Source organism: Plectrocnemia conspersa, unplaced genomic scaffold (genome assembly GCF_051122295.1).
Source record: "Plectrocnemia conspersa isolate PC_06_02 unplaced genomic scaffold, ASM5112229v1 ptg000014l, whole genome shotgun sequence".
Classification (NCBI taxonomy): Eukaryota; Metazoa; Arthropoda; class Insecta; order Trichoptera; family Polycentropodidae; genus Plectrocnemia; species Plectrocnemia conspersa.
Genome location: NW_028277178.1, coordinates 34264810 through 34336898, shown reverse-complemented (window position 1 = coordinate 34336898; position 72089 = coordinate 34264810).

The following is a 72089-nucleotide window of genomic DNA, read 5'->3' as shown; positions in this document are numbered from 1 at the left end:
TTATGCGACTCTGCATACAGTTAACGCTCGTATGAAGCTTCTATTTAAGAAATTGACTTGAATTTTTTATACCAAATAGAGCTTTCAACTATACTTACGATACTATACAAAAAAATTAAAAATTAAAAAATAAAAGTATTTTTTTTTCAAAACACGTTTAGTGTGATGAGTCGATCGACCCACCATACATACGCTCATAAGATTTTCAATATAGTTAAGGTCAGTGTGAGCTTATTTATACATATTTGAATTTCAAAATTTTGTGACAGTATAGAATTCTTAAGCATCCTGTGTATGTTTGTTAGCAAAATCCATTTTGTCAATTTTTTGCAAAATGGCGACAAGTATTAAAATTCAATCACTTATTACTCAGTAGTGTTCAATTTTGTCAAAAAGGTCTCTATACATGAAATGTTGAGAAGCCTAAAGCTCATCTAAGTAAAATATAAAAAATATATATTTTTGCTTGAAAACAAGCGATGTATCAGTTCGATCGTACCCCCATACTAGCCATTTTGAGACTTTCGGAAGAGTTAACGCTCTTAACTGCTTGGTTTCGAAGATTAAAATTTTAATTTTTAATATCGCATAGAACTAACGTGCAGACCCTATACGTTATGTTTAAAAAAAATATATAAAATTTTTTTTCAAAATGGCGGCTATCGTAAAAATTCAAAGTGTCATAACTTTGCTAAATCAAATCCTACTGAAAAATGTCGTATGCAAAAAGTGTTTGGAATTTTATTTTGCATATAAAAGCAATTTTTAATTATTTTTTTTTTAATAAAAACCGAGTCTTACCATATATTGACCGAGACCTCGAACGAGCTTTTATGCGACTCTGCATACAGTTAACGCTCGTATGAAGCTTCTATTTAAGAAATTGACTTGAATTTTTTATACCAAATAGAGCTTTCAACTATACTTACGATACTATACAAAAAAATTAAAAATTAAAAAATAAAAGTATTTTTTTTTCAAAACACGTTTAGTGTGATGAGTCGATCGACCCACCATACATACGCTCATAAGATTTTCAATATAGTTAAGGTCAGTGTGAGCTTATTTATACATATTTGAATTTCAAAATTTTGTGACAGTATAGAATTTTTAAGCATCCTGTGTATGTTTGTTAGCAAAATCCATTTTGTCAATTTTTTGCAAAATGGCGACAAGTATTAAAATTCAATCACTTATTACTCAGTAGTGTTCAATTTTGTCAAAAAGGTCTCTATACATGAAATGTTGAGAAGCCTAAAGCTCATCTAAGTAAAATATAAAAAATATATATTTTTGCTTGAAAACAAGCGATGTATCAGTTCGATCGTACCCCCATACTAGCCATTTTGAGACTTTCGGAAGAGTTAACGCTCTTAACTGCTTGGTTTCGAAGATTAAAATTTTAATTTTTAATATCGCATAGAACTAACGTGCAGCCCCTATACGTTATGTTTAAAAAAAATATATAAATTTTTTTTTCAAAATGGCGGCTATCGTAAAAATTCAAAGTGTCATAACTTTGCTAAATCAAATCCTACTGAAAAATGTCGTATGCAAAAAGTGTTTGGAATTTTATTTTGCATATAAAAGCAATTTTTAATTATTTTTTTTTTAATAAAAACCGAGTCTTACCATATATTGACCGAGACCTCGAACGAGCTTTTATGCGACTCTGCATACAGTTAACGCTCGTATGAAGCTTCTATTTAAGAAATTGACTTGAATTTTTTATACCAAATAGAGCTTTCAACTATACTTACGATACTATACAAAAAAATTAAAAATTAAAAAATAAAAGTATTTTTTTTTCAAAACACGTTTAGTGTGATGAGTCGATCGACCCACCATACATACGCTCATAAGATTTTCAATATAGTTAAGGTCAGTGTGAGCTTATTTATACATATTTGAATTTCAAAATTTTGTGACAGTATAGAATTTTTAAGCATCCTGTGTATGTTTGTTAGCAAAATCCATTTTGTCAATTTTTTGCAAAATGGCGACAAGTATTAAAATTCAATCACTTATTACTCAGTAGTGTTCAATTTTGTCAAAAAGGTCTCTATACATGAAATGTTGAGAAGCCTAAAGCTCATCTAAGTAAAATATAAAAAATATATATTTTTGCTTGAAAACAAGCGATGTATCAGTTCGATCGTACCCCCATACTAGCCATTTTGAGACTTTCGGAAGATTTAACGCTCTTAACTGCTTGGTTTCGAAGATTAAAATTTTAATTTTTAATATCGCATAGAACTAACGTGCAGCCCCTATACGTTATGTTTAAAAAAAATATATAAATTTTTTTTTCAAAATGGCGGCTATCGTAAAAATTCAAAGTGTCATAACTTTGCTAAATCAAATCCTACTGAAAAATGTCGTATGCAAAAAGTGTTTGGAATTTTATTTTGCATATAAAAGCAATTTTTAATTATTTTTTTTTTAATAAAAACCGAGTCTTACCATATATTGACCGAGACCTCGAACGAGCTTTTATGCGACTCTGCATACAGTTAACGCTCGTATGAAGCTTCTATTTAAGAAATTGACTTGAATTTTTTATACCAAATAGAGCTTTCAACTATACTTACGATACTATACAAAAAAATTAAAAATTAAAAAATAAAAGTATTTTTTTTTCAAAACACGTTTAGTGTGATGAGTCGATCGACCCACCATACATACGCTCATAAGATTTTCAATATAGTTAAGGTCAGTGTGAGCTTATTTATACATATTTGAATTTCAAAATTTTGTGACAGTATAGAATTCTTAAGCATCCTGTGTATGTTTGTTAGCAAAATCCATTTTGTCAATTTTTTGCAAAATGGCGACAAGTATTAAAATTCAATCACTTATTACTCAGTAGTGTTCAATTTTGTCAAAAAGGTCTCTATACATGAAATGTTGAGAAGCCTAAAGCTCATCTAAGTAAAATATAAAAAATATATATTTTTGCTTGAAAACAAGCGATGTATCAGTTCGATCGTACCCCCATACTAGCCATTTTGAGACTTTCGGAAGAGTTAACGCTCTTAACTGCTTGGTTTCGAAGATTAAAATTTTAATTTTTAATATCGCATAGAACTAACGTGCAGCCCCTATACGTTATGTTTAAAAAAAATATATAAAATTTTTTTTCAAAATGGCGGCTATCGTAAAAATTCAAAGTGTCATAACTTTGCTAAATCAAATCCTACTGTAAAATGTCGTATGCAAAAAGTGTTTGGAATTTTATTTTGCATATAAAAGCAATTTTTAATTATTTTTTTTTTAATAAAAACCGAGTCTTACCATATATTGACCGAGACCTCGAACGAGCTTTTATGCGACTCTGCATACAGTTAACGCTCGTATGAAGCTTCTATTTAAGAAATTGACTTGAATTTTTTATACCAAATAGAGCTTTCAACTATACTTACGATACTATACAAAAAAATTAAAAATTAAAAAATAAAAGTATTTTTTTTTCAAAACACGTTTAGTGTGATGAGTCGATCGACCCACCATACATACGCTCATAAGATTTTCAATATAGTTAAGGTCAGTGTGAGCTTATTTATACATATTTGAATTTTAAAATTTTGTGACAGTATAGAATTCTTAAGCATCCTGTGTATGTTTGTTAGCAAAATCCATTTTGTCAATTTTTTGCAAAATGGCGACAAGTATTAAAATTCAATCACTAATTACTCAGTAGTGTTTAATTTTGTCAAAAAGGTCTCTATACATGAAATGTTGAGAAGCCTAAAGCTCATCTAAGTAAAATATAAAAAATATATATTTTTGCTTGAAAACAAGCGATGTATCAGTTCGATCGTACCCCCATACTAGCCATTTTGAGACTTTCGGAAGAGTTAACGCTCTTAACTGCTTGGTTTCGAAGATTAAAATTTTAATTTTTAATATCGCATAGAACTAACGTGCAGCCCCTATACGTTATGTTTAAAAAAATATATAAAATTTTTTTTCAAAATGGCGGCTATCGTAAAAATTCAAAGTGTCATAACTTTGCTAAATCGAATCCTACTGAAAAATGTCGTATGCAAAAAGTGTTTGGAATTATATTTTGCATATAAAAGCAATTTTTAATTATTTTTTTTTAATAAAAACCGAGTCTTACCATATATTGACCGAGACCTCGAACGAGCTTTTATGCGACTCTGCATACAGTTAACGCTCGTATGAAGCTTCTATTTAAGAAATTGACTTGAATTTTTTATACCAAATAGAGCTTTCAACTATACTTACGATACTATACATAAAAATTAAAAAAATTAAAAAATAAAAGTATTTTTTTTTCAAAACACGTTTAGTGTGATGAGTCGATCGACCCACCATACATACGCTCATAAGATTTTCAATATAGTTAAGGTCAGTGTGAGCTTATTTATACATATTTGAATTTCAAAATTTTGTGACAGTATAGAATTCTTAAGCATCCTGTGTATGTTTGTTAGCAAAATCCATTTTGTCAATTTTTTGCAAAATGGCGACAAGTATTAAAATTCAATCACTTATTACTCAGTAGTGTTCAATTTTGTCAAAAAGGTCTCTATACATGAAATGTTGAGAAGCCTAAAGCTCATCTAAGTAAAATATAAAAAATATATATTTTTGCTTGAAAACAAGCGATGTATCAGTTCGATCGTACCCCCATACTAGCCATTTTGAGACTTTCGGAAGAGTTAACGCTCTTAACTGCTTGGTTTCGAAGATTAAAATTTTAATTTTTAATATCGCATAGAACTAACGTGCAGCCCCTATACGTTATGTTTAAAAAAAATATATAAAATTTTTTTTCAAAATGGCGGCTATCGTAAAAATTCAAAGTATCATAACTTTGCTAAATCAAATCCTACTGAAAAATGTCGTATGCAAAAAGTGTTTGGAATTTTATTTTGCATATAAAAGCAATTTTTAATTATTTTTTTTTTAATAAAAACCGAGTCTTACCATATATTGACCGAGACCTCGAACGAGCTTTTATGCGACTCTGCATACAGTTAACGCTCGTATGAAGCTTCTATTTAAGAAATTGACTTGAATTTTTTATACCAAATAGAGCTTTCAACTATACTTACGATACTATACAAAAAAATTAAAAATTAAAAAATAAAAGTATTTTTTTTTCAAAACACGTTTAGTGTGATGAGTCGATCGACCCACCATACATACGCTCATAAGATTTTCAATATAGTTAAGGTCAGTGTGAGCTTATTTATACATATTTGAATTTCAAAATTTTGTGACAGTATAGAATTCTTAAGCATCCTGTGTATGTTTGTTAGCAAAATCCATTTTGTCAATTTTTTGCAAAATGGCGACAAGTATTAAAATTCAATCACTTATTACTCAGTAGTGTTCAATTTTGTCAAAAAGGTCTCTATACATGAAATGTTGAGAAGCCTAAAGCTCATCTAAGTAAAATATAAAAAATATATATTTTTGCTTGAAAACAAGCGATGTATCAGTTCGATCGTACCCCCATACTAGCCATTTTGAGACTTTCGGAAGAGTTAACGCTCTTAACTGCTTGGTTTCGAAGATTAAAATTTTAATTTTTAATATCGCATAGAACTAACGTGCAGCCCCTATACGTTATGTTTAAAAAAAATATATAAAATTTTTTTTCAAAATGGCGGCTATCGTAAAAATTCAAAGTGTCATAACTTTGCTAAATCAAATCCTACTGAAAAATGTCGTATGCAAAAAGTGTTTGGAATTTTATTTTGCATATAAAAGCAATTTTTAATTATTTTTTTTTTTAAAAAAACCGAGTCTTACCATATATTGACCGAGACCTCGAACGAGCTTTTATGCGACTCTGCATACAGTTTACGCTCGTATGAAGCTTCTATTTAAGAAATTGACTTGAATTTTTTATACCAAATAGAGCTTTCAACTATACTTACGATACTATACAAAAAAATTAAAAATTAAAAAATAAAAGTATTTTTTTTTCAAAACACGTTTAGTGTGATGAGTCGATCGACCCACCATACATACGCTCATAAGATTTTTAATATAGTTAAGGTCAGTGTGAGCTTATTTATACATATTTGAATTTCAAAATTTTGTGACAGTATAGAATTCTTAAGCATCCTGTGTATGTTTGTTAGCAAAATCCATTTTGTCAATTTTTTGCAAAATGGCGACAAGTATTAAAATTCAATCACTTATTACTCAGTAGTGTTCAATTTTGTCAAAAAGGTCTCTATACATGAAATGTTGAGAAGCCTAAAGCTCATCTAAGTAAAATATAAAAAATATATATTTTTGCTTGAAAACAAGCGATGTATCAGTTCGATCGTACCCCCATACTAGCCATTTTGAGACTTTCGGAAGAGTTAACGCTCTTAACTGCTTGGTTTCGAAGATTAAAATTTTAATTTTTAATATCGCATAGAACTAACGTGCAGCCCCTATACGTTATGTTTAAAAAAAATATATAAAATTTTTTTTCAAAATGGCGGCTATCGTAAAAATTCAAAGTGTCATAACTTTGCTAAATCAAATCCTACTGAAAAATGTCGTATGCAAAAAGTGTTTGGAATTTTATTTTGCATATAAAAGCAATTTTTAATTATTTTTTTTTTAATAAAAACCGAGTCTTACCATATATTGACCGAGACCTCGAACGAGCTTTTATGCGACTCTGCATACAGTTAACGCTCGTATGAAGCTTCTATTTAAGAAATTGACTTGAATTTTTTATACCAAATAGAGCTTTCAACTATACTTACGATACTATACAAAAAAATTAAAAATTAAAAAATAAAAGTATTTTTTTTTCAAAACACGTTTAGTGTGATGAGTCGATCGACCCACCATACATACGCTCATAAGATTTTCAATATAGTTAAGGTCAGTGTAAGCTTATTTATACATATTTGAATTTCAAAATTTTGTGACAGTATAGAATTCTTAAGCATCCTGTGTATGTTTGTTAGCAAAATCCATTTTGTAAATTTTTTGCAAAATGGCGACAAGTATTAAAATTCAATCACTTATTACTCAGTAGTGTTCAATTTTGTCAAAAAGGTCTCTATACATGAAATGTTGAGAAGCCTAAAGCTCATCTAAGTAAAATATAAAAAATATATATTTTTGCTTGAAAACAAGCGATGTATCAGTTCGATCGTACCCCCATACTAGCCATTTTGAGACTTTCGGAAGAGTTAACGCTCTTAACTGCTTGGTTTCGAAGATTAAAATTTTAATTTTTAATATCGCATAGAACTAACGTGCAGCCCCTATACGTTATGTTTAAAAAAAATATATAAAATTTTTTTTCAAAATGGCGGCTATCGTAAAAATTCAAAGTGTCATAACTTTGCTAAATCAAATCCTACTGAAAAATGTCGTATGCAAAAAGTGTTTGGAATTTTATTTTGCATATAAAAGCAATTTTTAATTATTTTTTTTTTAATAAAAACCGAGTCTTACCATATATTGACCGAGACCTCGAACGAGCTTTTATGCGACTCTGCATACAGTTAACGCTCGTATGAAGCTTCTATTTAAGAAATTGACTTGAATTTTTTATACCAAATAGAGCTTTCAACTATACTTACGATACTATACAAAAAAATTAAAAATTAAAAAATAAAAGTATTTTTTTTTCAAAACACGTTTAGTGTGATGAGTCGATCGACCCACCATACATACGCTCATAAGATTTTCAATATAGTTAAGGTCAGTGTGAGCTTATTTATACATATTTGAATTTCAAAATTTTGTGACAGTATAGAATTCTTAAGCATCCTGTGTATGTTTGTTAGCAAAATCCATTTTGTCAATTTTTTGCAAAATGGCGACAAGTATTAAAATTCAATCACTTATTACTCAGTAGTGTTCAATTTTGTCAAAAAGGTCTCTATACATGAAATGTTGAGAAGCCTAAAGCTCATCTAAGTAAAATATAAAAAATATATATTTTTGCTTGAAAACAAGCGATGTATCAGTTCGATCGTACCCCCATACTAGCTATTTTGAGACTTTCGGAAGAGTTAACGCTCTTAACTGCTTGGTTTCGAAGATTAAAATTTTAATTTTTAATATCGCATAGAACTAACGTGCAGCCCCTATACGTTATGTTTATAAAAAATATATAAAATTTTTTTTCAAAATGGCGGCTATCGTAAAAATTCAAAGTGTCATAACTTTGCTAAATCAAATCCTACTGTAAAATGTCGTATGCAAAAAGTGTTTGGAATTTTATTTTGCATATAAAAGCAATTTTTAATTATTTTTTTTTTAATAAAAACCGAGTCTTACCATATATTGACCGAGACCTCGAACGAGCTTTTATGCGACTCTGCATACAGTTAACGCTCGTATGAAGCTTCTATTTAAGAAATTGACTTGAATTTTTTATACCAAATAGAGCTTTCAACTATACTTACGATACTATACAAAAAAATTAAAAATTAAAAAATAAAAGTATTTTTTTTTCAAAACACGTTTAGTGTGATGAGTCGATCGACCCACCATACATACGCTCATAAGATTTTCAATATAGTTAAGGTCAGTGTGAGCTTATTTATACATATTTGAATTTTAAAATTTTGTGACAGTATAGAATTCTTAAGCATCCTGTGTATGTTTGTTAGCAAAATCCATTTTGTCAATTTTTTGCAAAATGGCGACAAGTATTAAAATTCAATCACTAATTACTCAGTAGTGTTCAATTTTGTCAAAAAGGTCTCTATACATGAAATGTTGAGAAGCCTAAAGCTCATCTAAGTAAAATATAAAAAATATATATTTTTGCTTGAAAACAAGCGATGTATCAGTTCGATCGTACCCCCATACTAGCCATTTTGAGACTTTCGGAAGAGTTAACGCTCTTAACTGCTTGGTTTCGAAGATTAAAATTTTAATTTTTAATATCGCATAGAACTAACGTGCAGCCCCTATACGTTATGTTTAAAAAAATATATAAAATTTTATTTCAAAATGGCGGCTATCGTAAAAATTCAAAGTGTCATAACTTTGCTAAATCGAATCCTACTGAAAAATGTCGTATGCAAAAAGTGTTTGGAATTATATTTTGCATATAAAAGCAATTTTTAATTATTTTTTTTTAATAAAAACCGAGTCTTACCATATATTGACCGAGACCTCGAACGAGCTTTTATGCGACTCTGCATACAGTTAACGCTCGTATGAAGCTTCTATTTAAGAAATTGACTTGAATTTTTTATACCAAATAGAGCTTTCAACTATACTTACGATACTATACATAAAAATTAAAAATTAAAAAATAAAAGTATTTTTTTTTCAAAACACGTTTAGTGTGATGAGTCGATCGACCCACCATACATACGCTCATAAGATTTTCAATATAGTTAAGGTCAGTGTGAGCTTATTTATACATATTTGAATTTCAAAATTTTGTGACAGTATAGAATTCTTAAGCATCCTGTGTATGTTTGTTAGCAAAATCCATTTTGTCAATTTTTTGCAAAATGGCGACAAGTATTAAAATTCAATCACTTATTACTCAGTAGTGTTCAATTTTGTCAAAAAGGTCTCTATACATGAAATGTTGAGAAGCCTAAAGCTCATCTAAGTAAAATATAAAAAATATATATTTTTGCTTGAAAACAAGCGATGTATCAGTTCGATCGTACCCCCATACTAGCCATTTTGAGACTTTCGGAAGAGTTAACGCTCTTAACTGCTTGGTTTCGAAGATTAAAATTTTAATTTTTAATATCGCATAGAACTAACGTGCAGCCCCTATACGTTATGTTTAAAAAAAATATATAAAATTTTTTTTCAAAATGGCGGCTATCGTAAAAATTCAAAGTATCATAACTTTGCTAAATCAAATCCTACTGAAAAATGTCGTATGCAAAAAGTGTTTGGAATTTTATTTTGCATATAAAAGCAATTTTTAATTATTTTTTTTTTAATAAAAACCGAGTCTTACCATATATTGACCGAGACCTCGAACGAGCTTTTATGCGACTCTGCATACAGTTAACGCTCGTATGAAGCTTCTATTTAAGAAATTGACTTGAATTTTTTATACCAAATAGAGCTTTCAACTATACTTACGATACTATACAAAAAAATTAAAAATTAAAAAATAAAAGTATTTTTTTTTCAAAACACGTTTAGTGTGATGAGTCGATCGACCCACCATACATACGCTCATAAGATTTTCAATATAGTTAAGGTCAGTGTGAGCTTATTTATACATATTTGAATTTCAAAATTTTGTGACAGTATAGAATTCTTAAGCATCCTGTGTATGTTTGTTAGCAAAATCCATTTTGTCAATTTTTTGCAAAATGGCGACAAGTATTAAAATTCAATCACTTATTACTCAGTAGTGTTCAATTTTGTCAAAAAGGTCTCTATACATGAAATGTTGAGAAGCCTAAAGCTCATCTAAGTAAAATATAAAAAATATATATTTTTGCTTGAAAACAAGCGATGTATCAGTTCGATCGTACCCCCATACTAGCCATTTTGAGACTTTCGGAAGAGTTAACGCTCTTAACTGCTTGGTTTCGAAGATTAAAATTTTAATTTTTAATATCGCATAGAACTAACGTGCAGCCCCTATACGTTATGTTTAAAAAAAATATATAAAATTTTTTTTCAAAATGGCGGCTATCGTAAAAATTCAAAGTGTCATAACTTTGCTAAATCAAATCCTACTGAAAAATGTCGTATGCAAAAAGTGTTTGGAATTTTATTTTGCATATAAAAGCAATTTTTAATTATTTTTTTTTTTAATAAAAACCGAGTCTTACCATATATTGACCGAGACCTCGAACGAGCTTTTATGCGACTCTGCATACAGTTAACGCTCGTATGAAGCTTCTATTTAAGAAATTGACTTGAATTTTTTATACCAAATAGAGCTTTCAACTATACTTACGATACTATACAAAAAAATTAAAAATTAAAAAATAAAAGTATTTTTTTTTCAAAACACGTTTAGTGTGATGAGTCGATCGACCCACCATACATACGCTCATAAGATTTTCAATATAGTTAAGGTCAGTGTGAGCTTATTTATACATATTTGAATTTCAAAATTTTGTGACAGTATAGAATTCTTAAGCATCCTGTGTATGTTTGTTAGCAAAATCCATTTTGTCAATTTTTTGCAAAATGGCGACAAGTATTAAAATTCAATCACTTATTACTCAGTAGTGTTCAATTTTGTCAAAAAGGTCTCTATACATGAAATGTTGAGAAGCCTAAAGCTCATCTAAGTAAAATATAAAAAATATATATTTTTGCTTGAAAACAAGCGATGTATCAGTTCGATCGTACCCCCATACTAGCCATTTTGAGACTTTCGGAAGAGTTAACGCTCTTAACTGCTTGGTTTCGAAGATTAAAATTTTAATTTTTAATATCGCATAGAACTAACGTGCAGCCCCTATACGTTATGTTTAAAAAAAATATATAAAATTTTTTTTCAAAATGGCGGCTATCGTAAAAATTCAAAGTGTCATAACTTTGCTAAATCAAATCCTACTGAAAAATGTCGTATGCAAAAAGTGTTTGGAATTTTATTTTGCATATAAAAGCAATTTTTAATTATTTTTTTTTTAATAAAAACCGAGTCTTACCATATATTGACCGAGACCTCGAACGAGCTTTTATGCGACTCTGCATACAGTTAACGCTCGTATGAAGCTTCTATTTAAGAAATTGACTTGAATTTTTTATACCAAATAGAGCTTTCAACTATACTTACGATACTATACAAAAAAATTAAAAATTAAAAAATAAAAGTATTTTTTTTTCAAAACACGTTTAGTGTGATGAGTCGATCGACCCACCATACATACGCTCATAAGATTTTCAATATAGTTAAGGTCAGTGTGAGCTTATTTATACATATTTGAATTTCAAAATTTTGTGACAGTATAGAATTCTTAAGCATCCTGTGTATGTTTGTTAGCAAAATCCATTTTGTCAATTTTTTGCAAAATGGCGACAAGTATTAAAATTCAATCACTTATTACTCAGTAGTGTTTAATTTTGTCAAAAAGGTCTCTATACATGAAATGTTGAGAAGCCTAAAGCTCATCTAAGTAAAATATAAAAAATATATATTTTTGCTTGAAAACAAGCGATGTATCAGTTCGATCGTACCCCCATACTAGCCATTTTGAGACTTTCGGAAGAGTTAACGCTCTTAACTGCTTGGTTTCGAAGATTAAAATTTTAATTTTTAATATCGCATAGAACTAACGTGCAGCCCCTATACGTTATGTTTAAAAAAAATATATAAAATTTTTTTTCAAAATGGCGGCTATCGTAAAAATTCAAAGTGTCATAACTTTGCTAAATCAAATCCTACTGAAAAATGTCGTATGCAAAAAGTGTTTGGAATTTTATTTTGCATATAAAAGCAATTTTTAATTATTTTTTTTTAATAAAAACCGAGTCTTACCATATATTGACCGAGACCTCGAACGAGCTTTTATGCGACTCTGCATACAGTTAACGCTCGTATGAAGCTTCTATTTAAGAAATTGACTTGAATTTTTTATACCAAATAGAGTTTTCAACTATACTTACGATACTATACAAAAAAATTAAAAATTAAAAAATAAAAGTATTTTTTTTTCAAAACACGTTTAGTGTGATGAGTCGATCGACCCACCATACATACGCTCATAAGATTTTCAATATAGTTAAGGTCAGTGTGAGCTTATTTATACATATTTGAATTTCAAAATTTTGTGACAGTATAGAATTCTTAAGCATCCTGTGTATGTTTGTTAGCAAAATCCATTTTGTCAATTTTTTGCAAAATGGCGACAAGTATTAAAATTCAATCACTTATTACTCAGTAGTGTTCAATTTTGTCAAAAAGGTCTCTATACATGAAATGTTGAGAAGCCTAAAGCTCATCTAAGTAAAATATAAAAAATATATATTTTTGCTTGAAAACAAGCGATGTCTCAGTTCGATCGTACCCCCATACTAGCCATTTTGAGACTTTCGGAAGAGTTAACGCTCTTAACTGCTTGGTTTCGAAGATTAAAATTTTAATTTTTAATATCGCATAGAACTAACGTGCAGCCCCTATACGTTATGTTTAAAAAAAATATATAAAATTTTTTTTCAAAATGGCGGCTATCGTAAAAATTCAAAGTGTCATAACTTTGCTAAATCAAATCCTACTGTAAAATGTCGTATGCAAAAAGTGTTTGGAATTTTATTTTGCATATAAAAGCAATTTTTAATTATTTTTTTTTAATAAAAACCGAGTCTTACCATATATTGACCGAGACCTCGAACGAGCTTTTATGCGACTCTGCATACAGTTAACGCTCGTATGAAGCTTCTATTTAAGAAATTGACTTGAATTTTTTATACCAAATAGAGTTTTCAACTATACTTACGATACTATACAAAAAAATTAAAAATTAAAAAATAAAAGTATTTTTTTTTCAAAACACGTTTAGTGTGATGAGTCGATCGACCCACCATACATACGCTCATAAGATTTTCAATATAGTTAAGGTCAGTGTGAGCTTATTTATACATATTTGAATTTCAAAATTTTGTGACAGTATAGAATTCTTAAGCATCCTGTGTATGTTTGTTAGCAAAATCCATTTTGTCAATTTTTTGCAAAATGGCGACAAGTATTAAAATTCAATCACTTATTACTCAGTAGTGTTCAATTTTGTCAAAAAGGTCTCTATACATGAAATGTTGAGAAGCCTAAAGCTCATCTAAGTAAAATATAAAAAATATATATTTTTGCTTGAAAACAAGCGATGTATCAGTTCGATCGTACCCCCATACTAGCCATTTTGAGACTTTCGGAAGAGTTAACGCTCTTAACTGCTTGGTTTCGAAGATTAAAATTTTAATTTTTAATATCGCATAGAACTAACGTGCAGCCCCTATACGTTATGTTTAAAAAAAATATATAAAATTTTTTTTCAAAATGGCGGCTATCGTAAAAATTCAAAGTGTCATAACTTTGCTAAATCAAATCCTACTGAAAAATGTCGTATGCAAAAAGTGTTTGGAATTTTATTTTGCATATAAAAGCAATTTTTAATTATTTTTTTTTTAATAAAAACCGAGTCTTACCATATATTGACCGAGACCTCGAACGAGCTTTTATGCGACTCTGCATACAGTTAACGCTCGTATGAAGCTTCTATTTAAGAAATTGACTTGAATTTTTTATACCAAATAGAGCTTTCAACTATACTTACGATACTATACAAAAAAATTAAAAATTAAAAAATAAAAGTATTTTTTTTTCAAAACACGTTTAGTGTGATGAGTCGATCGACCCACCATACATACGCTCATAAGATTTTCAATATAGTTAAGGTCAGTGTGAGCTTATTTATACATATTTGAATTTCAAAATTTTGTGACAGTATAGAATTCTTAAGCATCCTGTGTATGTTTGTTAGCAAAATCCATTTTGTCAATTTTTTGCAAAATGGCGACAAGTATTAAAATTCAATCACTTATTACTCAGTAGTGTTCAATTTTGTCAAAAAGGTCTCTATACATGAAATGTTGAGAAGCCTAAAGCTCATCTAAGTAAAATATAAAAAATATATATTTTTGCTTGAAAACAAGCGATGTATCAGTTCGATCGTACCCCCATACTAGCCATTTTGAGACTTTCGGAAGAGTTAACGCTCTTAACTGCTTGGTTTCGAAGATTAAAATTTTAATTTTTAATATCGCATAGAACTAACGTGCAGCCCCTATACGTTATGTTTAAAAAAAATATATAAAAATTTTTTTCAAAATGGCGGCTATCGTAAAAATTCAAAGTGTCATAACTTTGCTAAATCAAATCCTACTGAAAAATGTCGTATGCAAAAAGTGTTTGGAATTTTATTTTGCATATAAAAGCAATTTTTAATTATTTTTTTTTTAATAAAAACCGAGTCTTACCATATATTGACCGAGACCTCGAACGAGCTTTTATGCGACTCTGCATACAGTTAACGCTCGTATGAAGCTTCTATTTAAGAAATTGACTTGAATTTTTTATACCAAATAGAGCTTTCAACTATACTTACGATACTATACAAAAAAATTAAAAATTAAAAAATAAAAGTATTTTTTTTTCAAAACACGTTTAGTGTGATGAGTCGATCGACCCACCATACATACGCTCATAAGATTTTCAATATAGTTAAGGTCAGTGTGAGCTTATTTATACATATTTGAATTTCAAAATTTTGTGACAGTATAGAATTCTTAAGCATCCTGTGTATGTTTGTTAGCAAAATCCATTTTGTCAATTTTTTGCAAAATGGCGAAAAGTATTAAAATTCAATCACTTATTACTCAGTAGTGTTCAATTTTGTCAAAAAGGTCTCTATACATGAAATGTTGAGAAGCCTAAAGCTCATCTAAGTAAAATATAAAAAATATATATTTTTGCTTGAAAACAAGCGATGTATCAGTTCGATCGTACCCCCATACTAGCCATTTTGAGACTTTCGGAAGAGTTAACGCTCTTAACTGCTTGGTTTCGAAGATTAAAATTTTAATTTTTAATATCGCATAGAACTAACGTGCAGCCCCTATACGTTATGTTTAAAAAAAATATATAAATTTTTTTTTCAAAATGGCGGCTATCGTAAAAATTCAAAGTGTCATAACTTTGCTAAATCAAATCCTACTGAAAAATGTCGTATGCAAAAAGTGTTTGGAATTTTATTTTGCATATAAAAGCAATTTTTAATTATTTTTTTTTTAATAAAAACCGAGTCTTACCATATATTGACCGAGACCTCGAACGAGCTTTTATGCGACTCTGCATACAGTTAACGCTCGTATGAAGCTTCTATTTAAGAAATTGACTTGAATTTTTTATACCAAATAGAGCTTTCAACTATACTTACGATACTATACAAAAAAATTAAAAATTAAAAAATAAAAGTATTTTTTTTTCAAAACACGTTTAGTGTGATGAGTCGATCGACCCACCATACATACGCTCATAAGATTTTCAATATAGTTAAGGTCAGTGTGAGCTTATTTATACATATTTGAATTTCAAAATTTTGTGACAGTATAGAATTCTTAAGCATCCTGTGTATGTTTGTTAGCAAAATCCATTTTGTCAATTTTTTGCAAAATGGCGACAAGTATTAAAATTCAATCACTTATTACTCAGTAGTGTTCAATTTTGTCAAAAAGGTCTCTATACATGAAATGTTGAGAAGCCTAAAGCTCATCTAAGTAAAATATAAAAAATATATATTTTTGCTTGAAAACAAGCGATGTATCAGTTCGATCGTACCCCCATACTAGCCATTTTGAGACTTTCGGAAGAGTTAACGCTCTTAACTGCTTGGTTTCGAAGATTAAAATTTTAATTTTTAATATCGCATAGAACTAACGTGCAGCCCCTATACGTTATGTTTAAAAAAAATATATAAAATTTTTTTTCAAAATGGCGGCTATCGTAAAAATTCAAAGTGTCATAACTTTGCTAAATCAAATCCTACTGAAAAATGTCGTATGCAAAAAGTGTTTGGAATTTTATTTTGCATATAAAAGCAATTTTTAATTATTTTTTTTTAATAAAAACCGAGTCTTACCATATATTGACCGAGACCTCGAACGAGCTTTTATGCGACTCTGCATACAGTTAACGCTCGTATGAAGCTTCTATTTAAGAAATTGACTTGAATTTTTTATACCAAATAGAGCTTTCAACTATACTTACGATACTATACAAAAAAATTAAAAATTAAAAAATAAAAGTATTTTTTTTTCAAAACACGTTTAGTGTGATGAGTCGATCGACCCACCATACATACGCTCATAAGATTTTCAATATAGTTAAGGTCAGTGTGAGCTTATTTATACATATTTGAATTTCAAAATTTTGTGACAGTATAGAATTCTTAAGCATCCTGTGTATGTTTTTTAGCAAAATCCATTTTGTCAATTTTTTGCAAAATGGCGACAAGTATTAAAATTCAATCACTTATTACTCAGTAGTGTTCAATTTTGTCAAAAAGGTCTCTATACATGAAATGTTGAGAAGCCTAAAGCTCATCTAAGTAAAATATAAAAAATATATATTTTTGCTTGAAAACAAGCGATGTATCAGTTCGATCGTACCCCCATACTAGCCATTTTGAGACTTTCGGAAGAGTTAACGCTCTTAACTGCTTGGTTTCAAAGATTAAAATTTTAACTTTTAATATCGCATAGAACTAACGTGCAGCCCCTATACGTTATGTTTAAAAAAAATATATAAAATTTTTTTTCAAAATGGCGGCTATCGTAAAAATTCAAAGTGTCATAACTTTGCTTAATCAAATCCTACTTAAAAATGTCGTATGCAAAAAGTGTTTGGAATTTTATTTTGCATATAAAAGCAATTTTTAATTATTTTTTTTCTGATAAAAACCGAGTCTTATCATATATTGACCGAGACCTCGAACGAGCTTTTATGCGACTCTGCATACAGTTAACGCTCGTATGAAGCTTCTATTTAAGAAATTGACTTAAATTTTTTATACCAAATAGAGCTTTCAACTATACTTACGATACTGTACAAAAAAATTAAAAATTAAAAAATAAAAGTATTTTTTTTTCAAAACACGTTTAGTGTGATGAGTCGATCGACCCACCATACATACGCTCATAAGATTTTCAATATAGTTAAGGTCAGTGTGAGCTTATTTATACATATTTGAATTTCCAAATTTTGTGACAGTATAGAATTCTTAAGCATCCTGTGTATGTTTGTTAGCAAAATCCATTTTGTCAATTTTTTGCAAAATGGCGACAAGTATTAAAATTCAATCACTTATTACTCAGTAGTGTTCAATTTTGTCAAAAAGGTCTCTATACATGAAATGTTGAGAAGCCTAAAGCTCATCTAAGTAAAATATAAAAAATATATATTTTTGCTTGAAAACAAGCGATGTATCAGTTCGATCGTACCCCCATACTAGCCATTTTGAGACTTTCGGAAGAGTTAACGCTCTTAACTGCTTGGTTTCGAAGATTAAAATTTTAATTTTTAATATCGCATAGAACTAACGTGCAGCCCCTATACGTTATGTTTAAAAAAAATATATAAAAATTTTTTTCAAAATGGCGGCTATCGTAAAAATTCAAAGTGTCATAACTTTGCTAAATCAAATCCTACTGAAAAATGTCGTATGCAAAAAGTGTTTGGAATTTTATTTTGCATATAAAAGCAATTTTTAATTATTTTTTTTTTTAATAAAAACCGAGTCTTACCATATATTGACCGAGACCTCGAACGAGCTTTTATGCGACTCTGCATACAGTTAACGCTCGTATGAAGCTTCTATTTAAGAAATTGACTTGAATTTTTTATACCAAATAGAGCTTTCAACTATACTTACGATACTATACAAAAAAATTAAAAATTAAAAAATAAAAGTATTTTTTTTTCAAAACACGTTTAGTGTGATGAGTCGATCGACCCACCATACATACGCTCATAAGATTTTCAATATAGTTAAGGTCAGTGTGAGCTTATTTATACATATTTGAATTTCAAAATTTTGTGACAGTATAGAATTCTTAAGCATCCTGTGTATGTTTGTTAGCAAAATCCATTTTGTCAATTTTTTGCAAAATGGCGACAAGTATTAAAATTCAATCACTTATTACTCAGTAGTGTTCAATTTTGTCAAAAAGGTCTCTATACATGAAATGTTGAGAAGCCTAAAGCTCATCTAAGTAAAATATAAAAAATATATATTTTTGCTTGAAAACAAGCGATGTATCAGTTCGATCGTACCCCCATACTAGCCATTTTGAGACTTTCGGAAGAGTTAACGCTCTTAACTGCTTGGTTTCGAAGATTAAAATTTTAATTTTTAATATCGCATAGAACTAACGTGCAGCCCCTATACGTTATGTTTAAAAAAAATATATAAAATTTTTTTTCAAAATGGCGGCTATCGTAAAAATTCAAAGTGTCATAATTTTGCTAAATCAAATCCTACTGAAAAATGTCGTATGCAAAAAGTGTTTGGAATTTTATTTTGCATATAAAAGCAATTTTTAATTATTTTTTTTTTAATAAAAACCGAGTCTTACCATATATTGACCGAGACCTCGAACGAGCTTTTATGCGACTCTGCATACAGTTAACGCTCGTATGAAGCTTCTATTTAAGAAATTGACTTGAATTTTTTATACCAAATAGAGCTTTCAACTATACTTACGATACTATACAAAAAAATTAAAAATTAAAAAATAAAAGTATTTTTTTTTCAAAACACGTTTAGTGTGATGAGTCGATCGACCCACCATACATACGCTCATAAGATTTTCAATATAGTTAAGGTCAGTGTGAGCTTATTTATACATATTTGAATTTCAAAATTTTGTGACAGTATAGAATTCTTAAGCATCCTGTGTATGTTTGTTAGCAAAATCCATTTTGTCAATTTTTTGCAAAATGGCGACAAGTATTAAAATTCAATCACTTATTACTCAGTAGTGTTCAATTTTGTCAAAAAGGTCTCTATACATGAAATGTTGAGAAGCCTAAAGCTCATCTAAGTAAAATATAAAAAATATATATTTTTGCTTGAAAACAAGCGATGTATCAGTTCGATCGTACCCCCATACTAGCCATTTTGAGACTTTCGGAAGAGTTAACGCTCTTAACTGCTTGGTTTCGAAGATTAAAATTTTAATTTTTAATATCGCATGGAACTAACGTGCAGCCCCTATACGTTATGTTTAAAAAAAATATATAAAATTTTTTTTCAAAATGGCGGCTATCGTAAAAATTCAAAGTGTCATAACTTTGCTAAATCAAATCCTACTGAAAAATGTCGTATGCAAAAAGTGTTTGGAATTTTATTTTGCATATAAAAGCAATTTTTAATTATTTTTTTTTTAATAAAAACCGAGTCTTACCATATATTGACCGAGACCTCGAACGAGCTTTTATGCGACTCTGCATACAGTTAACGCTCGTATGAAGCTTCTATTTAAGAAATTGACTTGAATTTTTTATACCAAATAGAGCTTTCAACTATACTTACGATACTATACAAAAAAATTAAAAATTAAAAAATAAAAGTATTTTTTTTTCAAAACACGTTTAGTGTGATGAGTCGATCGACCCACCATACATACGCTCATAAGATTTTCAATATAGTTAAGGTCAGTGTGAGCTTATTTATACATATTTGAATTTCAAAATTTTGTGACAGTATAGAATTCTTAAGCATCCTGTGTATGTTTGTTAGCAAAATCCATTTTGTCAATTTTTTGCAAAATGGCGACAAGTATTAAAATTCAATCACTTATTACTCAGTAGTGTTCAATTTTGTCAAAAAGGTCTCTATACATGAAATGTTGAGAAGCCTAAAGCTCATCTAAGTAAAATATAAAAAATATATATTTTTGCTTGAAAACAAGCGATGTATCAGTTCGATCGTACCCCCATACTAGCCATTTTGAGACTTTCGGAAGAGTTAACGCTCTTAACTGCTTGGTTTCGAAGATTAAAATTTTAATTTTTAATATCGCATAGAACTAACGTGCAGCCCCTATACGTTATGTTTAAAAAAAATATATAAAATTTTTTTTCAAAATGGCGGCTATCGTAAAAATTCAAAGTGTCATAATTTTGCTAAATCAAATCCTACTGAAAAATGTCGTATGCAAAAAGTGTTTGGAATTTTATTTTGCATATAAAAGCAATTTTTAATTATTTTTTTTTTAATAAAAACCGAGTCTTACCATATATTGACCGAGACCTCGAACGAGCTTTTATGCGACTCTGCATACAGTTAACGCTCGTATGAAGCTTCTATTTAAGAAATTGACTTGAATTTTTTATACCAAATAGAGCTTTCAACTATACTTACGATACTATACAAAAAAATTAAAAATTAAAAAATAAAAGTATTTTTTTTTCAAAACACGTTTAGTGTGATGAGTCGATCGACCCACCATACATACGCTCATAAGATTTTCAATATAGTTAAGGTCAGTGTGAGCTTATTTATACATATTTGAATTTCAAAATTTTGTGACAGTATAGAATTCTTAAGCATCCTGTGTATGTTTGTTAGCAAAATCCATTTTGTCAATTTTTTGCAAAATGGCGACAAGTATTAAAATTCAATCACTTATTACTCAGTAGTGTTCAATTTTGTCAAAAAGGTCTCTATACATGAAATGTTGAGAAGCCTAAAGCTCATCTAAGTAAAATATAAAAAATATATATTTTTGCTTGAAAACAAGCGATGTATCAGTTCGATCGTACCCCCATACTAGCCATTTTGAGACTTTCGGAAGAGTTAACGCTCTTAACTGCTTGGTTTCGAAGATTAAAATTTTAATTTTTAATATCGCATGGAACTAACGTGCAGCCCCTATACGTTATGTTTAAAAAAAATATATAAAATTTTTTTTCAAAATGGCGGCTATCGTAAAAATTCAAAGTGTCATAACTTTGCTAAATCAAATCCTACTGAAAAATGTCGTATGCAAAAAGTGTTTGGAATTTTATTTTGCATATAAAAGCAATTTTTAATTATTTTTTTTTTAATAAAAACCGAGTCTTACCATATATTGACCGAGACCTCGAACGAGCTTTTATGCGACTCTGCATACAGTTAACGCTCGTATGAAGCTTCTATTTAAGAAATTGACTTGAATTTTTTATACCAAATAGAGCTTTCAACTATACTTACGATACTATACAAAAAAATTAAAAATTAAAAAATAAAAGTATTTTTTTTTCAAAACACGTTTAGTGTGATGAGTCGATCGACCCACCATACATACGCTCATAAGATTTTCAATATAGTTAAGGTCAGTGTGAGCTTATTTATACATATTTGAATTTCAAAATTTTGTGACAGTATAGAATTCTTAAGCATCCTGTGTATGTTTGTTAGCAAAATCCATTTTGTCAATTTTTTGCAAAATGGCGACAAGTATTAAAATTCAATCACTTATTACTCAGTAGTGTTCAATTTTGTCAAAAAGGTCTCTATACATGAAATGTTGAGAAGCCTAAAGCTCATCTAAGTAAAATATAAAAAATATATATTTTTGCTTGAAAACAAGCGATGTATCAGTTCGATCGTACCCCCATACTAGCCATTTTGAGACTTTCGGAAGAGTTAACGCTCTTAACTGCTTGGTTTCGAAGATTAAAATTTTAATTTTTAGAATCGCATAGAACTAACGTGCAGCCCCTATACGTTATGTTTAAAAAAAATATATAAAATTTTTTTTCAAAATGGCGGCTATCGTAAAAATTCAAAGTGTCATAATTTTGCTAAATCAAATCCTACTGAAAAATGTCGTATGCAAAAAGTGTTTGGAATTTTATTTTGCATATAAAAGCAATTTTTAATTATTTTTTTTTTAATAAAAACCGAGTCTTACCATATATTGACCGAGACCTCGAACGAGCTTTTATGCGACTCTGCATACAGTTAACGCTCGTATGAAGCTTCTATTTAAGAAATTGACTTGAATTTTTTATACCAAATAGAGCTTTCAACTATACTTACGATACTATACAAAAAAATTAAAAATTAAAAAATAAAAGTATTTTTTTTTCAAAACACGTTTAGTGTGATGAGTCGATCGACCCACCATACATACGCTCATAAGATTTTCAATATAGTTAAGGTCAGTGTGAGCTTATTTATACATATTTGAATTTCAAAATTTTGTGACAGTATAGAATTCTTAAGCATCCTGTGTATGTTTGTTAGCAAAATCCATTTTGTCAATTTTTTGCAAAATGGCGACAAGTATTAAAATTCAATCACTTATTACTCAGTAGTGTTCAATTTTGTCAAAAAGGTCTCTATACATGAAATGTTGAGAAGCCTAAAGCTCATCTAAGTAAAATATAAAAAATATATATTTTTGCTTGAAAACAAGCGATGTATCAGTTCGATCGTACCCCCATACTAGCCATTTTGAGACTTTCGGAAGAGTTAACGCTCTTAACTGCTTGGTTTCGAAGATTAAAATTTTAATTTTTAATATCGCATGGAACTAACGTGCAGCCCCTATACGTTATGTTTAAAAAAAATATATAAAATTTTTTTTCAAAATGGCGGCTATCGTAAAAATTCAAAGTGTCATAACTTTGCTAAATCAAATCCTACTGAAAAATGTCGTATGCAAAAAGTGTTTGGAATTTTATTTTGCATATAAAAGGAATTTTTAATTATTTTTTTTTTAATAAAAACCGAGTCTTACCATATATTGACCGAGACCTCGAACGAGCTTTTATGCGACTCTGCATACAGTTAACGCTCGTATGAAGCTTCTATTTAAGAAATTGACTTGAATTTTTTATACCAAATAGAGCTTTCAACTATACTTACGATACTATACAAAAAAATTAAAAATTAAAAAATAAAAGTATTTTTTTTTCAAAACACGTTTAGTGTGATGAGTCGATCGACCCACCATACATACGCTCATAAGATTTTCAATATAGTTAAGGTCAGTGTGAGCTTATTTATACATATTTGAATTTCAAAATTTTGTGACAGTATAGAATTCTTAAGCATCCTGTGTATGTTTGTTAGCAAAATCCATTTTGTCAATTTTTTGCAAAATGGCGACAAGTATTAAAATTCAATCACTTATTACTCAGTAGTGTTCAATTTTGTCAAAAAGGTCTCTATACATGAAATGTTGAGAAGCCTAAAGCTCATCTAAGTAAAATATAAAAAATATATATTTTTGCTTGAAAACAAGCGATGTATCAGTTCGATCGTACCCCCATACTAGCCATTTTGAGACTTTCGGAAGAGTTAACGCTCTTAACTGCTTGGTTTCGAAGATTAAAATTTTAATTTTTAATATCGCATAGAACTAACGTGCAGCCCCTATACGTTATGTTTAAAAAAAATATATAAAATTTTTTTTCAAAATGGCGGCTATCGTAAAAATTCAAAGTGTCATAACTTTGCTAAATCAAATCCTACTGAAAAATGTCGTATGCAAAAAGTGTTTGGAATTTTATTTTGCATATAAAAGCAATTTTTAATTATTTTTTTTTTAATAAAAACCGAGTCTTACCATATATTGACCGAGACCTCGAACGAGCTTTTATGCGACTCTGCATACAGTTAACGCTCGTATGAAGCTTCTATTTAAGAAATTGACTTGAATTTTTTATACCAAATAGAGCTTTCAACTATACTTACGATACTATACAAAAAAATTAAAAATTAAAAAATAAAAGTATTTTTTTTTCAAAACACGTTTAGTGTGATGAGTCGATCGACCCACCATACATACGCTCATAAGATTTTCAATATAGTTAAGGTCAGTGTGAGCTTATTTATACATATTTGAATTTCAAAATTTTGTGACAGTATAGAATTCTTAAGCATCCTGTGTATGTTTGTTAGCAAAATCCATTTTGTCAATTTTTTGCAAAATGGCGACAAGTATTAAAATTCAATCACTTATTACTCAGTAGTGTTTAATTTTGTCAAAAAGGTCTCTATACATGAAATGTTGAGAAGCCTAAAGCTCATCTAAGTAAAATATAAAAAATATATATTTTTGCTTGAAAACAAGCGATGTATCAGTTCGATCGTACCCCCATACTAGCCATTTTGAGACTTTCGGAAGAGTTAACGCTCTTAACTGCTTGGTTTCGAAGATTAAAATTTTAATTTTTAATATCGCATAGAACTAACGTGCAGCCCCTATACGTTATGTTTAAAAAAAATATATAAAATTTTTTTTCAAAATGGCGGCTATCGTAAAAATTCAAAGTGTCATAACTTTGCTAAATCAAATCCTACTGAAAAATGTCGTATGCAAAAAGTGTTTGGAATTTTATTTTGCATATAAAAGCAATTTTTAATTATTTTTTTTTTAATAAAAACCGAGTCTTACCATATATTGACCGAGACCTCGAACGAGCTTTTATGCGACTCTGCATACAGTTAACGCTCGTATGAAGCTTCTATTTAAGAAATTGACTTGAATTTTTTATACCAAATAGAGCTTTCAACTATACTTACGATACTATACAAAAAAATTAAAAATTAAAAAATAAAAGTATTTTTTTTTCAAAACACGTTTAGTGTGATGAGTCGATCGACCCACCATACATACGCTCATAAGATTTTCAATATAGTTAAGGTCAGTGTGAGCTTATTTATACATATTTGAATTTCAAAATTTTGTGACAGTATAGAATTCTTAAGCATCCTGTGTATGTTTGTTAGCAAAATCCATTTTGTCAATTTTTTGCAAAATGGCGACAAGTATTAAAATTCAATCACTTATTACTCAGTAGTGTTCAATTTTGTCAAAAAGGTCTCTATACATGAAATGTTGAGAAGCCTAAAGCTCATCTAAGTAAAATATAAAAAATATATATTTTTGCTTGAAAACAAGCGATGTATCAGTTCGATCGTACCCCCATACTAGCCATTTTGAGACTTTCGGAAGAGTTAACGCTCTTAACTGCTTGGTTTCGAAGATTAAAATTTTAATTTTTAATATCGCATAGAACTAACGTGCAGCCCCTATACGTTATGTTTAAAAAAAATATATAAAATTTTTTTTCAAAATGGCGGCTATCGTAAAAATTCAAAGTGTCATAACTTTGCTAAATCAAATCCTACTGAAAAATGTCGTATGCAAAAAGTGTTTGGAATTTTATTTTGCATATAAAAGCAATTTTTAATTATTTTTTTTTTAATAAAAACCGAGTCTTACCATATATTGACCGAGACCTCGAACGAGCTTTTATGCGACTCTGCATACAGTTAACGCTCGTATGAAGCTTCTATTTAAGAAATTGACTTGAATTTTTTATACCAAATAGAGCTTTCAACTATACTTACGATACTATACAAAAAAATTAAAAATTAAAAAATAAAAGTATTTTTTTTTCAAAACACGTTTAGTGTGATGAGTCGATCGACCCACCATACATACGCTCATAAGATTTTCAATATAGTTAAGGTCAGTGTGAGCTTATTTATACATATTTGAATTTCAAAATTTTGTGACAGTATAGAATTCTTAAGCATCCTGTGTATGTTTGTTAGCAAAATCCATTTTGTCAATTTTTTGCAAAATGGCGACAAGTATTAAAATTCAATCACTTATTACTCAGTAGTGTTCAATTTTGTCAAAAAGGTCTCTATACATGAAATGTTGAGAAGCCTAAAGCTCATCTAAGTAAAATATAAAAAATATATATTTTTGCTTGAAAACAAGCGATGTATCAGTTCGATCGTACCCCCATACTAGCCATTTTGAGACTTTCGGAAGAGTTAACGCTCTTAACTGCTTGGTTTCGAAGATTAAAATTTTAATTTTTAATATCGCATAGAACTAACGTGCAGCCCCTATACGTTATGTTTAAAAAAAATATATAAAATTTTTTTTCAAAATGGCGGCTATCGTAAAAATTCAAAGTGTCATAACTTTGCTAAATCAAATCCTACTGAAAAATGTCGTATGCAAAAAGTGTTTGGAATTTTATTTTGCATATAAAAGCAATTTTTAATTATTTTTTTTTTAATAAAAACCGAGTCTTACCATATATTGACCGAGACCTCGAACGAGCTTTTATGCGACTCTGCATACAGTTAACGCTCGTATGAAGCTTCTATTTAAGAAATTGACTTGAATTTTTTATACCAAATAGAGCTTTCAACTATACTTACGATACTATACAAAAAAATTAAAAATTAAAAAATAAAAGTATTTTTTTTTCAAAACACGTTTAGTGTGATGAGTCGATCGACCCACCATACATACGCTCATAAGATTTTCAATATAGTTAAGGTCAGTGTGAGCTTATTTATACATATTTGAATTTCAAAATTTTGTGACAGTATAGAATTCTTAAGCATCCTGTGTATGTTTGTTAGCAAAATCCATTTTGTCAATTTTTTGCAAAATGGCGACAAGTATTAAAATTCAATCACTTATTACTCAGTAGTGTTCAATTTTGTCAAAAAGGTCTCTATACATGAAATGTTGAGAAGCCTAAAGCTCATCTAAGTAAAATATAAAAAATATATATTTTTGCTTGAAAACAAGCGATGTATCAGTTCGATCGTACCCCCATACTAGCCATTTTGAGACTTTCGGAAGAGTTAACGCTCTTAACTGCTTGGTTTCGAAGATTAAAATTTTTATTTTTAATATCGCATAGAACTAACGTGCAGCCCCTATACGTTATGTTTAAAAAAAATATATAAAATTTTTTTTCAAAATGGCGGCTATCGTAAAAATTCAAAGTGTCATAACTTTGCTAAATCAAATCCTACTGAAAAATGTCGTATGCAAAAAGTGTTTGGAATTTTATTTTGCATATAAAAGCAATTTTTAATTATTTTTTTTTTAATAAAAACCGAGTCTTACCATATATTGACCGAGACCTCGAACGAGCTTTTATGCGACTCTGCATACAGTTAACGCTCGTATGAAGCTTCTATTTAAGAAATTGACTTGAATTTTTTATACCAAATAGAGCTTTCAACTATACTTACGATACTATACAAAAAAATTAAAAATTAAAAAATAAAAGTATTTTTTTTTCAAAACACGTTTAGTGTGATGAGTCGATCGACCCACCATACATACGCTCATAAGATTTTCAATATAGTTAAGGTCAGTGTGAGCTTATTTATACATATTTGAATTTCAAAATTTTGTGACAGTATAGAATTCTTAAGCATCCTGTGTATGTTTGTTAGCAAAATCCATTTTGTCAATTTTTTGCAAAATGGCGACAAGTATTAAAATTCAATCACTTATTACTCAGTAGTGTTCAATTTTGTCAAAAAGGTCTCTATACATGAAATGTTGAGAAGCCTAAAGCTCATCTAAGTAAAATATAAAAAATATATATTTTTGCTTGAAAACAAGCGATGTATCAGTTCGATCGTACCCCCATACTAGCCATTTTGAGACTTTCGGAAGAGTTAACGCTCTTAACTGCTTGGTTTCGAAGATTAAAATTTTAATTTTTAATATCGCATAGAACTAACGTGCAGCCCCTATACGTTATGTTTAAAAAAAATATATAAAATTTTTTTTCAAAATGGCGGCTATCGTAAAAATTCAAAGTGTCATAACTTTGCTAAATCAAATCCTACTGAAAAATGTCGTATGCAAAAAGTGTTTGGAATTTTATTTTGCATATAAAAGCAATTTTTAATTATTTTTTTTTTAATAAAAACCGAGTCTTACCATATATTGACCGAGACCTCGAACGAGCTTTTATGCGACTCTGCATACAGTTAACGCTCGTATGAAGCTTCTATTTAAGAAATTGACTTGAATTTTTTATACCAAATAGAGCTTTCAACTATACTTACGATACTATACAAAAAAATTAAAAATTAAAAAATAAAAGTATTTTTTTTTCAAAACACGTTTAGTGTGATGAGTCGATCGACCCACCATACATACGCTCATAAGATTTTCAATATAGTTAAGGTCAGTGTGAGCTTATTTATACATATTTGAATTTCAAAATTTTGTGACAGTATAGAATTCTTAAGCATCCTGTGTATGTTTGTTAGCAAAATCCATTTTGTCAATTTTTTGCAAAATGGCGACAAGTATTAAAATTCAATCACTTATTACTCAGTAGTGTTCAATTTTGTCAAAAAGGTCTCTATACATAAAATGTTGAGAAGCCTAAAGCTCATCTAAGTAAAATATAAAAAATATATATTTTTGCTTGAAAACAAGCGATGTATCAGTTCGATCGTACCCCCATACTAGCCATTTTGAGACTTTCGGAAGAGTTAACGCTCTTAACTGCTTGGTTTCGAAGATTAAAATTTTAATTTTTAATATCGCATAGAACTAACGTGCAGCCCCTATACGTTATGTTTAAAAAAAATATATAAAATTTTTTTTCAAAATGGCGGCTATCGTAAAAATTCAAAGTGTCATAACTTTGCTAAATCAAATCCTACTGAAAAATGTCGTATGCAAAAAGTGTTTGGAATTTTATTTTGCATATAAAAGCAATTTTTAATTATTTTTTTTTTAATAAAAACCGAGTCTTACCATATATTGACCGAGACCTCGAACGAGCTTTTATGCGACTCTGCATACAGTTAACGCTCGTATGAAGCTTCTATTTAAGAAATTGACTTGAATTTTTTATACCAAATAGAGCTTTCAACTATACTTACGATACTATACAAAAAAATTAAAAATTAAAAAATAAAAGTATTTTTTTTTCAAAACACGTTTAGTGTGATGAGTCGATCGACCCACCATACATACGCTCATAAGATTTTCAATATAGTTAAGGTCAGTGTGAGCTTATTTATACATATTTGAATTTCAAAATTTTGTGACAGTATAGAATTCTTAAGCATCCTGTGTATGTTTGTTAGCAAAATCCATTTTGTCAATTTTTTGCAAAATGGCGACAAGTATTAAAATTCAATCACTTATTACTCAGTAGTGTTCAATTTTGTCAAAAAGGTCTCTATACATGAAATGTTGAGAAGCCTAAAGCTCATCTAAGTAAAATATAAAAAATATATATTTTTGCTTGAAAACAAGCGATGTATCAGTTCGATCGTACCCCCATACTAGCCATTTTGAGACTTTCGGAAGAGTTAACGCTCTTAACTGCTTGGTTTCGAAGATTAAAATTTTAATTTTTAATATCGCATAGAACTAACGTGCAGCCCCTATACGTTATGTTTAAAAAAAATATATAAAATTTTTTTTCAAAATGGCGGCTATCGTAAAAATTCAAAGTGTCATAACTTTGCTAAATCAAATCCTACTGAAAAATGTCGTATGCAAAAAGTGTTTGGAATTTTATTTTGCATATAAAAGCAATTTTTAATTATTTTTTTTTTAATAAAAACCGAGTCTTACCATATATTGACCGAGACCTCGAACGAGCTTTTATGCGACTCTGCATACAGTTAACGCTCGTATGAAGCTTCTATTTAAGAAATTGACTTGAATTTTTTATACCAAATAGAGCTTTCAACTATACTTACGATACTATACAAAAAAATTAAAAATTAAAAAATAAAAGTATTTTTTTTTCAAAACACGTTTAGTGTGATGAGTCGATCGACCCACCATACATACGCTCATAAGATTTTCAATATAGTTAAGGTCAGTGTGAGCTTATTTATACATATTTGAATTTCAAAATTTTGTGACAGTATAGAATTCTTAAGCATCCTGTGTATGTTTGTTAGCAAAATCCATTTTGTCAATTTTTTGCAAAATGGCGACAAGTATTAAAATTCAATCACTTATTACTCAGTAGTGTTCAATTTTGTCAAAAAGGTCTCTATACATGAAATGTTGAGAAGCCTAAAGCTCATCTAAGTAAAATATAAAAAATATATATTTTTGCTTGAAAACAAGCGATGTATCAGTTCGATCGTACCCCCATACTAGCCATTTTGAGACTTTCGGAAGAGTTAACGCTCTTAACTGCTTGGTTTCGAAGATTAAAATTTTAATTTTTAATATCGCATGGAACTAACGTGCAGCCCCTATACGTTATGTTTAAAAAAAATATATAAAATTTTTTTTCAAAATGGCGGCTATCGTAAAAATTCAAAGTGTCATAACTTTGCTAAATCAAATCCTACTGAAAAATGTCGTATGCAAAAAGTGTTTGGAATTTTATTTTGCATATAAAAGCAATTTTTAATTATTTTTTTTTTAATAAAAACCGAGTCTTACCATATATTGACCGAGACCTCGAACGAGCTTTTATGCGACTCTGCATACAGTTAACGCTCGTATGAAGCTTCTATTTAAGAAATTGACTTGAATTTTTTATACCAAATAGAGCTTTCAACTATACTTACGATACTATACAAAAAAATTAAAAATTAAAAAATAAAAGTATTTTTTTTTCAAAACACGTTTAGTGTGATGAGTCGATCGACCCACCATACATACGCTCATAAGATTTTCAATATAGTTAAGGTCAGTGTGAGCTTATTTATACATATTTGAATTTCAAAATTTTGTGACAGTATAGAATTCTTAAGCATCCTGTGTATGTTTGTTAGCAAAATCCATTTTGTCAATTTTTTGCAAAATGGCGACAAGTATTAAAATTCAATCACTTATTACTCAGTAGTGTTCAATTTTGTCAAAAAGGTCTCTATACATGAAATGTTGAGAAGCCTAAAGCTCATCTAAGTAAAATATAAAAAATATATATTTTTGCTTGAAAACAAGCGATGTATCAGTTCGATCGTACCCCCATACTAGCCATTTTGAGACTTTCGGAAGAGTTAACGCTCTTAACTGCTTGGTTTCGAAGATTAAAATTTTAATTTTTAATATCGCATAGAACTAACGTGCAGCCCCTATACGTTATGTTTAAAAAAAATATATAAAATTTTTTTTCAAAATGGCGGCTATCGTAAAAATTCAAAGTGTCATAACTTTGCTAAATCAAATCCTACTGAAAAATGTCGTATGCAAAAAGTGTTTGGAATTTTATTTTGCATATAAAAGCAATTTTTAATTATTTTTTTTTTAATAAAAACCGAGTCTTACCATATATTGACCGAGACCTCGAACGAGCTTTTATGCGACTCTGCATACAGTTAACGCTCGTATGAAGCTTCTATTTAAGAAATTGACTTGAATTTTTTATACCAAATAGAGCTTTCAACTATACTTACGATACTATACAAAAAAATTAAAAATTAAAAAATAAAAGTATTTTTTTTTCAAAACACGTTTAGTGTGATGAGTCGATCGACCCACCATACATACGCTCATAAGATTTTCAATATAGTTAAGGTCAGTGTGAGCTTATTTATACATATTTGAATTTCAAAATTTTGTGACAGTATAGAATTCTTAAGCATCCTGTGTATGTTTGTTAGCAAAATCCATTTTGTCAATTTTTTGCAAAATGGCGACAAGTATTAAAATTTAATCACTTATTACTCAGTAGTGTTCAATTTTGTCAAATAGGTCTCTATACATGAAATGTTGAGAAGCCTAAAGCTCATCTAAGTAAAATATAAAAAATATATATTTTTCCTTGAAAACAAGCGATGTATCAGTTCGATCGTACCCCCATACTAGCCATTTTGAGACTTTCGGAAGAGTTAACGCTCTTAACTGCTTGGTTTCGAAGATTAAAATTTTAATTTTTAATATCGCATAGAACTAACGTGCAGCCCCTATACGTTATGTTTAAAAAAAATATATAAAATTTTTTTTCAAAATGGCGGCTATCGTAAAAATTCAAAGTGTCATAACTTTGCTAAATCAAATCCTACTGAAAAATGTCGTATGCAAAAAGTGTTTGGAATTTTATTTTGCATAGAAAAGCAATTCTTAATTATTTTTTTTTTAATAAAAACCGAGTCTTACCATATATTGACCGAGACCTCGAACGAGCTTTTATGCGACTCTGCATACAGTTAACGCTCGTATGAAGCTTCTATTTAGGAAATTGACTTGAATTTTTTATACCAAATAGAGTTTTCAACTATACTTACGATACTATACAAATAAATTAAAAATTAAAAAATAAAAGTATTTTTTTTTCAAAACACGTTTAGTGTGATGAGTCGATCGACCCACCATACATACGCTCATAAGATTTTCAATATAGTTAAGGTCAGTGTGAGCTTATTTATACATATTTGAATTTCAAAATTTTGTGACAGTATAGAATTCTTAAGCATCCTGTGTATGTTTGTTAGCAAAATCCATTTTGTCAATTTTTTGCAAAATGGCGACAAGTATTAAAATTCAATCACTTATTACTCAGTAGTGTTCAATTTTGTCAAAAAGGTCTCTATACATGAAATGTTGAGAAGCCTAAAGCTCATCTAAGTAAAATATAAAAAATATATATTTTTGCTTGAAAACAAGCGATGTATCAGTTCGATCGTACCCCCATACTAGCCATTTTGAGACTTTCGGAAGAGTTAACGCTCTTAACTGCTTGGTTTCAAAGATTAAAATTTTAATTTTTAATATCGCATAGAACTAACGTGCAGCCCCTATACGTTATGTTTAAAAAAAATATATAAAATTTTTTTTCAAAATGGCGGCTATCGTAAAAATTCAAAGTGTCATAACTTTGCTAAATCAAATCCTACTGAAAAATGTCGTATGCAAAAAGTGTTTGGAATTTGATTTTGCATATAAAAGCAATTTTTAATTATTTTTTTTTTAATAAAAACCGAGTCTTACCATATATTGACCGAGACCTCGAACGAGCTTTTATGCGACTCTGCATACAGTTAACGCTCGTATGAAGCTTCTATTTAAGAAATTGACTTGAATTTTTTATACCAAATAGAGCTTTCAACTATACTTACGATACTATACAAAAAAATTTAAAATTAAAAAATAAAAGTATTTTTTTTTCAAAACACGTTTAGTGTGATGAGTCGATCGACCCACCATACATACGCTCATAAGATTTTCAATATAGTTAAGGTCAGTGTGAGCTTATTTATACATATTTGAATTTCAAAATTTTGTGACAGTATAGAATTCTTAAGCATCCTGTGTATGTTTGTTAGCAAAATCCATTTTGTCAATTTTTTGCAAAATGGCGACAAGTATTAAAATTCAATCACTTATTACTCAGTAGTGTTCAATTTTGTCAAAAAGGTCTCTATACGTGAAATGTTGAGAAGCCTAAAGCTCATCTAAGTAAAATATAAAAAATATATATTTTTGCTTGAAAACAAGCGATGTATCAGTTCGATCGTACCCCCATACTAGCCATTTTGAGACTTTCGGAAGAGTTAACGCTCTTAACTGCTTGGTTTCGAAGAATTAAATTTTAATTTTTAATATCGCATAGAACTAACGTGCAGCCCCTATACGTTATGTTTAAAAAAAATATATAAAATTTTTTTTCAAAATGTCGGCTATCGTAAAAATTCAAAGTGTCATAACTTTGCTAAATCAAATCCTACTGAAAAATGTCGTATGCAAAAAGTGTTTGGAATTTTATTTTGCATATAAAAGCAATTCTTAATTATTTTTTTTTTAATAAAAACCGAGTCTTACCATATATTGACCGAGACCTCGAACGAGCTTTTATGCGACTCTGCATACAGTTAACGCTCGTATGAAGCTTCTATTTAAGAAATTGACTTGAAATTATTATACCAAATAGAGTTTTCAACTATACTTACGATACTATACAAAAAAATTAAAAATTAAAAAATAAAAGTATTTTTTTTTCAAAACACGTTTAGTGTGATGAGTCGATCGACCCACCATACATACGCTCATTAAATTTTCAATATAGTTAAGGTCAGTGTGAGCTTATTTATACATATTTGAATTTCAAAATTTTGTGACAGTATAGAATTCTTAAGCATCCTGTGTATGTTTGTTAGCAAAATCCATTTTGTCAATTTTTTGCAAAATGGCGACAAGTATTAAAATTCAATCACTTATTACTCAGTAGTGTTCAATTTTGTCAAAAAGGTCTCTATACATGAAATGTTGAGAAGCCTAAAGCTCATCTAAGTAAAATATAAAAAATATATATTTTTGCTTGAAAACAAGCGATGTATCAGTTCGATCGTACCCCCATACTAGCCATTTTGAGACTTTCGGAAGAGTTAACGCTCTTAACTGCTTGGTTTCGAAGATTAAAATTTTAATTTTTAATATCGCATTGAACTAACGTGCAGCCCCTATACGTTATGTTTAAAAAAAATATATAAAATTTTTTTTCAAAATGGCGGCTATCGTAAAAATTCAAAGTGTCATAATTTTGCTAAATCAAATCCTACTGAATAATGTCGTATGCAAAAAGTGTTTGGAATTTTATTTTGCATATAAAAGCAATTCTTAATTATTTTTTTTTTAATAAAAACCGAGTCTTACCATATATTGACCGAGACCTCGAACGAGCTTTTATGCGACTCTGCATACAGTTAACGCTCGTATGAAGCTTCTATTTAAGAAATTGACTTGAATTTTTTATACCAAATAGAGCTTTCAACTATACTTACGATACTATACAAAAAAATTAAAAATTAAAAAATAAAAGTATTTTTTTTTCAAAACACGTTTAGTGTGATGAGTCGATCGACCCACCATACATACGCTCATAAGATTTTCAATATAGTTAAGGTCAGTGTGAGCTTATTTATACATATTTGAATTTCAAAATTTTGTGACAGTATAGAATTCTTAAGCATCCTGTGTATGTTTGTTAGCAAAATCCATTTTGTCAATTTTTTGCAAAATGGCGACAAGTATTAAAATTCAATCACTTATTACTCAGTAGTGTTCAATTTTGTCAAAAAGGTCTCTATACATGAAATGTTGAGAAGCCTAAAGCTCATCTAAGTAAAATATAAAAAATATATATTTTTGCTTGAAAACAAGCGATGTATCAGTTCGATCGTACCCCCATACTAGCCATTTTGAGACTTTCGGAAGAGTTAACGCTCTTAACTGCTTGGTTTCGAAGATTAAAATTTTAATTTTTATTATCGCATAGAACTAACGTGCAGCCCCTATACGTTATGTTTAAAAAAAATATATAAAATTTTTTTTCAAAATGGCGGCTATCGTAAAAATTCAAAGTGTCATAACTTTGCTAAATCAAATCCTACTGAAAAATGTCGTATGCAAAAAGTGTTTGGAATTTTATTTTGCATATAAAAGGAATTTTTAATTATTTTTTTTTTAATAAAAACCGAGTCTTACCATATATTGACCGAGACCTCGAACGAGCTTTTATGCGACTCTGCATACAGTTAACGCTCGTATGAAGCTTCTATTTAAGAAATTGACTTGAATTTTTTATACCAAATAGAGCTTTCAACTATACTTACGATACTATACAAAAAAATTAAAAATTAAAAAATAAAAGTATTTTTTTTTCAAAACACGTTTAGTGTGATGAGTCGATCGACCCACCATACATACGCTCATAAGATTTTCAATATAGTTAAGGTCAGTGTGAGCTTATTTATACATATTTGAATTTCAAAATTTTGTGACAGTATAGAATTCTTAAGCATCCTGTGTATGTTTGTTAGCAAAATCCATTTTGTCAATTTTTTGCAAAATGGCGACAAGTATTAAAATTTAATCACTTATTACTCAGTAGTGTTCAATTTTGTCAAATAGGTCTCTATACATGAAATGTTGAGAAGCCTAAAGCTCATCTAAGTAAAATATAAAAAATATATATTTTTGCTTGAAAACAAGCGATGTATCAGTTCGATCGTACCCCCATACTAGCCATTTTGAGACTTTCGGAAGAGTTAACGCTCTTAACTGCTTGGTTTCGAAGATTAAAATTTTAATTTTTAATATCGCATAGAACTAACGTGCAGCCCCTATACGTTATGTTTAAAAAAAATATATAAAATTTTTTTTCAAAATGGCGGCTATCGTAAAAATTCAAAGTGTCATAACTTTGCTAAATCAAATCCTACTGAAAAATGTCGTATGCAAAAAGTGTTTGGAATTTTATTTTGCATAGAAAAGCAATTCTTAATTATTTTTTTTTTAATAAAAACCGAGTCTTACCATATATTGACCGAGACCTCGAACGAGCTTTTATGCGACTCTGCATACAGTTAACGCTCGTATGAAGCTTCTATTTAGGAAATTGACTTGAATTTTTATACCAAATAGAGTTTTCAACTATACTTACGATACTATACAAATAAATTAAAAATTAAAAAATAAAAGTATTTTTTTTTCAAAACACGTTTAGTGTGATGAGTCGATCGACCCACCATACATACGCTCATAAGATTTTCAATATAGTTAAGGTCAGTGTGAGCTTATTTATACATATTTGAATTTCAAAATTTTGTGACAGTATAGAATTCTTAAGCATCCTGTGTATGTTTGTTAGCAAAATCCATTTTGTCAATTTTTTGCAAAATGGCGACAAGTATTAAAATTCAATCACTTATTACTCAGTAGTGTTTAATTTTGTCAAAAAGGTCTCTATACATGAAATGTTGAGAAGCCTAAAGCTCATCTAAGTAAAATATAAAAAATATATATTTTTGCTTGAAAACAAGCGATGTATCAGTTCGATCGTACCCCCATACTAGCCATTTTGAGACTTTCGGAAGAGTTAACGCTCTTAACTGCTTGGTTTCGAAGATTAAAATTTTAATTTTTAATATCGCATTGAACTAACGTGCAGCCCCTATACGTTATGTTTAAAAAAAATATATAAATTTTTTTTTCAAAATGGCGGCTATCGTAAAAATTCAAAGTGTCATAATTTTGCTAAATCAAATTCTACTGAAAAATGTCGTATGCAAAAAGTGTTTGGAATTTTATTTTGCATATAAAAGCAATTTTTAATTATTTTTTTTTTAATAAAAACCGAGTCTTACCATATATTGACCGAGACCTCGAACGAGCTTTTATGCGACTCTGCATACAGTTAACGCTCGTATGAAGCTTCTATTTAAGAAATTGACTTGAATTTTTTATACCAAATAGAGCTTTCAACTATACTTACGATACTATACAAAAAAATTAAAAATTAAAAAATAAAAGTATTTTTTTTTCAAAACACGTTTAGTGTGATGAGTCGATCGACCCACCATACATACGCTCATAAGATTTTCAATATAGTTAAGGTCAGTGTGAGCTTATTTATACATATTTGAATTTCAAAATTTTGTGACAGTATAGAATTCTTAAGCATCCTGTGTATGTTTGTTAGCAAAATCCATTTTGTCAATTTTTTGCAAAATATCGACAAGTATTAAAATTCAATCACTTATTACTCAGTAGTGTTCAATTTTGTCAAAAAGGTCTCTATACATGAAATGTTAAGAAGCCTAAAGCTCATCTAAGTAAAATATAAAAAATATATATTTTTGCTTGAAAACAAGCGATGTATCAGTTCGATCGTACCCCCATACTAGCCATTTTGAGACTTTCGGAAGAGTTAACGCTCTTAACTGCTTGGTTTCGAAGATTAAAATTTTAATTTTTAATATCGCATAGAACTAACGTGCAGCCCCTATACGTTATGTTTAAAAAAAATATATAAAATTTTTTTTCAAAATGGCGGCTATCGTAAAAATTCAAAGTGTCATAACTTTGCTAAATCAAATCCTACTGAAAAATGTCGTATGCAAAAAGTGTTTGGAATTTTATTTTGCATATAAAAGCAATTTTTATTTTTTTTTTTTTTAATAAAAACCGAGTCTTACCATATATTGACCGAGACCTCGAACGAGCTTTTATGCGACTCTGCATACAGTTAACGCTCGTATGAAGCTTTTATTTAAGAAATTGACTTGAATTTTGTATACCAAATAGAGCTTTCAACTATACTTACGATACTATACAAAAAAATTAAAAATTAAAAAATAAAAGTATTTTTTTTTCAAAACACGTTTAGTGTGATGAGTCGATCGACCCACCATACATACGCTCATAAGATTTTCAATATAGTTAAGGTCAGTGTGAGCTTATTTATACATATTTGAATTTTAAAATTTTGTGACAGTATAGAATTCTTAAGCATCCTGTGTATGTTTGTTAGCAAAATCCATTTTGTCAATTTTTTGCAAAATGGCGACAAGTATTAAAATTCAATCACTTATTACTCAGTAGTGTTCAATTTTGTCAAAAAGGTCTCTATACATGAAATGTTGAGAAGCCTAAAGCTCATCTAAGTAAAATATAAAAAATATATATTTTTGCTTGAAAACAAGCGATGTATCAGTTCGATCGTACCCCCATACTAGCCATTTTGAGACTTTCGGAAGAGTTAACGCTCTTAACTGCTTGGTTTCGAAGATTAAAATTTTAATTTTTAATATCGCATAGAACTAACGTGCAGCCCCTATACGTTATGTTTAAAAAAAATATATAAATTTTTTTTTCAAAATGGCGGCTATCGTAAAAATTCAAAGTGTCATAACTTTGCTAAATCAAATCCTACTGAAAAATGTCCTATGCAAAAAGTGTTTGGAATTTTATTTTGCATATAAAAGCAATTTTTAATTATTTTTTTTTTAATAAAAACCGAGTCTTACCATATATTGACCGAGACCTCGAACGAGCTTTTATGCGACTCTGCATACAGTTAACGCTCGTATGAAGCTTCTATTTAAGAAATTGACTTGAATTTTTTATACCAAATAGAGCTTTCAACTATACTTACGATACTATACAAAAAAATTAAAAATTAAAAAATAAAAGTATTTTTTTTTCAAAACACGTTTAGTGTGATGAGTCGATCGACCCACCATACATACGCTCATAAGATTTTCAATATAGTTAAGGTCAGTGTGAGCTTATTTATACATATTTGAATTTCAAAATTTTGTGACAGTATAGAATTCTTAAGCATCCTGTGTATGTTTGTTAGCAAAATCCATTTTGTCAATTTTTTGCAAAATGGCGACAAGTATTAAAATTCAATCACTTATTACTCAGTAGTGTTCAATTTTGTCAAAAAGGTCTCTATACATGAAATGTTGAGAAGCCTAAAGCTCATCTAAGTAAAATATAAAAAATATATATTTTTGCTTGAAAACAAGCGATGTATCAGTTCGATCGTACCCCCATACTAGCCATTTTGAGACTTTCGGAAGAGTTAACGCTCTTAACTGCTTGGTTTCGAAGATTAAAATTTTAATTTTTAATATCGCATAGAACTAACGTGCAGCCCCTATACGTTATGTTTAAAAAAAATATATAAAATTTTTTTTCAAAATGGCGGCTATCGTAAAAATTCAAAGTGTCATAACTTTGCTAAATCAAATCCTACTGAAAAATGTCGTATGCAAAAAGTGTTTGGAATTTTATTTTGCATATAAAAGCAATTTTTAATTATTTTTTTTTTAATAAAAACCGAGTCTTACCATATATTGACCGAGACCTCGAACGAGCTTTTATGCGACTCTGCATACAGTTAACGCTCGTATGAAGCTTCTATTTAAGAAATTGACTTGAATTTTTTATACCAAATAGAGTTTTCAACTATACTTACGATACTATACAAAAAAATTAAAAATTAAAAAATAAAAGTATTTTTTTTTCAAAACACGTTTAGTGTGATGAGTCGATCGACCCACCATACATACGCTCATAAGATTTTCAATATAGTTAAGGTCAGTGTGAGCTTATTTATACATATTTGAATTTCAAAATTTTGTGACAGTATAGAATTCTTAAGCATCCTGTGTATGTTTGTTTGCAAAATCCATTTTGTCAATTTTTTGCAAAATGGCGACAAGTATTAAAATTCAATCACTTATTACTCAGTAGTGTTCAATTTTGTCAAAAAGGTCTCTATACATGAAATGTTGAGAAGCCTAAAGCTCATCTAAGTAAAATATAAAAAATATATATTTTTGCTTGAAAACAAGCGATGTATCAGTTCGATCGTACCCCCATACTAGCCATTTTGAGACTTTCGGAAGAGTTAACGCTCTTAACTGCTTGGTTTCGAAGATTAAAATTTTAATTTTTAATATCGCATAGAACTAACGTGCAGCCCCTATACGTTATGTTTAAAAAAAATATATAAAAATTTTTTTCAAAATGGCGGCTATCGTAAAAATTCAAAGTGTCATAACTTTGCTAAATCAAATCCTACTGAAAAATGTCGTATGCAAAAAGTGTTTGGAATTTTATTTTGCATATAAAAGCAATTTTTAATTATTTTTTTTTTAATAAAAACCGAGTCTTACCATATATTGACCGAGACCTCGAACGAGCTTTTATGCGACTCTGCATACAGAACGCTCGTATGAAGCTTCTATTTCAGAAATTGACTTGAATTTTTTATACCAAATAGAGCTTTCAACTATACTTACGATACTATACAAAAAAATTAAAAATTAAAAAATAAAAGTATTTTTTTTTCAAAACACGTTTAGTGTGATGAGTCGATCGACCCACCATACATACGCTCATAAGATTTTCAATATAGTTAAGGTCAGTGTGAGCTTATTTATACATATTTGAATTTCAAAATTTTGTGACAGTATAGAATTCTTAAGCATCCTGTGTATGTTTGTTAGCAAAATCCATTTTGTCAATTTTTTGCAAAATATCGACAAGTATTAAAATTCAATCACTTATTACTCAGTAGTGTTCAATTTTGTCAAAAAGGTCTTTATACATGAAATGTTGAGAAGCCTAAAGCTCATCTAAGTAAAATATAAAAAATATATATTTTTGCTTGAAAACAAGCGATGTATCAGTTCGATCGTACCCCCATACTAGCCATTTTGAGACTTTCGGAAGAGTTAACGCTCTTAACTGCTTGGTTTCGAAGATTAAAATTTTAATTTTTAATATCGCATAGAACTAACGTGCAGCCCCTATACGTTATGTTTAAAAAAAATATATAAAAATTTTTTTCAAAATGGCGGCTATCGTAAAAATTCAAAGTGTCATAACTTTGCTAAATCAAATCCTACTGAAAAATGTCGTATGCAAAAAGTGTTTGGAATTTTATTTTGCATATAAAAGCAATTTTTATTTTTTTTTTTTTTAATAAAAACCGAGTCTTACCATATATTGACCGAGACCTCGAACGAGCTTTTATGCGACTCTGCATACAGTTAACGCTCGTATGAAGCTTTTATTTAAGAAATTGACTTGAATTTTGTATACCAAATAGAGCTTTCAACTATACTTACGATACTATACAAAAAAATTAAAAATTAAAAAATAAAAGTATTTTTTTTTCAAAACACGTTTAGTGTGATGAGTCGATCGACCCACCATACATACGCTCATAAGATTTTCAATATAGTTAAGGTCAGTGTGAGCTTATTTATACATATTTGAATTTCAAAATTTTGTGACAGTATAGAATTCTTAAGCATCCTGTGTATGTTTGTTAGCAAAATCCATTTTGTCAATTTTTTGCAAAATGGCGACAAGTATTAAAATTCAATCACTTATTACTCAGTAGTGTTCAATTTTGTCAAAAAGGTCTCTATACATGAAATGTTGAGAAGCCTAAAGCTCATCTAAGTAAAATATAAAAAATATATATTTTTGCTTGAAAACAAGCGATGTATCAGTTCGATCGTACCCCCATACTAGCCATTTTGAGACTTTCGGAAGAGTTAACGCTCTTAACTGCTTGGTTTCGAAGATTAAAATTTTAATTTTTAATATCGCATAGAACTAACGTGCAGCCCCTATACGTTATGTTTAAAAAAATATATATAAAATTTTTTTTCAAAATGGCGGCTATCGTAAAAATTCAAAGTGTCATAACTTTGCTAAATCAAATCCTACTGAAAAATGTCCTATGCAAAAAGTGTTTGGAATTTTATTTTGCATATAAAAGCAATTTTTAATTATTTTTTTTTTAATAAAAACCGAGTCTTACCATATATTGACCGAGACCTCGAACGAGCTTTTATGCGACTCTGCATACAGTTAACGCTCGTATAAAGCTTCTATTTAAGAAATTGACTTGAATTTTTTATACCAAATAGAGCTTTCAACTATACTTACGATACTATACAAAAAAATTAAAAATTAAAAAATAAAAGTATTTTTTTTTCAAAACACGTTTAGTGTGATGAGTCGATCGACCCACCATACATACGCTCATAAGATTTTCAATATAGTTAAGGTCAGTGTGAGCTTATTTATACATATTTGAATTTCAAAATTTTGTGACAGTATAGAATTCTTAAGCATCCTGTGTATGTTTGTTAGCAAAATCCATTTTGTCAATTTTTTGCAAAATGGCGACAAGTATTAAAATTCAATCACTTATTACTCAGTAGTGTTCAATTTTGTCAAAAAGGTCTCTATACATGAAATGTTGAGAAGCCTAAAGCTCATCTAAGTAAAATATAAAAAATATATATTTTTGCTTGAAAACAAGCGATGTATCAGTTCGATCGTACCCCCATACTAGCCATTTTGAGACTTTCGGAAGAGTTAACGCTCTTAACTGCTTGGTTTCGAAGATTAAAATTTTAATTTTTAATATCGCATAGAACTAACGTGCAGCCCCTATACGTTATGTTTAAAAAAAATATATAAAATTTTTTTTCAAAATGGCGGCTATCGTAAAAATTCAAAGTGTCATAACTTTGCTAAATCAAATCCTACTGAAAAATGTCGTATGCAAAAAGTGTTTGGAATTTTATTTTGCATATAAAAGCAATTTTTAATTATTTTTTTTTTAATAAAAACCGAGTCTTACCATATATTGACCGAGACCTCGAACGAGCTTTTATGCGACTCTGCATACAGTTAACGCTCGTATGAAGCTTCTATTTAAGAAATTGACTTGAATTTTTTATACCAAATAGAGTTTTCAACTATACTTACGATACTATACAAAAAAATTAAAAATTAAAAAATAAAAGTATTTTTTTTTCAAAACACGTTTAGTGTGATGAGTCGATCGACCCACCATACATACGCTCATAAGATTTTCAATATAGTTAAGGTCAGTGTGAGCTTATTTATACATATTTGAATTTCAAAATTTTGTGACAGTATAGAATTCTTAAGCATCCTGTGTATGTTTGTTAGCAAAATCCATTTTGTCAATTTTTTGCAAAATGGCGACAAGTATTAAAATTCAATCACTTATTACTCAGTAGTGTTCAATTTTGTCAAAAAGGTCTCTATACATGAAATGTTGAGAAGCCTAAAGCTCATCTAAGTAAAATATAAAAAATATATATTTTTGCTTGAAAACAAGCGATGTATCAGTTCGATCGTACCCCCATACTAGCCATTTTGAGACTTTCGGAAGAGTTAACGCTCTTAACTGCTTGGTTTCGAAGATTAAAATTTTAATTTTTAATATCGCATAGAACTAACGTGCAGCCCCTATACGTTATGTTTAAAAAAAATATATAAAAATTTTTTTCAAAATGGCGGCTATCGTAAAAATTCAAAGTGTCATAACTTTGCTAAATCAAATCCTACTGAAAAATGTCGTATGCAAAAAGTGTTTGGAATTTTATTTTGCATATAAAAGCAATTTTTAATTATTTTTTTTTTAATAAAAACCGAGTCTTACCATATATTGACCGAGACCTCGAACGAGCTTTTATGCGACTCTGCATACAGTTAACGCTCGTATGAAGCTTCTATTTCAGAAATTGACTTGAATTTTTTATACCAAATAGAGCTTTCAACTATACTTACGATACTATACAAAAAAATTAAAAATTAAAAAATAAAAGTATTTTTTTTTCAAAACACGTTTAGTGTGATGAGTCGATCGACCCACCATACATACGCTCATAAGATTTTCAATATAGTTAAGGTCAGTGTGAGCTTATTTATACATATTTGAATTTCAAAATTTTGTGACAGTATAGAATTCTTAAGCATCCTGTGTATGTTTGTTAGCAAAATCCATTTTGTCAATTTTTTGCAAAATGGCGACAAGTATTAAAATTCAATTACTTATTACTCAGTAGTGTTCAATTTTGTCAAAAAGGTCTCTATACATGAAATGTTGAGAAGCCTAAAGCTCATCTAAGTAAAATATAAAAAATATATATTTTTGCTTGAAAACAAGCGATGTATCAGTTCGATCGTACCCCCATACTAGCCATTTTGAGACTTTCGGAAGAGTTAACGCTCTTAACTGCTTGGTTTCGAAGATTAAAATTTTAATTTTTAATATCGCATAGAACTAACGTGCAGCCCCTATACGTTATGTTTAAAAAAAATATATAAAATTTTTTTTCAAAATGGCGGCTATCGTAAAAATTCAAAGTGTCATAACTTTGCTAAATCAAATCCTACTGAAAAATGTCGTATGCAAAAAGTGTTTGGAATTTTATTTTGCATATAAAAGCAATTTTTAATTATTTTTTTTTTAATAAAAACCGAGTCTTACCATATATTGACCGAGACCTCGAACGAGCTTTTATGCGACTCTGCATACAGTTAACGCTCGTATGAAGCTTCTATTTAAGAAATTGACTTAAATTTTTTATACCAAATAGAGCTTTCAACTATACTTACGATACTATACAAAAAAATTAAAAATTAAAAAATAAAAGTATTTTTTTTTCAAAACACGTTTAGTGTGATGAGTCGATCGACCCACCATACATACGCTCATAAGATTTTCAATATAGTTAAGGTCAGTGTGAGCTTATTTATACATATTTGAATTTCAAAATTTTGTGACAGTATAGAATTCTTAAGCATCCTGTTTATGTTTGTTAGCAAAATCCATTTTGTCAATTTTTTGCAAAATGGCGACAAGTATTAAAATTCAATCACTTATTACTCAGTAGTGTTCAATTTTGTCAAAAAGGTCTCTATACATGAAATGTTGAGAAGCCTAAAGCTCATCTAAGTAAAATATAAAAAATATATATTTTTGCTTGAAAACAAGCGATGTATCAGTTCGATCGTACCCCCATACTAGCCATTTTGAGACTTTCGGAAGAGTTAACGCTCTTAACTGCTTGGTTTCGAAGATTAAAATTTTAATTTTTAATATCGCATAGAACTAATGTGCAGCCCCTATACGTTATGTTTAAAAAAAATATATAAAATTTTTTTTCAAAATGGCGGCTATCGTAAAAATTCAAAGTGTCATAACTTTGCTAAATCTAATCCTACTGAAAAATGTCGTATGCAAAAAGTGTTTGGAATTTTATTTTGCATATAAAAGCAATTTTTAATTATTTTTTTTTTAATAAAAACCGAGTCTTACCATATATTGACCGAGACCTCGAACGAGCTTTTATGCGACTCTGCATACAGTTAACGCTCGTATGAAGCTTTTATTTAAGAAATTGACTTGAATTTTTCATACCAAATAGAGCTTTCAACTATACTTACGATACTATACAAAAAAATTAAAAATTAAAAAATAAAAGTATTTTTTTTTCAAAACACGTTTAGTGTGATGAGTCGATCGACCCACCATACATACGCTCATAAGATTTTCAATATAGTTAAGGTCAGTGTGAGCTTATTTATACATATTTGAATTTCAAAATTTTGTGACAGTATAGAATTCTTAAGCATCCTGTGTATGTTTGTTAGCAAAATCCATTTTGTCAATTTTTTGCAAAATGGCGACAAGTATTAAAATTCAATCACTTATTACTCAGTAGTGTTCAATTTTGTCAAAAAGGTCTCTATACATGAAATGTTGAGAAGCCTAAAGCTCATCTAAGTAAAATATAAAAAATATATATTTTTGCTTGAAAACAAGCGATGTATCAGTTCGATCGTACCCCCATACTAGCCATTTTGAGACTTTCGGAAGAGTTAACGCTCTTAACTGCTTGGTTTCGAAGATTAAAATTTTAATTTTTAATATCGCATAGAACTAACGTGCAGCCCCTATACGTTATGTTTAAAAAAATATATATAAAATTTTTTTTCAAAATGGCGGCTATCGTAAAAATTCAAAGTGTCATAACTTTGCTAAATCAAATCCTACTGAAAAATGTCCTATGCAAAAAGTGTTTGGAATTTTATTTTGCATATAAAAGCAATTTTTAATTATTTTTTTTTTAATAAAAACCGAGTCTTACCATATATTGACCGAGACCTCGAACGAGCTTTTATGCGACTCTGCATACAGTTAACGCTCGTATAAAGCTTCTATTTAAGAAATTGACTTGAATTTTTTATACCAAATAGAGCTTTCAACTATACTTACGATACTATACAAAAAAATTAAAAATTAAAAAATAAAAGTATTTTTTTTTCAAAACACGTTTAGTGTGATGAGTCGATCGACCCACCATACATACGCTCATAAGATTTTCAATATAGTTAAGGTCAGTGTGAGCTTATTTATACATATTTGAATTTCAAAATTTTGTGACAGTATAGAATTCTTAAGCATCCTGTGTATGTTTGTTAGCAAAATCCATTTTGTCAATTTTTTGCAAAATGGCGACAAGTATTAAAATTCAATCACTTATTACTCAGTAGTGTTCAATTTTGTCAAAAAGGTCTCTATACATGAAATGTTGAGAAGCCTAAAGCTCATCTAAGTAAAATATAAAAAATATATATTTTTGCTTGAAAACAAGCGATGTATCAGTTCGATCGTACCCCCATACTAGCCATTTTGAGACTTTCGGAAGAGTTAACGCTCTTAACTGCTTGGTTTCGAAGATTAAAATTTTAATTTTTAATATCGCATAGAACTAACGTGCAGCCCCTATACGTTATGTTTAAAAAAAATATATAAAATTTTTTTTCAAAATGGCGGCTATCGTAAAAATTCAAAGTGTCATAACTTTGCTAAATCAAATCCTACTGAAAAATGTCGTATGCAAAAAGTGTTTGGAATTTTATTTTGCATATAAAAGCAATTTTTAATTATTTTTTTTTTAATAAAAACCGAGTCTTACCATATATTGACCGAGACCTCGAACGAGCTTTTATGCGACTCTGCATACAGTTAACGCTCGTATGAAGCTTCTATTTAAGAAATTGACTTGAATTTTTTATACCAAATAGAGTTTTCAACTATACTTACGATACTATACAAAAAAATTAAAAATTAAAAAATAAAAGTATTTTTTTTTCAAAACACGTTTAGTGTGATGAGTCGATCGACCCACCATACATACGCTCATAAGATTTTCAATATAGTTAAGGTCAGTGTGAGCTTATTTATACATATTTGAATTTCAAAATTTTGTGACAGTATAGAATTCTTAAGCATCCTGTGTATGTTTGTTAGCAAAATCCATTTTGTCAATTTTTTGCAAAATGGCGACAAGTATTAAAATTCAATCACTTATTACTCAGTAGTGTTCAATTTTGTCAAAAAGGTCTCTATACATGAAATGTTGAGAAGCCTAAAGCTCATCTAAGTAAAATATAAAAAATATATATTTTTGCTTGAAAACAAGCGATGTATCAGTTCGATCGTACCCCCATACTAGCCATTTTGAGACTTTCGGAAGAGTTAACGCTCTTAACTGCTTGGTTTCGAAGATTAAAATTTTAATTTTTAATATCGCATAGAACTAACGTGCAGCCCCTATACGTTATGTTTAAAAAAAATATATAAAAATTTTTTTCAAAATGGCGGCTATCGTAAAAATTCAAAGTGTCATAACTTTGCTAAATCAAATCCTACTGAAAAATGTCGTATGCAAAAAGTGTTTGGAATTTTATTTTGCATATAAAAGCAATTTTTAATTATTTTTTTTTTAATAAAAACCGAGTCTTACCATATATTGACCGAGACCTCGAACGAGCTTTTATGCGACTCTGCATACAGTTAACGCTCGTATGAAGCTTCTATTTCAGAAATTGACTTGAATTTTTTATACCAAATAGAGCTTTCAACTATACTTACGATACTATACAAAAAAATTAAAAATTAAAAAATAAAAGTATTTTTTTTTCAAAACACGTTTAGTGTGATGAGTCGATCGACCCACCATACATACGCTCATAAGATTTTCAATATAGTTAAGGTCAGTGTGAGCTTATTTATACATATTTGAATTTCAAAATTTTGTGACAGTATAGAATTCTTAAGCATCCTGTGTATGTTTGTTAGCAAAATCCATTTTGTCAATTTTTTGCAAAATGGCGACAAGTATTAAAATTCAATTACTTATTACTCAGTAGTGTTCAATTTTGTCAAAAAGGTCTCTATACATGAAATGTTGAGAAGCCTAAAGCTCATCTAAGTAAAATATAAAAAATATATATTTTTGCTTGAAAACAAGCGATGTATCAGTTCGATCGTACCCCCATACTAGCCATTTTGAGACTTTCGGAAGAGTTAACGCTCTTAACTGCTTGGTTTCGAAGATTAAAATTTTAATTTTTAATATCGCATAGAACTAACGTGCAGCCCCTATACGTTATGTTTAAAAAAAATATATAAAATTTTTTTTCAAAATGGCGGCTATCGTAAAAATTCAAAGTGTCATAACTTTGCTAAATCAAATCCTACTGAAAAATGTCGTATGCAAAAAGTGTTTGGAATTTTATTTTGCATATAAAAGCAATTTTTAATTATTTTTTTTTTAATAAAAACCGAGTCTTACCATATATTGACCGAGACCTCGAACGAGCTTTTATGCGACTCTGCATACAGTTAACGCTCGTATGAAGCTTCTATTTAAGAAATTGACTTAAATTTTTTATACCAAATAGAGCTTTCAACTATACTTACGATACTATACAAAAAAATTAAAAATTAAAAAATAAAAGTATTTTTTTTTCAAAACACGTTTAGTGTGATGAGTCGATCGACCCACCATACATACGCTCATAAGATTTTCAATATAGTTAAGGTCAGTGTGAGCTTATTTATACATATTTGAATTTCAAAATTTTGTGACAGTATAGAATTCTTAAGCATCCTGTTTATGTTTGTTAGCAAAATCCATTTTGTCAATTTTTTGCAAAATGGCGACAAGTATTAAAATTCAATCACTTATTACTCAGTAGTGTTCAATTTTGTCAAAAAGGTCTCTATACATGAAATGTTGAGAAGCCTAAAGCTCATCTAAGTAAAATATAAAAAATATATATTTTTGCTTGAAAACAAGCGATGTATCAGTTCGATCGTACCCCCATACTAGCCATTTTGAGACTTTCGGAAGAGTTAACGCTCTTAACTGCTTGGTTTCGAAGATTAAAATTTTAATTTTTAATATCGCATAGAACTAATGTGCAGCCCCTATACGTTATGTTTAAAAAAAATATATAAAATTTTTTTTCAAAATGGCGGCTATCGTAAAAATTCAAAGTGTCATAACTTTGCTAAATCTAATCCTACTGAAAAATGTCGTATGCAAAAAGTGTTTGGAATTTTATTTTGCATATAAAAGCAATTTTTAATTATTTTTTTTTTAATAAAAACCGAGTCTTACCATATATTGACCGAGACCTCGAACGAGCTTTTATGCGACTCTGCATACAGTTAACGCTCGTATGAAGCTTTTATTTAAGAAATTGACTTGAATTTTTCATACCAAATAGAGCTTTCAACTATACTTACGATACTATACAAAAAAATTAAAAATTAAAAAATAAAAGTATTTTTTTTTCAAAACACGTTTAGTGTGATGAGTCGATCGACCCACCATACATACGCTCATAAGATTTTCAATATAGTTAAGGTCAGTGTGAGCTTATTTATACATATTTGAATTTCAAAATTTTGTGACAGTATAGAATTCTTAAGCATCCTGTGTATGTTTGTTAGCAAAATCCATTTTGTCAATTTTTTGCAAAATGGCGACAAGTATTAAAATTCAATCACTTATTACTCAGTAGTGTTCAATTTTGTCAAAAAGGTCTCTATACATGAAATGTTGAGAAGCCTAAAGCTCATCTAAGTAAAATATAAAAAATATATATTTTTGCTTGAAAACAAGCGATGTATCAGTTCGATCGTACCCCCATACTAGCCATTTTGAGACTTTCGGAAGAGTTAATGCTCTTAACTGCTTGGTTTCGAAGATTAAAATTTTAATTTTTAATATCGCATAGAACTAACGTGCAGCCCCTATACGTTATGTTTAAAAAAAATATATAAAATTTTTTTTCAAAATGGCGGCTATCGTAAAAATTCAAAGTGTCATAACTTTGCTAAATCAAATCCTACTGAAAAATGTCGTATGCAAAAAGTGTTTGGAATTTTATTTTGCATATAAAAGCAATTTTTAATTATTTTTTTTTTAATAAAAACCGAGTCTTACCATATATTGACCGAGACCTCGAACGAGCTTTTATGCGACTCTGCATACAGTTAACGCTCGTATGAAGCTTCTATTTAAGAAATTGACTTGAATTTTTTATACCAAATAGAGCTTTCAACTATACTTACGATACTATACAAAAAAATTAAAAATTAAAAAATAAAAGTATTTTTTTTTCAAAACACGTTTAGTGTGATGAGTCGATCGACCCACCATACATACGCTCATAAGATTTTCAATATAGTTAAGGTCAGTGTGAGCTTATTTATACATATTTGAATTTCAAAATTTTGTGACAGTATAGAATTCTTAAGCATCCTGTGTATGTTTGTTAGCAAAATCCATTTTGTCAATTTTTTGCAAAATGGCGACAAGTATTAAAATTCAATCACTTATTACTCAGTAGTGTTCAATTTTGTCAAAAAGGTCTCTATACATGAAATGTTGAGAAGCCTAAAGCTCATCTAAGTAAAATATAAAAAATATATATTTTTGCTTGAAAACAAGCGATGTATCAGTTCGATCGTACCCCCATACTAGCCATTTTGAGACTTTCGGAAGAGTTAACGCTCTTAACTGCTTGGTTTCGAAGATTAAAATTTTAATTTTTAATATCGCATAGAACTAACGTGCAGCCCCTATACGTTATGTTTAAAAAAAATATATAAAATTTTTTTTCAAAATGGCGGCTATCGTAAAAATTCAAAGTGTCATAACTTTGCTAAATCAAATCCTACTGAAAAATGTCGTATGCAAAAAGTGTTTGGAATTTTGTTTTGCATATAAAAGCAATTTTTAATTATTTTTTTTTTAATAAAAACCGAGTCTTACCATATATTGACCGAGACCTCGAACGAGCTTTTATGCGACTCTGCATACAGTTAACGCTCGTATGAAGCTTCTATTTAAGAAATTGACTTAAATTTTTTATACCAAATAGAGCTTTCAACTATACTTACGATACTATACAAAAAAATTAAAAATTAAAAAATAAAAGTATTTTTTTTTCAAAACACGTTTAGTGTGATGAGTCGATCGACCCACCATACATACGCTCATAAGATTTTCAATATAGTTAAGGTCAGTGTGAGCTTATTTATACATATTTGAATTTCAAAATTTTGTGACAGTATAGAATTCTTAAGCATCCTGTGTATGTTTGTTAGCAAAATCCATTTTGTCAATTTTTTGCAAAATGGCGACAAGTATTAAAATTCAATCACTTATTACTCAGTAGTGTTCAATTTTGTCAAAAAGGTCTCTATACATGAAATGTTAAGAAGCCTAAAGCTCATCTAAGTAAAATATAAAAAATATATATTTTTGCTTGAAAACAAGCGATGTATCAGTTCGATCGTACCCCCATACTAGCTATTTTGAGACTTTCGGAAGAGTTAACGCTCTTAACTGCTTGGTTTCGAAGATTTAAATTTTAATTTTTGATATCGCATAGAACTAACGTGCAGCCCCTATACGTTATGTTTAAAAAAAATATATAAAATTTTATTCCATAATGGCGGCTATCGTAAAAATTCAAAGTGTCATAACTTTGCTAAATAATATCCTACTAAAAAATGTCGTATGCAAAAAGTGTTTGGAATTTTAATTTGCATATAAAAGCAATTTTTAATTATTTTTTTTTAATAAAAACCGAGTCTTACCATATATTGACCGAGACCTCGAACGAGCTTTTATGCGACTCTGCATACAGTTAACGCTCGTATGAAGCTTCTATTTAAGAAATTGACTTGAATTTTTTATACCAAATAGAGCTTTCAACTATACTTACAAAACTATACAAAAAAATTAAAAATTAAAAAATAAAAGTATTTTTTTTTCAAAACACGTTTAGTGTGATGAGTCGATCGACCCACCATACATACGCTCATAAGATTTTCAATATAGTTAAGGTCAGTGTGAGCTTATTTATACATATTTGAATTTCAAAATTTTGTGACAGTATAGAATTCTTAAGCAACCTGTGTATGTTTGTTAGCAAAATCCATTTTGTCAATTTTTTGCAAAATGGCGACAAGTATTAAAATTCAATCACTTATTACTCAGTAGTGTTCAATTTTGTCAAAAAGGTCTCTATACATGAAATGTTGAGAAGCCTAAAGCTCATCTAAGTAAAATATAAAAAATATATATTTTTGCTTGAAAACAAGCGATGTATCAGTTCGATCGTACCCCCATACTAGCCATTTTGAGACTTTCGGAAGAGTTAACGCTCTTAACTGCTTGGTTTCGAAGATTAAAATTTTAATTTTTAATATCGCATAGAACTAACGTGCAGCCCCTATACGTTATGTTTAAAAAAAATATATAAAATTTTTTTTCAAAATGGCGGCTATCGTAAAAATTAAAAGTGTCATAACTTTGCTAAATCAAATCCTACTGAAAAATGTCGTATGCAAAAAGTGTTTGGAATTTTATTTTGCATATAAAAGCAATTTTTAATTATTTTTTTTTTAATAAAAACCGAGTCTTACCATATATTGACCGAGACCTCGAACGAGCTTTTATGCGACTCTGCATACAGTTAACGCTCGTATGAAGCTTCTATTTAAGAAATTGACTTAAATTTTTTATACCAAATAGAGCTTTCAACTATACTTACGATACTATACAAAAAAATTAAAAATTAAAAAATAAAAGTATTTTTTTTTCAAAACACGTTTAGTGTGATGAGTCGATCGACCCACCATACATACGCTCATAAGATTTTCAATATAGTTAAGGTCAGTGTGAGCTTATTTATACATATTTGAATTTCAAAATTTTGTGACAGTATAGAATTCTTAAGCATCCTGTGTATGTTTGTTAGCAAAATCCATTTTGTCAATTTTTTGCAAAATGGCGACAAGTATTAAAATTCAATCACTTATTACTCAGTAGTGTTCAATTTTGTCAAAAAAGGTCTCTATACATGAAACGTTGAGAAGCCTAAAGCTCATCTAAGTAAAATATAAAAAATATATATTTTTGCTTGAAAACAAGCGATGTATCAGTTCGATCGTACCCCCATACTAGCCATTTTGAGACTTTCGGAAGAGTTAACGCTCTTAACTGCTTGGTTTCGAAGATTAAAATTTTAATTTTTAATATCGCATAGAACTAACGTGCAGCCCCTATACGTTATGTTTAAAAAAAATATATAAAATTTTTTTTCAAAATGGCGGCTATCGTAAAAATTCAAAGTGTCATAACTTTGCTAAATCAAATCCTACTGAAAAATGTCGTATCCAAAAAGTGTTTGGAATTTTATTTTGCATATAAAAGCAATTTTTAATTATTTTTTTTTTAATAAAAACCGAGTCTTACCATATATTGACCGAGACCTCGAACGAGCTTTTATGCGACTCTGCATACAGTTAACGCTCGTATGAAGCTTCTATTTAAGAAATTGACTTGAATTTTTTATACCAAATAGAGCTTTCAACTATACTTACGATACTATACAAAAAAATTAAAAATTAAAAAATAAAAGTATTTTTTTTTCAAAACACGTTTAGTGTGATGAGTCGATCGACCCACCATACATACGCTCATAAGATTTTCAATATAGTTAAGGTCAGTGTGAGCTTATTTATACATATTTGAATTTCAAAATTTTGTGACAGTATAGAATTCTTAAGCATCCTGTGTATGTTTGTTAGCAAAATCCATTTTGTCAATTTTTTGCAAAATGGCGACAAGTATTAAAATTCAATCACTTATTACTCAGTAGTGTTTAATTTTGTCAAAAAGGTCTCTATACATGAAATGTTGAGAAGCCTAAAGCTCATCTAAGTAAAATATAAAAAATATATATTTTTGCTTGAAAACAAGCGATGTATCAGTTCGATCGTACCCCCATACTAGCCATTTTGAGACTTTCGGAAGAGTTAACGCTCTTAACTGCTTGGTTTCGAAGATTAAAATTTTAATTTTTAATATCGCATAGAACTAACGTGCAGCCCCTATACGTTATGTTTAAAAAAAATATATAAAATTTTTTTTTAAAATTGCGGCTATCGTAAAAATTCAAAGTGTCATAACTTTGCTAAATCAAATCCTACTGAAAAATGTCGTATGCAAAAAGTGTTTGGAATTTTATTTTGCATATAAAAGCAATTTTTAATTTTTTTTTTTTTAATAAAAACCGAGTCTTACCATATATTGACCGAGACCTCGAACGAGCTTTTATGCGACTCTGCATACAGTTAACGCTCGTATGAAGCTTCTATTTAAGAAATTGACTCGAATTTTTTATACCAAATAGAGCTTTCAACTATACTTACGATACTATACAAAAAAAATAAAAATTAAAAAATAAAAGTATTTTTTTTTCAAAACACGTTTAGTGTGATGAGTCGATCGACCCACCATACATACGCTCATAAGATTTTCAATATAGTTAAGGTCAGTGTGAGCTTATTTATACATATTTGAATTTCAAAATTTTGTGACAGTATAGAATTCTTAAGCATCCTGTGTATGTTTGTTAGCAAAATCCATTTTGTCAATTTTTTGCAAAATGGCGACAAGTATTAAAATTCAATCACTTATTACTCAGTAGTGTTCAATTTTGTCAAAAAGGTCTCTATACATGAAATGTTGAGAAGCCTAAAGCTCATCTAAGTAAAATATAAAAAATATATATTTTTGCTTGAAAACAAGCGATGTATCAGTTCGATCGTACCCCCATACTAGCCATTTTGAGACTTTCGGAAGAGTTAACGCTCTTAACTGCTTGGTTTCGAAGATTAAAATTTTAATTTTTAATATCGCATAGAACTTACGTGCAGCCCCTATACGTTATGTTTAAAAAAAATATATAAAATTTTTTTTCAAAATGGCGGCTATCGTAAAAATTCAAAGTGTCATAACTTTGCTAAATCAAATCCTACTGAAAAATGTCGTATGCAAAAAGTGTATGGAATTTTATTTTGCATATAAAAGCAATTTTTTATTATTTTTTTTTTAATAAAAACCGAGTCTTACCATATATTGACCGAGACCTCGAACGAGCTTTTATGCGACTCTGCATACAGTTAACGCTCTAATGAAGCTTCTATTTAAATAATTGACTTGAATTTTTTATACCAAATAGAGCTTTCAACTATACTTACGATACTATACAAAAAAATTAAAAATTAAAAAATAAAAGTATTTTTTTTTCAAAACACGTTTAGTGTGATGAGTCGATCGACCCACCATACATACGCTCATAAGATTTTCAATATAGTTAAGGTCAGTGTGAGCTTATTTATACATATTTGAATTTCAAAATTTTGTGACAGTATAGAATTCTTAAGCATCCTGTGTATGTTTGTTAGCAAAATCCATTTTGTCAATTTTTTGCAAAATGGCGACAAGTATTAAAATTCAATCACTTATTACTCAGTAGTGTTCAATTTTGTCAAAAAGGTCTCTATACATGAAATGTTGAGAAGCCTAAAGCTCATCTAAGTAAAATATAAAAAATATATATTTTTGCTTGAAAACAAGCGATGTATCAGTTCGATCGTACCCCCATACTAGCCATTTTGAGACTTTCGGAAGAGTTAACGCTCTTAACTGCTTGGTTTCGAAGATTAAAATTTTAATTTTTAATATCGCATAGAACTAACGTGCAGCCCCTATACGTTATGTTTAAAAAAAATATATAAAATTTTTTTTCAAAATGGCGGCTATCGTAAAAATTCAAAGTGTCATAACTTTGCTAAATCAAATCCTACTGAAAAATGTCGTATGCAAAAAGTGTTTGGAATTTTATTTTGCATATAAAAGCAATTTTTAATTATTTTTTTTTTAATAAAAACCGAGTCTTACCATATATTGACCGAGACCTCGAACGAGCTTTTATGCGACTCTGCATACAGTTAACGCTCGTATGAAGCTTCTATTTAAGAAATTGACTTGAATTTTTTATACCAAATAGAGCTTTCAACTATACTTACGATACTATACAAAAAAATTAAAAATTAAAAAATAAAAGTATTTTTTTTTCAAAACACGTTTAGTGTGATGAGTCGATCGACCCACCATACATACGCTCATAAGATTTTCAATATAGTTAAGGTCAGTGTGAGCTTATTTATACATATTTGAATTTCAAAATTTTGTGACAGTATAGAATTCTTAAGCATCCTGTGTATGTTTGTTAGCAAAATCCATTTTGTCAATTTTTTGCAAAATGGCGACAAGTATTAAAATTCAATCACTTATTACTCAGTAGTGTTCAATTTTGTCAAAAAGGTCTCTATACATGAAATGTTGAGAAGCCTAAAGCTCATCTAAGTAAAATATAAAAAATATATATTTTTGCTTGAAAACAAGCGATGTATCAGTTCGATCGTACCCCCATACTAGCCATTTTGAGACTTTCGGAAGAGTTAACGCTCTTAACTGCTTGGTTTCGAAGATTAAAATTTTAATTTTTAATATCGCATAGAACTAACGTGCAGCCCCTATACGTTATGTTTAAAAAAAATATATAAAATTTTTTTTCAAAATGGCGGCTATCGTAAAAATTCAAAGTGTCATAACTTTGCTAAATCAAATCCTACTGAAAAATGTCGTATGCAAAAAGTGTTTGGAATTTTATTTTGCATATAAAAGCAATTTTTAATTATTTTTTTTTTAATAAAAACCGAGTCTTACCATATATTGACCGAGACCTCGAACGAGCTTTTATGCGACTCTGCATACAGTTAACGCTCGTATGAAGCTTCTATTTAAGAAATTGACTTGAATTTTTTATACCAAATAGAGCTTTCAACTATACTTACGATACTTTACAAAAAAATTAAAAATTAAAAAATAAAAGTATTTTTTTTTCAAAACACGTTTAGTGTGATGAGTCGATCGACCCACCATACATACGCTCATAAGATTTTCAATATAGTTAAGGTCAGTGTGAGCTTATTTATACATATTTGAATTTCAAAATTTTGTGACAGTATAGAATTCTTAAGCATCCTGTGTATGTTTGTTAGCAAAATCCATTTTGTCAATTTTTTGCAAAATGGCGACAAGTATTAAAATTCAATCACTTATTACTCAGTAGTGTTCAATTTTGTCAAAAAGGTCTCTATACATGAAATGTTGAGAAGCCTAAAGCTCATCTAAGTAAAATATAAAAAATATATATTTTTGCTTGAAAACAAGCGATGTATCAGTTCGATCGTACCCCCATACTAGCCATTTTGAGACTTTCGGAAGAGTTAACGCTCTTAACTGCTTGGTTTCGAAGATTAAAATTTTAATTTTTAATATCGCATGGAACTAACGTGCAGCCCCTATACGTTATGTTTAAAAAAAATATATAAAAATTTTTTTCAAAATGGCGGCTATCGTAAAAATTCAAAGTGTCATAACTTTGCTAAATCAAATCCTACTGAAAAATGTTGTATGCAAAAAGTGTTTGGAATTTTATTTTGCATATAAAAGCAATTTTTAATTATTTTTTTTTTAATAAAAACCGAGTCTTACCATATATTGACCGAGACCTCGAACGAGCTTTTATGCGACTCTGCATACAGTTAACGCTCGTATGAAGCTTCTATTTAAGAAATTGACTTAAATTTTTTATACCAAATAGAGCTTTCAACTATACTTACGATACTATACAAAAAAATTAAAAATTAAAAAATAAAAGTATTTTTTTTTCAAAACACGTTTAGTGTGATGAGTCGATCGACCCACCATACATACGCTCATAAGATTTTCAATATAGTTAAGGTCAGTGTGAGCTTATTTATACATATTTGAATTTCAAAATTTTGTGACAGTATAGAATTCTTAAGCATCCTGTGTATGTTTGTTAGCAAAATCCATTTTGTCAATTTTTTGCAAAATGGCGACAAGTATTAAAATTCAATCACTTATTACTCAGTAGTGTTCAATTTTGTCAAAAAGGTCTCTATACATGAAATGTTGAGAAGCCTAAAGCTCATCTAAGTAAAATATAAAAAATATATATTTTTGCTTGAAAACAAGCGATGTATCAGTTCGATCGTACCCCCATACTAGCCATTTTGAGACTTTCGGAAGAGTTAACGCTCTTAACTGCTTGGTTTCGAAGATTAAAATTTTAATTTTTAATATCGCATAGAACTAACGTGCAGCCCCTATACGTTATGTTTAAAAAAAATATATAAAATTTTTTTTCAAAATGGCGGCTATCGTAAAAATTCAAAGTGTCATAACTTTGCTAAATCAAATCCTACTGAAAAATGTCGTATGCAAAAAGTGTTTGGAATTTTATTTTGCATATAAAAGCAATTTTTAATTATTTTTTTTTTAATAAAAACCGAGTCTTACCATATATTGACCGAGACCTCGAACGAGCTTTTATGCGACTCTGCATACAGTTAACGCTCGTATGAAGCTTCTATTTAAGAAATTGACTTGAATTTTTTATACCAAATAGAGCTTTCAACTATACTTACGATACTATACAAAAAAATTAAAAATTAAAAAATAAAAGTATTTTTTTTTCAAAACACGTTTAGTGTGATGAGTCGATCGACCCACCATACATACGCTCATAAGATTTTCAATATAGTTAAGGTCAGTGTGAGCTTATTTATACATATTTGAATTTCAAAATTTTGTGACAGTATAGAATTCTTAAGCATCCTGTGTATGTTTGTTAGCAAAATCCATTTTGTCAATTTTTTGCAAAATGGCGACAAGTATTAAAATTCAATCACTTATTACTCAGTAGTGTTCAATTTTGTCAAAAAGGTCTCTATACATGAAATGTTGAGAAGCCTAAAGCTCATCTAAGTAAAATATAAAAAATATATATTTTTGCTTGAAAACAAGCGATGTATCAGTTCGATCGTACCCCCATACTAGCCATTTTGAGACTTTCGGAAGAGTTAACGCTCTTAACTGCTTGGTTTCGAAGATTAAAATTTTAATTTTTAATATCGCATAGAACTAACGTGCAGCCCCTATACGTTATGTTTAAAAAAAATATATAAAATTTTTTTTCAAAATGGCGGCTATCGTAAAAATTCAAAGTGTCATAACTTTGCTAAATCAAATCCTACTGAAAAATGTTGTATGCAAAAAGTGTTTGGAATTTTATTTTGCATATAAAAGCAATTTTTAATTATTTTTTTTTTAATAAAAACCGAGTCTTACCATATATTGACCGAGACCTCGAACGAGCTTTTATGCGACTCTGCATACAGTTAACGCTCGTATGAAGCTTCTATTTAAGAAATTGACTTAAATTTTTTATACCAAATAGAGCTTTCAACTATACTTACGATACTATACAAAAAAATTAAAAATTAAAAAATAAAAGTATTTTTTTTTCAAAACACGTTTAGTGTGATGAGTCGATCGACCCACCATACATACGCTCATAAGATTTTCAATATAGTTAAGGTCAGTGTGAGCTTATTTATACATATTTGAATTTCAAAATTTTGTGACAGTATAGAATTCTTAAGCATCCTGTGTATGTTTGTTAGCAAAATCCATTTTGTCAATTTTTTGCAAAATAGCGACAAGTATTAAAATTCAATCACTTATTACTCAGTAGTGTTCAATTTTGTCAAAAAGGTCTCTATACATGAAATGTTGAGAAGCCTAAAGCTCATCTAAGTAAAATATAAAAAATATATATTTTTGCTTGAAAACAAGCGATGTATCAGTTCGATCGTACCCCCATACTAGCCATTTTGAGACTTTCGGAAGAGTTAACGCTCTTAACTGCTTGGTTTCGAAGATTAAAATTTTAATTTTTAATATCGCATAGAACTAACGTGCAGCCCCTATACGTTATGTTTAAAAAAAATATATAAAATTTTTTTTCAAAATGGCGGCTATCGTAAAAATTCAAAGTGTCATAACTTTGCTAAATCAAATCCTACTGAAAAATGTCGTATGCAAAAAGTGTTTGGAATTTTATTTTGCATATAAAAGCAATTTTTAATTATTTTTTTTTTAATAAAAACCGAGTCTTACCATATATTGACCGAGACCTCGAACGAGCTTTTATGCGACTCTGCATACAGTTAACGCTCGTATGAAGCTTCTATTTAAGAAATTGACTTGAATTTTTTATACCAAATAGAGCTTTCAACTATACTTACGATACTATACAAAAAAATTAAAAATTAAAAAATAAAAGTATTTTTTTTTCAAAACACGTTTAGTGTGATGAGTCGATCGACCCACCATACATACGCTCATAAGATTTTCAATATAGTTAAGGTCAGTGTAAGCTTATTTATACATATTTGAATTTCAAAATTTTGTGACAGTATAGAATTCTTAAGCATCCTGTGTATGTTTGTTAGCAAAATCCATTTTGTCAATTTTTTGCAAAATGGCGACAAGTATTAAAATTCAATCACTTATTACTCAGTAGTGTTCAATTTTGTCAAAAAGGTCTCTATACATGAAATGTTGAGAAGCCTAAAGCTCATCTAAGTAAAATATAAAAAATATATATTTTTGCTTGAAAACAAGCGATGTATCAGTTCGATCGTACCCCCATACTAGCCATTTTGAGACTTTCGGAAGAGTTAACGCTCTTAACTGCTTGGTTTCGAAGATTAAAATTTTAATTTTTAATATCGCATAGAACTAACGTGCAGCCCCTATACGTTATGTTTAAAAAAAATATATAAAATTTTTTTTCAAAATGGCGGCTATCGTAAAAATTCAAAGTGTCATAACTTTGCTAAATCAAATCCTACTGAAAAATGTCGTATGCAAAAAGTGTTTGGAATTTTATTTTGCATATAAAAGCAATTTTTAATTATTTTTTTTTTAATAAAAACCGAGTCTTACCATATATTGACCGAGACCTCGAACGAGCTTTTATGCGACTCTGCATACAGTTAACGCTCGTATGAAGCTTCTATTTAAGAAATTGACTTGAATTTTTTATACCAAATAGAGCTTTCAACTATACTTACGATACTATACAAAAAAATTAAAAATTAAAAAATAAAAGTATTTTTTTTTCAAAACACGTTTAGTGTGATGAGTCGATCGACCCACCATACATACGCTCATAAGATTTTCAATATAGTTAAGGTCAGTGTGAGCTTATTTATACATATTTGAATTTCAAAATTTTGTGACAGTATAGAATTCTTAAGCATCCTGTGTATGTTTGTTAGCAAAATCCATTTTGTCAATTTTTTGCAAAATGGCGACAAGTATTAAAATTCAATCACTTATTACTCAGTAGTGTTCAATTTTGTCAAAAAGGTCTCTATACATGAAATGTTGAGAAGCCTAAAGCTCATCTAAGTAAAATATAAAAAATATATATTTTTGCTTGAAAACAAGCGATGTATCAGTTCGATCGTACCCCCATACTAGCTATTTTGAGACTTTCGGAAGAGTTAACGCTCTTAACTGCTTGGTTTCGAAGATTTAAATTTTAATTTTTGATATCGCATAGAACTAACGTGCAGCCCCTATACGTTATGTTTAAAAAAAATATATAAAATTTTATTTCATAATGGCGGCTATCGTAAAAATTCAAAGTGTCATAACTTTGCTAAATAATATCCTACTAAAAAATGTCGTATGCAAAAAGTGTTTGGAATTTTAATTTGCATATAAAAGCAATTTTTAATTATTTTTTTTTAATAAAAACCGAGTCTTACCATATATTGACCGAGACCTCGAACGAGCTTTTATGCGACTCTGCATACAGTTAACGCTCGTATGAAGCTTCTATTTAAGAAATTGACTTGAATTTTTTATACCAAATAGAGCTTTCAACTATACTTACAAAACTATACAAAAAAATTAAAAATTAAAAAATAAAAGTATTTTTTTTTCAAAACACGTTTAGTGTGATGAGTCGATCGACCCACCATACATACGCTCATAAGATTTTCAATATAGTTAAGGTCAGTGTGAGCTTATTTATACATATTTGAATTTCAAAATTTTGTGACAGTATAGAATTCTTAAGCAACCTGTGTATGTTTGTTAGCAAAATCCATTTTGTCAATTTTTTGCAAAATGGCGACAAGTATTAAAATTCAATCACTTATTACTCAGTAGTGTTCAATTTTGTCAAAAAGGTCTCTATACATGAAATGTTGAGAAGCCTAAAGCTCATCTAAGTAAAATATAAAAAATATATATTTTTGCTTGAAAACAAGCGATGTATCAGTTCGATCGTACCCCCATACTAGCCATTTTGAGACTTTCGGAAGAGTTAACGCTCTTAACTGCTTGGTTTCGAAGATTAAAATTTTAATTTTTAATATCGCATAGAACTAACGTGCAGCCCCTATACGTTATGTTTAAAAAAAATATATAAAATTTTTTTTCAAAATGGCGGCTATCGTAAAAATTAAAAGTGTCATAACTTTGCTAAATCAAATCCTACTGAAAAATGTCGTATGCAAAAAGTGTTTGGAATTTTATTTTGCATATAAAAGCAATTTTTAATTATTTTTTTTTTAATAAAAACCGAGTCTTACCATATATTGACCGAGACCTCGAACGAGCTTTTATGCGACTCTGCATACAGTTAACGCTCGTATGAAGCTTCTATTTAAGAAATTGACTTGAATTTTTTATACCAAATAGAGCTTTCAACTATACTTACGATACTATACAAAAAAATTAAAAATTAAAAAATAAAAGTTTTATTTTTTCAAAACACGTTTAGTGTGATGAGTCGATCGACCCACCATACATACGCTCATAAGATTTTCAATATAGTTAAGGTCAGTGTGAGCTTATTTATACATATTTGAATTTCAAAATTTTGTGACAGTATAGAATTCTTAAGCATCCTGTGTATGTTTGTTAGCAAAATCCATTTTGTCAATTTTTTGCAAAATGGCGACAAGTATTAAAATTCAATCACTTATTACTCAGTAGTGTTCAATTTTGTCAAAAAGGTCTCTATACATGAAATGTTGAGAAGCCTAAAGCTCATCTAAGTAAAATATAAAAAATATATATTTTTGCTTGAAAACAAGCGATGTATCAGTTCGATCGTACCCCCATACTAGCCATTTTGAGACTTTCGGAAGAGTTAACGCTCTTAACTGCTTGGTTTCGAAGATTAAAATTTTAATTTTTAATATCGCATAGAACTAACGTGCAGCCCCTATACGTTATGTTTAAAAAAAATATATAAATTTTTTTTTCAAAATGGCGGCTATCGTAAAAATTCAAAGTGTCATAACTTTGCTAAATCAAATCCTACTGAAAAATGTCGTATGCAAAAAGTGTTTGGAATTTTATTTTGCATATAAAAGCAATTTTTAATTATTTTTTTTTTAATAAAAACCGAGTCTTACCATATATTGACCGAGACCTCGAACGAGCTTTTATGCGACTCTGCATACAGTTAACGCTCGTATGAAGCTTCTATTTAAGAAATTGACTTGAATTTTTTATACCAAATAGAGCTTTCAACTATACTTACGATACTATACAAAAAAATTAAAAATTAAAAAATAAAAGTATTTTTTTTTCAAAACACGTTTAGTGTGATGAGTCGATCGACCCACCATACATACGCTCATAAGATTTTCAATATAGTTAAGGTCAGTGTGAGCTTATTTATACATATTTGAATTTCAAAATTTTGTGACAGTATAGAATTCTTAAGCATCCTGTGTATGTTTGTTAGCAAAATCCATTTTGTCAATTTTTTGCAAAATGGCGACAAGTATTAAAATTCAATCACTTATTACTCAGTAGTGTTCAATTTTGTCAAAAAGGTCTCTATACATGAAATGTTGAGAAGCCTAAAGCTCATCTAAGTAAAATATAAAAAATATATATTTTTGCTTGAAAACAAGCGATGTATCAGTTCGATCGTACCCCCATACTAGCCATTTTGAGACTTTCGGAAGAGTTAACGCTCTTAACTGCTTGGTTTCGAAGATTAAAATTTTAATTTTTAATATCGCATAGAACTAACGTGCAGCCCCTATACGTTATGTTTAAAAAAAATATATAAAATTTTTTTTCAAAATGGCGGCTATCGTAAAAATTCAAAGTGTCATAACTTTGCTAAATCAAATCCTACTGAAAAATGTCGTATGCAAAAAGTGTTTGGAATTTTATTTTGCATATAAAAGCAATTTTTAATTATTTTTTTTTTAATAAAAACCGAGTCTTACCATATATTGACCGAGACCTCGAACGAGCTTTTATGCGACTCTGCATACAGTTAACGCTCGTATGAAGCTTCTATTTAAGAAATTGACTTGAATTTTTTATACCAAATAGAGCTTTCAACTATACTTACGATACTATACAAAAAAATTAAAAATTAAAAAATAAAAGTATTTTTTTTTCAAAACACGTTTAGTGTGATGAGTCGATCGACCCACCATACATACGCTCATAAGATTTTCAATATAGTTAAGGTCAGTGTGAGCTTATTTATACATATTTGAATTTCAAAATTTTGTGACAGTATAGAATTCTTAAGCATCCTGTGTATGTTTGTTAGCAAAATCCATTTTGTCAATTTTTTGCAAAATGGCGACAAGTATTAAAATTCAATCACTTATTACTCAGTAGTGTTCAATTTTGTCAAAAAGGTCTCTATACATGAAATGTTGAGAAGCCTAAAGCTCATCTAAGTAAAATATAAAAAATATATATTTTTGCTTGAAAACAAGCGATGTATCAGTTCGATCGTACCCCCATACTAGCCATTTTGAGACTTTCGGAAGAGTTAACGCTCTTAACTGCTTGGTTTCGAAGATTAAAATTTTAATTTTTAATATCGCATAGAACTAACGTGCAGCCCCTATACGTTATGTTTAAAAAAAATATATAAAATTTTTTTTCAAAATGGCGGCTATCGTAAAAATTCAAAGTGTCATAACTTTGCTAAATCAAATCCTACTGAAAAATGTTGTATGCAAAAAGTGTTTGGAATTTTATTTTGCATATAAAAGCAATTTTTAATTATTTTTTTTTTAATAAAAACCGAGTCTTACCATATATTGACCGAGACCTCGAACGAGCTTTTATGCGACTCTGCATACAGTTAACGCTCGTATGAAGCTTCTATTTAAGAAATTGACTTAAATTTTTTATACCAAATAGAGCTTTCAACTATACTTACGATACTATACAAAAAAATTAAAAATTAAAAAATAAAAGTATTTTTTTTTCAAAACACGTTTAGTGTGATGAGTCGATCGACCCACCATACATACGCTCATAAGATTTTCAATATAGTTAAGGTCAGTGTGAGCTTATTTATACATATTTGAATTTCAAAATTTTGTGACAGTATAGAATTCTTAAGCATCCTGTGTATGTTTGTTAGCAAAATCCATTTTGTCAATTTTTTGCAAAATGGCGACAAGTATTAAAATTCAATCACTTATTACTCAGTAGTGTTCAATTTTGTCAAAAAGGTCTCTATACATGAAATGTTGAGAAGCCTAAAGCTCATCTAAGTAAAATATAAAAAATATATATTTTTGCTTGAAAACAAGCGATGTATCAGTTCGATCGTACCCCCATACTAGCTATTTTGAGACTTTCGGAAGAGTTAACGCTCTTAACTGCTTGGTTTCGAAGATTTAAATTTTAATTTTTGATATCGCATAGAACTAACGTGCAGCCCCTATACGTTATGTTTAAAAAAAATATATAAAATTTTATTTCATAATGGCGGCTATCGTAAAAATTCAAAGTGTCATAACTTTGCTAAATAATATCCTACTAAAAAATGTCGTATGCAAAAAGTGTTTGGAATTTTAATTTGCATATAAAAGCAATTTTTAATTATTTTTTTTTAATAAAAACCGAGTCTTACCATATATTGACCGAGACCTCGAACGAGCTTTTATGCGACTCTGCATACAGTTAACGCTCGTATGAAGCTTCTATTTAAGAAATTGACTTGAATTTTTTATACCAAATAGAGCTTTCAACTATACTTACGATACTATACAAAAAAAATAAAAATTAAAAAATAAAAGTATTTTTTTTTCAAAACACGTTTAGTGTGATGAGTCGATCGACCCACCATACATACGCTCATAAGATTTTCAATATAGTTAAGGTCAGTGTGAGCTTATTTATACATATTTGAATTTCAAAATTTTGTGACAGTATAGAATTCTTAAGCATCCTGTGTATGTTTGTTAGCAAAATCCATTTTGTCAATTTTTTGCAAAATGGCGACAAGTATTAAAATTCAATCACTTATTACTCAGTAGTGTTCAATTTTGTCAAAAAGGTCTCTATACATGAAATGTTGAGAAGCCTAAAGCTCATCTAAGTAAAATATAAAAAATATATATTTTTGCTTGAAAACAAGCGATGTATCAGTTCGATCGTACCCCCATACTAGCCATTTTGAGACTTTCGGAAGAGTTAACGCTCTTAACTGCTTGGTTTCGAAGATTAAAATTTTAATTTTTAATATCGCATAGAACTAACGTGCAGCCCCTATACGTTATGTTTAAAAAAAATATATAAAATTTTTTTTCAAAATGGCGGCTATCGTAAAAATTCAAAGTGTCATAACTTTGCTAAATCAAATCCTACTGAAAAATGTCGTATGCAAAAAGTGTTTGGAATTTTATTTTGCATATAAAAGCAATTTTTAATTATTTTTTTTTTAATAAAAACCGAGTCTTACCATATATTGACCGAGACCTCGAACGAGCTTTTATGCGACTCTGCATACAGTTAACGCTCGTATGAAGCTTCTATTTAAGAAATTGACTTGAATTTTTTATACCAAATAGAGTTTTCAACTATACTTACGATACTATACAAAAAAATTAAAAATTAAAAAATAAAAGTATTTTTTTTTCAAAACACGTTTAGTGTGATGAGTCGATCGACCCACCATACATACGCTCATAAGATTTTCAATATAGTTAAGGTCAGTGTGAGCTTATTTATACATATTTGAATTTCAAAATTTTGTGACAGTATAGAATTCTTAAGCATCCTGTGTATGTTTGTTAGCAAAATCCATTTTGTCAATTTTTTGCAAAATGGCGACAAGTATTAAAATTCAATCACTTATTACTCAGTAGTGTTCAATTTTGTCAAAAAGGTCTCTATACATGAAATGTTGAGAAGCCTAAAGCTCATCTAAGTAAAATATAAAAAATATATATTTTTGCTTGAAAACAAGCGATGTATCAGTTCGATCGTACCCCCATACTAGCCATTTTGAGACTTTCGGAAGAGTTAACGCTCTTAACTGCTTGGTTTCGAAGATTAAAATTTTAATTTTTAATATCGCATAGAACTAACGTGCAGCCCCTATACGTTATGTTTAAAAAAAATATATAAAATTTTTTTTCAAAATGGCGGCTATCGTAAAAATTCAAAGTGTCATAACTTTGCTAAATCAAATCCTACTGAAAAATGTCGTATGCAAAAAGTGTTTGGAATTTTATTTTGCATATAAAAGCAATTTTTAATTATTTTTTTTTTAATAAAAACCGAGTCTTACCATATATTGACCGAGACCTCGAACGAGCTTTTATGCGACTCTGCATACAGTTAACGCTCGTATGAAGCTTCTATTTAAGAAATTGACTTGAATTTTTTATACCAAATAGAGCTTTCAACTATACTTACGATACTATACAAAAAAATTAAAAATTAAAAAATAAAAGTATTTTTTTTTCAAAACACGTTTAGTGTGATGAGTCGATCGACCCACCATACATACGCTCATAAGATTTTCAATATAGTTAAGGTCAGTGTGAGCTTATTTATACATATTTGAATTTCAAAATTTTGTGACAGTATAGAATTCTTAAGCATCCTGTGTATGTTTGTTAGCAAAATCCATTTTGTCAATTTTTTGCAAAATGGCGACAAGTATTAAAATTCAATCACTTATTACTCAGTAGTGTTCAATTTTGTCAAAAAGGTCTCTATACATGAAATGTTGAGAAGCCTAAAGCTCATCTAAGTAAAATATAAAAAATATATATTTTTGCTTGAAAACAAGCGATGTATCAGTTCGATCGTACCCCCATACTAGCCATTTTGAGACTTTCGGAAGAGTTAACGCTCTTAACTGCTTGGTTTCGAAGATTAAAATTTTAATTTTTAATATCGCATAGAACTAACGTGCAGCCCCTATACGTTATGTTTAAAAAAAATATATAAAATTTTTTTTCAAAATGGCGGCTATCGTAAAAATTCAAAGTGTCATAACTTTGCTAAATCAAATCCTACTGAAAAATGTCGTATGCAAAAAGTGTTTGGAATTTTATTTTGCATATAAAAGCAATTTTTAATTATTTTTTTTTTAATAAAAACCGAGTCTTACCATATATTGACCGAGACCTCGAACGAGCTTTTATGCGACTCTGCATACAGTTAACGCTCGTATGAAGCTTCTATTTAAGAAATTGACTTGAATTTTTTATACCAAATAGAGCTTTCAACTATACTTACGATACTATACAAAAAAATTAAAAATTAAAAAATAAAAGTATTTTTTTTTCAAAACACGTTTAGTGTGATGAGTCGATCGACCCACCATACATACGCTCATAAGATTTTCAATATAGTTAAGGTCAGTGTGAGCTTATTTATACATATTTGAATTTCAAAATTTTGTGACAGTATAGAATTCTTAAGCATCCTGTGTATGTTTGTTAGCAAAATCCATTTTGTCAATTTTTTGCAAAATGGCGACAAGTATTAAAATTCAATCACTTATTACTCAGTAGTGTTCAATTTTGTCAAAAAGGTCTCTATACATGAAATGTTGAGAAGCCTAAAGCTCATCTAAGTAAAATATAAAAAATATATATTTTTGCTTGAAAACAAGCGATGTATCAGTTCGATCGTACCCCCATACTAGCCATTTTGAGACTTTCGGAAGAGTTAACGCTCTTAACTGCTTGGTTTCGAAGATTAAAATTTTAATTTTTAATATCGCATAGAACTAACGTGCAGCCCCTATACGTTATGTTTAAAAAAAATATATAAAATTTTTTTTCAAAATGGCGGCTATCGTAAAAATTCAAAGTGTCATAACTTTGCTAAATCAAATCCTACTGAAAAATGTCGTATGCAAAAAGTGTTTGGAATTTTATTTTGCATATAAAAGCAATTTTTAATTATTTTTTTTTTTAATAAAAACCGAGTCTTACCATATATTGACCGAGACCTCGAACGAGCTTTTATGCGACTCTGCATACAGTTAACGCTCGTATGAAGCTTCTATTTAAGAAATTGACTTGAATTTTTTATACCAAATAGAGCTTTCAACTATACTTACGATACTATACAAAAAAATTTAAAATTAAAAAATAAAAGTATTTTTTTTTCAAAACACGTTTAGTGTGATGAGTCGATCGACCCACCATACATACGCTCATAAAATTTTCAATATAGTTAAGGTCAGTGTGAGCTTATTTATACATATTTGAATTTCAAAATTTTGTGACAGTATAGAATTCTTAAGCATCCTGTGTATGTTTGTTAGCAAAATCCATTTTGTCAATTTTTTGCAAAATGGCGACAAGTATTAAAATTCAATCACTTATTACTCAGTAGTGTTCAATTTTGTCAAAAAGGTCTCTATACATGAAATGTTGAGAAGCCTAAAGCTCATCTAAGTAAAATATAAAAAATATATATTTTTGCTTGAAAACAAGCGATGTATCAGTTCGATCGTACCCCCATACTAGCCATTTTGAGACTTTCGGAAGAGTTAACGCTCTTAACTGCTTGGTTTCGAAGATTAAAATTTTAATTTTTAATATCGCATAGAACTAACGTGCAGCCCCTATACGTTATGTTTAAAAAAAATATATAAAAATTTTTTTCAAAATGGCGGCTATCGTAAAAATTCAAAGTGTCATAACTTTGCTAAATCAAATCCTACTAAAAAATGTCGTATGCAAAAAGTGTTTGGAATTTTATTTTGCATATAAAAGCAATTTTTAATTATTTTTTTTTTAATAAAAACCGAGTCTTACCATATATTGACCGAGACCTCGAACGAGCTTTTATGCGACTCTGCATACAGTTAACGCTCGTATGAAGCTTCTATTCAAGAAATTAACTTGAATTTTTTATACCAAATAGAGCTTTCAACTATACTTACGATACTATACAAAAAAATTAAAAATTAAAAAATAAAAGTATTTTTTTTTCAAAACACGTTTAGTGTGATGAGTCGATCGACCCACCATACATACGCTCATAAGATTTTCAATATAGTTAAGGTCAGTGTGAGCTTATTTATACATATTTGAATTTCAAAATTTTGTGACAGTATAGAATTCTTAAGCATCCTGTGTATGTTTGTTAGCAAAATCCATTTTGTCAATTTTTTGCAAAATGGCGACAAGTATTAAAATTCAATCACTTATTACTCAGTAGTGTTCAATTTTGTCAAAAAGGTCTCTATATATGAAATGTTGAGAAGCCTAAAGCTCATCTAAGTAAAATATAAAAAATATATATTTTTGCTTGAAAACAAGCGATGTATCAGTTCGATCGTACCCCCATACTAGCCATTTTGAGACTTTCGGAAGAGTTAACGCTCTTAACTGCTTGGTTTCGAAGATTAAAATTTTAATTTTTAATATCGCATAGAACTAACGTGCAGCCCCTATACGTTATGTTTAAAAAAAATATATAAAATTTTTTTTCAAAATGGCGGCTATCGTAAAAATTCAAAGTGTCATAACTTTGCTAAATCAAATCCTACTGATAAATGTCGTATGCAAAAAGTGTTTGGAATTTTATTTTGCATATAAAAGCAATTTTTAATTATTTTTTTTTTAATAAAAACCGAGTCTTACCATATATTGACCGAGACCTCGAACGAGCTTTTATGCGACTCTGCATACAGTTAACGCTCGTATGAAGCTTTTATTTAAGAAATTGACTTGAATTTTTTATACCAAATAGAGCTTTCAACTATACTTACGATACTATACAAAAAAATTAAAAATTAAAAAATAAAAGTATTTTTTTTTCAAAACACGTTTAGTGTGATGAGTCGATCGACCCACCATACATACGCTCATAAGATTTTCAATATAGTTAAGGTCAGTGTGAGCTTATTTATACATATTTGAATTTCAAAATTTTGTGACAGTATAGAATTCTTAAGCATCCTGTGTATGTTTGTTAGCAAAATCCATTTTGTCAATTTTTTGCAAAATGGCGACAAGTATTAAAATTCAATCACTTATTACTCAGTAGTGTTCAATTTTGTCAAAAAGGTCTCTTTACATGAAATGTTAAGAAGCCTAAAGCTCATCTAAGTAAAATATAAAATATATATATTTTTGCTTGAAAACAAGCGATGTATCAGTTCGATCGTACCCCCATACTAGCCATTTTGAGACTTTCGGAAGAGTTAACGCTCTTAACTGCTTGGTTTCGAAGATTAAAATTTGAATTTTTAATATCGCATAGAACTAACGTGCAGCCCCTATACGTTATGTTTAAAAA